The following is a 72,089-nucleotide window of genomic DNA, read 5'->3' as shown; positions in this document are numbered from 1 at the left end:
ATCTTTGAGATCCCCAAAATTCAATTAAGCCAAAAGTCCTTTCTTATGCTGTCCTAGACAGTCAGGGATCTAAATAACTGGATTATTACCTTTCTTTTTGATTAATAGGTGGGCATAAATAAAGACTTTTTCTTCTGGGTTTTTCAGTCAGTTCAGCTCAGTTCAGCTAGGCTTCCCTGTCCATCACTAACTCCCAGACTTTACTCAAATTCATGTCCATTGAGTCAGTGATGTGATCCAACCGTCTCATCCTCTGTTGTCCCCTTCTTCTCCCACCTTCAATCTTTCCCAGCATCAGGGTCTTTTCCAATGAATCAGCTCTTTGCATCAGGTGGCCAAAGTATTGAAGTTTTAGCTTCAGCATCAGTCCTTCCAAAGAATATTCAGGATTGATTTCCTTTAGGATGGACTGGTTGGATCACCCCTGTCTAAGGGACTGAAGCGTCTTTTCCAACACAACAGTTCAAAAACATCAATTCTTCCTCACTCAGCTTTCTTTATAGTCCAACTCTCACATCCATACATGAATACTGGAAAAACCATAGCTTTTGCTAGACAGACGTTTGTTAGCAGAGTAATGTCTCTGCTTTTTAATAAGTTATCTAGGTTGGTCATAGCTTTTCTTCCAAGGAGTAACCGTCTTTTAATTTCATGGCTGCAGTCACCATCTGCAGTGATTTTGGAGCCCCCCAAAATAAAATCTATCACTGTTTCCATTGTTTCTCCATTTATTTGCCATGAAGTGATGGGAACGGATGCCATGATCTTCATTTTCTGAATGTTGAGTTTTAAGCCAAATTTTTCACTCTCCTCTTTGACTTTCATCAAGAGGCTCTTTGGTTCTTCTTCGCTTTCTGCCATAAGGGTGGTATCATCTGCATATCTGAGGTTATTGATATTTTTGATGGCAATCTTGATTCCAGCTTGTGTTGTGCTTCATCCCCAGAATTTCTCATGATGTACTCTAGATATAAGTTAAATAAGCAGGATGATGATATACAACCTTGAGATATTCCTTTTCCTATTTGGAACCAGTCTGTTGTTCCATGTCCAGTTCTAACTGTTGCTTCCTGACCTAAATATGGGTTTCTCAGGAGGCAGGTGAGATGGTCTGATATCCCATCTCTTTCAGAATTCTCCACAGTTTGTTGTGATCCACACAGTCAAAGGCTTTGACATAGTCAGTAAAGCTATACAGTAGGTTCTCACCAATTATCTATTTTATACATGGTAGTGTATATACATGAATCCCAATCTCCCAACTCATTCCACCCCTTTTTTCCCTTATGTTTGTTCTCTGTGTCTGTGTCTCTACTTCTGCCTTGCAAACAGATTCATCTGTACCATTTTTTTAGGTTCCGTATGTGTTAAACAAAATGAGAAGATAGATTCAATTTTTTAAAAGACATAAACACTGAGCAATTAATTTAATTGAATGCCAATTAAAGTATGGGTAAAGGGTGAGCATGAATGAAGGCACAATGAATTTTTCACCCAAATACTGAATCAAATGTTTAACCACTCCAAAGGAATGTTGTTACTATGACTTTGATGTAAACCCACGAACTTGAGGGTCAAAACAACTCCTCCTGGCATTTAATCACATAAGAAGGGGGAGTGTGACATGCAATGTGAGGGTAAGGCCTGGGGACACAGTGTCTAAGTTTGACCTCTGACTTCTCCACTAGTTCGCTGGGTTATCTCGGATAATTTAATCCCTCTCTCTGCTCCTCAGTTTACTCATCTGTACAATGAGGATAATGTCAGTTCCTTAGGAAGTTGTTAGAGAAGGTTAATACTTATCAAGCACCTGAGAACAATGCCTAGTTCTATAGTCATAATGGAGATCTGGGTTCGAGCCCCGGGTTGGGAAGATTCCCTGGAGAAGGAAATGGCAATCCACTCCAGTACTATTGCCTGGAGAATCCCATGGATAGAGGAGCCTGGTAGGCTACAGTGTATGGGGTCGCAAAAGTCGGACACGACTGAACGACTTCAGTTCAGTTCAGTTTGTCTTTTCTCTCAGGTTGTACATATTGGCTAGTCCCAACAAAATTGAAACTCTCATGGACACAATCGGGGAAGGAAAGAACAGGATGAATGGAGTAAGTAACATCAACATGTACACACTACCGTGAGTAATAGACAGCTGGTCAGAAGTTGCTATATAACACAGGGAACCCAGCCTGGTGCACTGTGATGACCTAGTGAGATGGGGGGATGGGGATGGGGAAGAGGGAGGCTCAAGAGAGAGCTGGTATATGTGCAGTTATGGCTGATTTGCATTGTGTATGGCAGAAATCAATACAACATTGTAAAGCAATTTCTCCCCAATTAAAAGCAAATTTTAAAAAAGTAAAAACTCTTCTTTGTATAATACAAAGACATTTCAAAAAGTTTGTACAACCTCAGCATAATAAAAACTCCCTGAATTGCATAAATACAATGGTGCATATGTCAATAGAATTTATACTTGTGGACATAATAAGAACACGTGTCCATACTCAGTTACTTCAATTGTATCCGTCTCTTTGTGACCCCATGGACTGTAGCCCCCAGGCTCCTCTGTCCATAGGATTCTCCAGGCAAGAATACTGGAGTGGATTACCATGCCCTCCTCCAGGGATCTTCCGACCCAGGGGTCAAACCTGCGTCTCTTGCTTCCTCTACAATTGCAGACAGATCCTTTAGTACTGAGCCACCAGGGAAGCCCAATAAGAGCACAGTGGTAAAAATAATTTCTAAATAATAACCGATTACACGAATAGATATTTTATTACTCACCTTTCTCTGAGTTAATTTTCTAGGGAATCTCACCTCCAACACATACACACACAAACATTCATAGCATCTTTGAGCCCACCTAGGTAAAGGAAGCTCCAGCACTCTAGCCTGGAGAGTCCCATGGACGGAGGGGCCTGGGGGGCTGGAGTCCATGGGGTCGCACAGAGTCGGACATGACTTAAGCGACTTAGCAGCAGCAGAAGCAGCAGCAGGTAAAGGAAGGAAGGATACTTTAGGTTATAACTGGTTTGGTTCTAATATTCAGTTCAGTTCATTTCAGTCGCTCAGTCGTATCCAACTCTTTGCGACCCCATGAATTGCAGCACGCCAGGCCTCCCTGCCCATCACCAACTCCTAGAGTTCACTCAAACTCATGTCCATCGAGTCGATGATGCCATCCAGCCATCTCATCCTCTGTTTTCCCCTTCTCATCCTGCCCTCAGTCCCTCCCAGCATCAGAGTCTTTTCCAATGAGTCAATTCTTCACATGAGGTGGCCAAAGTACTGGAGTTTCAGCTTTAGCATCATTCCTTCCAAAGAACACCCAGGACTGATCTCCTTTAGAATAAACTGGTTAGATCTCCTTGCAGTCCATGGGACTCTCAAGAGTCTTCTCCAACACCACAGTTCAAAAGCATCAATTTTTCGGCACTCAGCTTTCTTCACAGTACAACTCATACATCCATACATGACTACTGGAAAAACTATAGCCTTGACTAGATGGACCTTTGTTGGTAAAGTAATGTCTCTGCTTTTCAATATGCTATCTAGGTTGGTCATAACTTTTCTTCCAAGGAGTAAGCGTCTTTTAATTTCATGGCTGCGATCACCATCTGCAGTGATTTTGGAGCACAAAAAAATAAAGTCTGACACTGTTTCCACTGTTTCCCCATCTATTTGCCATGAAGTGATGGGACCAGATGCCATGATCTTCGTTTTCTGAATGTGGAGCTTTAAGCCAACTTATTCACTCTCCTTTTTCACTTTCATCAACAGGCTTTTTAGTTCCTCTTCATTTTCTGCCATCATGATTCTATTCATTATTTAATACCTTTGATCTGAATATAGTATGTACATGAGCTGCTGGTGGTGGTTTAGTCACTAAGTCATGTTCGACTCCTGCTACCCCATGAACCATAGCCCACCAGGCTCCTCTGTCCATGGGATTCTCCAGGCAAGAATACTGGAGTGGGCTGTCATTTCCTTCTCCAATACATGAGCTACTACATTACAAATTTAAGTCCATAAGATCATAGTTCCATTAAAAAAATAATAAATTGGCATTTGAAACCTATAGAAGCTGTATCAGTTCAGTTCAGTTCAGTTATTCAGTCGTGTCCAACTCTGTGACCCCATGAATTGCAGCACGCCAGGCCTCTCTGTCCATCACCAACTCCCGGAGTTCACTCAGACTCACGTCCATCAAGTCGTTGATGCCATCCAGCTATCTCATCCTCTGCCATCCCCTTCTCCTCCTGCCCCCAATCCCTCCCAGCATCAGAGTCTTTTCCAATGAGTCAACTCTAGAAGCTATATACTGAAATCCACTTTACCTAGATAAAGATGTGACCTGACTGCTAAATTTCTTTGGTTTATTTCAATTACTCTGTCATGTCCATTGTTTACTATTCTAACTTCTATTGGGGAGGACAAGCAACAGTAAATAACTAGACCTAAAACATTTCTATTTTTTCCCCAACAGACTTGATATTCTGCCTTCCTTTCCTTAGGCAAGTAGTTTTTATTTTAGAAAACTAAAACTAATACACTAACTTTGAAGACCGTTCTTCTAAACCCCAAATGTCTTAGTCCCAGAAAAGGTAGTATTAAACAACAACGTTTGCTTTCCTGGTAAAATTATTTGAAAAATAAGTTTCTACTTACTAAGGAAAAATAATGGAGATCTGTCAAAAGTCATTGAACAAACAGTCCAGAAAATATCTTTCCCTCAGAAATTTCCCCCATTTAAATAGAAATTTAACCATAAAATTATTCACAACTCTTGGAAAATATAGCCCTTAAGTATTCTTTAAAGGAGAAATGAGAATACTGCTGTGCTGATGTAACTAAGGCTATATATAGCAATACTGAAGATGTGTTCAGTCAGTAAGATACAGAAGTAGAAACAGTTTCCAGAAAACTCAGAATGGAAGTTTACAGTTTACAAAAGGGATAAATTAGGATTACTAGGATTATTTTTCCTTTTTTCAAATGGTTTTTCACTTTGAAAGTAAATTTCCAGAGTTCTTTTTTATTAAATAATAACTGTTTGGTGTGTGGGAGTGTTTTTAGGTCATTTGATTTCCAGACAGAAAAACCTCAAAGCTAATTGTCAGAAATCATTGACAAATAATACAACTAAAGCATCTCTGAAATTTTCATATAAGTCAAATAAAAAAATATGATTCCGTTCAGAAAAAAATCAATTAACAGACATATTTTGTAGAATGCAGCTATTACTTAGAGCAACGATGTGTATAGACAAATTCTTTCCTACTCTAGTTAGTTCATAAATTTGAACCATATTCTGGAAAAATCTAGCAACACATTTTTTTTTTCAATAGTGTCCAGCAGCGCCTTAATTTTTAAGTAATGCGTGAATAAAACGTGCAAACATATAAACAATCTAAGTACTAATGATAGAAACTGGTATTTCTCCCTAACAGTGCAAATCTTTTTACCAAATTTCTTTCTAAACCTTAACAAAATACCATCTCAGTCCTCACGAGCATATGCTGTACCAAAAAACCAGATGCTTTGATGCTAAGAATATATTTAGAAACTGAGAAATTTCTGAATTTAAAGGATGATACAGTAGAACATATCAGTCACCAAATGACTTGTTTCTTGTCAAGGGAAGGGAGCAAAAAGGAAAATAAAGCATTTTTGTTAGGATATATAATCTCATCTTTTTCTATGTGGTGAATTAAAAAAAAAAAAAAATAGAACAGTAAGAACTCAGTCACCAACGGCCTTTGAACTCTTCATCAGGAGGAAAAGACAAAAGGTATGATAAAGAGAAAGTTCCAATTATCTAAGTCTCATACCTAGGTTCTTAATATTATAACAGAAAATACCAGAGGAAAGAGTTCAGAATATAAGAGCTAGGGGGTTGCAAATCTTTGATTACAAACGAGAGATTTATTTTTCATTTTCTTAGACTTTCAAATATTCATTTTGTGCAGTTGGTCATTTGCACCCCTAAATTGGGGGGAAGGAATGGTTTCTTATAATTCTCAAGTAATTGTTGCAGTCCCTATAATCCTATAAAATGTGAGAATTTCCATCTCAGTTCTTTTGAAGATTCGTTAAAACAGTCTTCCTTTTATCCCTCACTTCCATGCTTAAAGGGGAGGCGTCTTTCCCCTATAATGAGTTTTCTTGCATCCTGATCCTCCCTATGGCTGCTGTCTTTCCTCGCCTTTGAATGGTGTGTGATTTATCTGGGGATGAGAAGTCGGTGTGTGGGGCGGGCGGTAGTCAGGGCGGGGTGGGGGGGAATAGTTTTTGTTAAAGGCGGTTTTCTCCCCGGTGCTCGACTGCCCTCTAGTGGCTCAGAACCAAATATTTGGAGGCTTCCACCATCTGGAACCAAAAAAGGCACCATTTTAGGAATATTAGTGCTCAGTTATCACCGCAATTTTGTCTCACCCAGGGAAGACATAATCTCTGTATTTAGCCAGATTTTCTATGCTTTCTGCCTGAAACATTTAAAAGTACTTGGATTCTTTTACGACACGAGTGATTCTTGACTACTTTCCATTTCTCTTCCTTTTTTCTTCCCTCCCCCCACCCTCTTTCTGTCCCTTTCTTCTTTCCTTCAACAGATGATTTAGTGAAGGGATTTGTGTATTGTGGATAGTTAAAATCCATAATGAGTTGCAAAACTTCCTGGAGTCATTTCAAAATCTCCCCCACAAACAATTTCAACTGGTGTATTGATCCTAACCATTAGTGTTGACTTAAAAAAAAAAAAAAAAAAAAGGACAATGTGAGAATTCCAAGTTAAATTTTATTGGGGACAAAATGAGAACTGCAGCCTGGGAGACAGCATCTCAGACAGCTCTGAGAAACTGCTCCAAAGAGGCAGAGTGTAAAGATAGTGTATATGTGATCTTGGCAAAGGGGGCATTCATGCAATCAAGCACATATTTTTCTGGAAGCTTCTGCTAGTTACCAGGAACAGTTGTCACCATGAAGGATTTTACTGCTTTTCTAGATATGAGGAGATACAAGAATTGAGCTCATAAAATTGGCTTCAGAAAATATCTAACTATCCAAAGATCTATCCTGACAATTTTTACCCTACCGGGAACAAAAAGTACTTCATTTCTGCTCTCCATCCTGAACTCCTTTCAGGAGGTATTGAGAGTCAGCAGCTGCAGTAGCACATGGTTTAATCCTTGTAAAGGCAGATGCATGCATGCTTGCTAAGTTGCTTCAGACGTGTCCAACTCTGTGCACCCCTGTGGACTGTAGCCCTCCAGGCTTCTCTGACCATGGGGTTCTCCAGCAAGAATACTGGAGTAGGTAACCATTTCCTTCCCTAGGGGATCTTCACAACCCAGGGATCAAATCCACGTCTCATACAACTCTTATATTGACAGGTGAGTTCCTTACCGCTAGCACTATCTGGGAAGCCTGTAGAGGTAGATGGCAAGTGCCAATTTGTAGTTGACTCTATTTCTGCTTTATTGACTATGCCAAAGCCTTTGACTGTGTGGATTACAACAAACTGTGGAAAATTCTGAAAGAGTTGGGAATACCAGACCACCTGACCTGACTCTTGAGAAACCTGTATGCAGGTCAGGAAGCAACAGTTAGAACTAGGCATGGAACAACAGAAATATAGGTTGGTCATAACTTAAGTTGGTTCCAAATAGGAAAAGGAGTACGTTAAGTCTGTATATTGTCACCCTGCTTATTTAACTTCTATGCAGAGTACATCATGAGAAATGCTGGGCTGGAAGAAACACAAGCTGGAATCAAGATTGCAGGGATAAATATCAATCACCTCAGATATGCAGATGACACCATCCGTATGGAAGAAAGTGAAGAAGAACTAAAGAGCCTCTTGATGAAAGTTGAAAGAGGAAGGTGAAAAAGTTGGCTTAAAGCTCAACATTCAGAAAACTAAGATCATGGCATCCAGTCCCATCACTTCATGGCAAATAGACGGGGAAACAGTGGGAACAGTGGCTGACTTTATTTGGCGGGGGGGAGCTCCAAAATCACTGCAGATGGTGATGGCAGCCATGAAATCAAAAGATGTTTACTCCTTGGAAGAAAAGTTATGACCAACCTAGACAGCATATTAAAAAGCAGGGACATTACTTTGTCAACAAAGGTCTGTCTAGTCAAGGCTATAGTTTTCCAGTAGTCATGTATGGATGTGAGAGTTGGACTATAAAGAAAGCTGAGCACCGAAGAATTGATGCTTTTGAACTGTGGTGTTGGAGAAGACTCTTGAGAGTCCCTTGGACTGCAAGGAGATCCAACCAGTCCATCCTAAAGGAAATCAGTCCTGAGTGTTCTTTAGAAGGACTGATGCTGAAGCTGAAACTCCAATACTTTGGCTACCTGGTGTGAAAAGCTGACTTATTTGAAAAGACCCTGATGCTGGGAAAGATTGAGGGCAAGAGAAGAAGGGGATGACAGAAGATGAGATGGTTGGATGGCATCACCGATTCAGTGGACATGGGTTTGGGTAGACTTAGGGAGTTGGTGATGGACAGGGAGGCCTGGCGTGCTGGCGGTTCATGGGGTCACAAAGAGTCAGACACGACTGAGGGACTGAACTGAACTGAACTGAACTTAGATTGGATGAAGTCCTAGGATTCAGATTCCCTGAGAAGATTTTAAAGACCATGAACTAATCCTCTATAAGAAATTCATTTGTATATGCTGGTTATTTCCAAAGAGGTCATTGGAGGACCAAAGGGCAAGAACACAGCCAGTTCAAGCCTTTTCTATGTATGAAGAAATACTAGAAATTGTTAATCTTGTGTAGGATGCAATGGTATCTTGTATATGATACAATCCTTGCGGTAGGATTCCCTTTTGTTCTAAAAGCAAATTGGTTTCTGCAACAAGCTTTATGTTCACCTAGGTAGCAACTGGCAAATTTTACTACACACGCACCCTAAGAGCAAACATAGTGGTTTCCTTTCCCCTTCTCCCTCGGGCACTATTAACAAGCAGCAAAAAACACTAAAGACAAAGGGAAAAGCAGGTGAGCAAGGTGTCATTCACCATGGCCACTGAATTCAATTTTTATTATTTTATAGTGAAATGTTCTATATTTCAAATGTTCAAACATTCTCCGTGGCAAGGATAAAGGACTCTAGAATTAACATATTCATAATCTGTAAACTAAAACTTTAGCCTATTATAAGCATTATAAACTTTCATCTGTATAGATAAGCAATGTAGATTTCTGTCTTCACACCCTTCTTGGTGGCAGCCATGTTTGAAAAGATGAGAGCAAGCAGGGGCTAGAGCTGGTCGAACTTCGTAGGTTGTCCACATCTCAGACTTGGCACTTCTAGGAAAGCAGAGCTTTTCTCATTAGAACCATGTTATCTGCTCCTAAAAACTGAATGCTCCCAGGAGATAAAAGTTTAGAGCAACACTATAAAAATAGGATCAAATATTCTGCCTCTTAGAGATGCCTGCGTGTTGGGACACCCCCTGAGCATCACAGCCATCATTCACTGAAGGACGAAGCCATGCTTATGTAAACTCTGAGATGTTCACAAGCATACCCTTCTTTGGAAACCAGAAATCCGGGATGATGGGCAGGATCCCATGTGGGTCCACTGCAGGGTGGCCTGTGTGAACTTAACCCCTAACATCTGATGCTCTGGGCTGTCTGGCCTTCAAGAGTGATGCGCTGGCATCTTCTGTTAGAGCCCAGCCTTTTGTTTCTGGTTTATAAAGTCTAGTATGTCCCTGCCTGCTCATTTCCACTTGGGCTCTGCCTTTTCTCACTGACTCAACACTCCTTAGCCTCACTCTGTTAACGGGAAACTTCTGGAATCCCTGAGCTCTTCAAGTCAGTCATGAAATGCCAGGAATGGGTCCTCCGGTTCATCTAAGTAGGTCACTAAATCAAATAGCGTTCCTTCTCTTTAAAGAATATAAAGCATAATTGCTTTTAACTACAGAGGAAATCAATCCCCATTTAGCATGCCCTGCATTCTGCCTTGCAAGATTTTTGTTAACATATATGTGCAGCTGTGACGTTTGCTATTATAAACAGATTTAATAGAAAAGAAAAGATGAAAATGCGAACCAGAAGTCTGAAAGCTATAAGTCTTATGATCCAAATCCGCTTTGCTTTGGGGAACAATTAATCAGTTAGAATGTAAGGGTCTTTGACTATGAGTTCAGAGCTGCATGGAACTACATTAACCCTTCATTAAATTCCAGTTATCAATATTTGTGTAAGTAGAAAAAACAGGAAATGATGTTCTAACCAAATCAAACCTAACCAGGCTTGATACCTTCAGGTGGACAAATATGAACTATGACAACCACAAAGCTGAAGGAAATGAAATCGAGTTAGCAGCGGAGAAAGCCCTTCATAAATCCAGTAAATTAATTAATGGGAAGAATGGTGAGTGAGCCAAGATTGAGTCTGTGTCAGAACTGATGTTTTTAACCACAAGAGACATAAATTTTTCTGAGATGTTTCTCAAACTTTTCATCTGAACTGATGTCAGTTTCTCATTAAGACAAATTGTCCTTACACTAATTATACTCTTACCCCTAGAAAGGAATTTTTAAGACACATTGTCTCCAGGATTGAAAAGATCAAAACTTAGAGACTAAATGAAAGCAATAACTTACCTATCTAACCTATAAATGAGAGCTTGTTTTACATAATTATAGTAAAGAAACAATGCATCCATATGCAAGCAGCTATCTAATAAAACTTCTATTAAAATCTACATATTCACTTTGCACAAATGCTTTATACAGTTAGCTTTCAAACTGAAAAGTAACAATGCAGATAACGTGGAACAACCAAGTCAAGCAATGACTATTTCTAAACACCTTAGTCTTTCTTGCCTTGGTTTCAGAGCTGAGGCAGTCATCCTGCAGCTCTGATGGAAAGGACCAGAAACACTGGCCCCTTGCCCTCTGAGCCCTGCAGCAGACTTGGGCACTTAAAATCTCTAGGATTCTTATTATTGGGGGGAAAAGTTAAAGTGATTTCCATTTAATTTGTTCTGAGGACACTTCTTACTGACTTACAACCGAGCCATCCTTTATTCATGAAATTTATTTTTATTGAAGTGCAGTTGATTTACAACATTCTGTAGTTTCCATGGACAGCACGGTGATTCAAGTTATATATATGTGCATATTCCTTTTCATAGTCTTTTTCATTATGGTTTGTCATGGGATATTGAATATGGTTCTCTGTGATATACAGTAGGATCTTGTTGTTTATCTATTGTTCTATATATTGTAGTTTTCATCTGCTAATCCCAAATTCCTAGTCCATCCTCCCCACTCCCCCTCCCCTTTGTCTGTTCTCTATGTCTGTGAGTCTGTTTTTTAAATAACATTCAGCTTCAGGGTGGGCTTCCCTGGTGGCTCAGATGGTAAAGAATCTGTCTGCAATGCAGGAGACCTGGGTTCAATCCCTGGATATGGAAGATCCACTGGAGAAGGGAATGACAACCCCCTCCAGTATTCTTGCCTGGAGGATCCCATGGACAGAGGAGCCTGGCAGGCTAAAGAGTCAGACATGACTGAGTGACTAACACTTTGACTTATTTTCAGCTTCAGGGCAATTTGAAAGTTGAAAGTAAAAGTTGTGTCTGAGTCTTTGCGACCCCATTCCATGGAATTCTCCAGGCCAGAATACTGGAGTGGGTAGCTTTTCCCTTCTCCAGGGGATCTTCCTAACCCAGGGATTGAACCCAGGTCTCCCACACTGTGGGCAGATTCTTTACCAGCTGAGCCACAAGGGAAGCCATCAGGGTAGTACAAGGTAAAATGGAATTCCCATGCAGCAGAGATAAGAGTGAGAACTGGAAATTCAGGTATTGACTATAATCAGAAGCCCAATGGGGGCAATAGTTGGATCCCAGAGAATTCCGTGGGCGGAGGCTTTGGGTTGACAGCTTCGCATCCTCCACAGGGACTGGAGAAAACAGGGCTGAAGAAGAAAAAGCTAGGCACTTAAAGAAAATACAAAAGTAACTCATTATCAGATCTGAACCAAAGGTCAGGTTTCCTTCAGGAAAAAGACTGCCTCATGTGCTTGGCCACAGAAGCTCCTCAAAGCCTTCCAGAACCAGAGGATGAGAAGTAAACCATGGGAGCTAGGAATTCTGGGTCATTTTATGAACTTTGGAAGTAATCAGTAATAGGAAGCATGAGCCCTACTCATTAGAGGTGCAAACGAGTAGTATCGGTGGTGTTGGTGGTAACTTGGTTAAGATTGCGTGGTAGTTGTGTCAGTGATCAACTCTCCATTTTGTCTGTTAGATGAGTCATGATAGTGAATTTTGTTGTTTGTATGGTGTGTGGGGCGGTGGGAGACTTGAGCTGCTGTGTGACTCTGTCATACACACTTCCTACAGTGGTGCTTTCCTGTAGCTTGCTTTCCACCCTGCCTTCCACACTCAACTTCAGTGCTTTCCATCTGTAGACAGACCTGGGCCTGCTTAGGCTCCAAGTGCTCTAATGCAGCCCAGGGCCTCCCAGGTGACTCAGCGGTAAAGAATCCACCAGCCAATCCGAGAGCCACAGGAGACACTGGTTCGATTCCTGGGTCGGGAAGATCCCCTGCAGGAGGAAATGGCAATCCACTTCAGCATTCTTGCCTGGGAAATCCCAGGGACAGAGGAGCCTGGTGGGCCACAGTCCATGGGTCTCAAAGAGTCAGACACAACTGAGAAATTGAGCACGCATGCACAGAATATGATGGGAAATATGATCAGTGGAGAATGGCTCTGGCCAGTCTCCCGAGGGCACTCTTGCTTTTCCACATGGGATTCCCATTGCTCATCTCAAGTCTTTAGGGAAGAAGCCACTACTCTTGGGTCTCCTGCAGCTTGACATTGGGTCTCCTGCAACTTGACATTGGGTCTCCTGCAACTTGACAGACAGCAAAGCTCTAGAGACAACAGGCGTGTTTTCTCCAGAGGGATGAAAATGGAAGTTGCAGTGCCAAGTCTATGAAGCAGTGTACCTTTTTTTGCCTACCTGGCAGAAAATGAAACAAACAAGACGGGTAGCAGCACGTGCAATGGCAACATGCGGTGGTCAGTGTAGGGGGCCATAGTGCATCAAAACCATCCCCAAGAAAAAGAAATACAAAAAGGCAGATTGTCTGAGGAGGACTTACAAATATCTGAGAAAAGAAAAGAAGTGAAAGGCAAAGTAGAAAAGGAAAGATACAGCCATCTGAATGCAGAGTTCCAAAGAAGAGCAAGGAGAGATAAGAAAGCCTTCCTCAGTGATCGATGCAAAGAAATGGAGGGAAAAAGTGGAATGGGAAAGATGAGAGATCTCTTCAAGACAATTAGAGATACCAAGGGAACATTTCATACAAAGATAGGCATAAAGGACAAGAATGGTATGGACCTAACAGAAGCAGAAACTATTAAAAGAAGTCAAGAATACACAGAAGAAATATACAAAAGAGATCTTAATGACCCAGATAACCACTCTGGTATGATCACAGACATTCTGGAGTCTGAAGTCAAGTGGGCCTTAGGAAGCATCACTAAGAACAAAGTTAGTAGAGGTGATTAAATTTCCAGCTGAGTTATTTCAAAAACTGAAAGGTGATGCTGTGAAAGTGCTGCACTCAATGAGCCAACATATTCGGAAAGCTCGGCAGTGGCCACAGGACTGGAAAAGGTCAATTTTCATTCCAATCCCAAAGAAAGGCAATGCCAAAGAATGTTCAAACTATGGCACAATTGCATTCATTTCACATTCTAGTAAAGTAATGCTCAAAATTCTCCAAGCTAGGCTTCAACAGTATCTGAACCATGTGAACTTCCAGATGTTCAAGCTGGATTTAGAAAAAGCGGAAGAACTAGAGATCAAATTGCCAACATCTGGTGAACCATCAAAAAAGCTAGAGAATCCCAGATAAACATATATTCATTGACTATGCTAAAGCTTTTGACTGTGTGGATCACAACAAACTATGGAAAATTCTGAAAGAGATGGGAAAACCAGACCACCTTACCTCCCTCCTGAAAAATCTTTACGCAGGTCAAGAAGCAACAGTTAGAACTGGACAATGAACAACAGGTGGTTTCAAACCGGGAAAGGAGTACCTTAAGGCTGTATATTGTCACTCTGCTTTTTTAACTTATATGCAGAGTACATCATATGAAATGTCAGGCTGGATGAAGCACAAACTGGAATTAAGATAGCCGGGAGAAACATCAATAACCTCAGATATGCAGATGACACTACCCTTATGGCAGAAAACGAAGAGGAACTAAAGAGCCTGTTGATGAAGATGAAAGAGGAGAGTTTAAAAAAAAAAAAAAACTGGCTTAAAACTCAACATTCAAAAAACTAAGATCATGGCATCTGGTCCCATTACCTCATGGCAAATAGGGAAACAGTGGAAACAGTGACAGACTGTTTTCTTGTGCAGGTGATGACTGAAGCCATGAAATTAAAAGACACTTGCTCCTTGGAAGAAAAGCTATGACCAGCCTAAACAGAGGACGAGATGGTTGGCTGGCATCATCGACTCGATGAACGTGAATTTGAGCAAGCTCCAGAAGATGGTGAAGGACAGAGAAGCCTGGCGTGCTGCAGTCCATGGGGTCCCAAAGAGCTGGACACAGCTGAACAATGAACAACAAATAGTGCATCATGAGGGGTCACAGCTATAGCCCCTAAACCACATCTGAGGAGGGCTCAGCATTGATTCACAGGGAAGGAACATCTCAGCTGAGAGAGGACATATGCATGGGAATTAGTGATATAAAAAGTATTGGGGGACGGTGAGTCAGGTGGACAAATCTGCTCATGCAAGAACTCCTGGGTCAGAGACAGGACAGAGTATTTTGGGAACTTAAAGATGCAGGATACAGGGGCAACCCAGCTTCCCTCATTTATAGGAACTATATTTTAGGTGTAAAGGAAAAGTGGAAAAGTGAATAAATATTCTCATGTCACAGGACCAGGTCTCATGAAAATAATATATAAGATGGTTTAGAGGGAAGTGTTGCTGGGAATGGAATATATTAAAACAAGAAAGATTTCTTGGCAGTTTAGCTGCATAGTTTCTGCATTTCTGCTCTGGGTACTAGTAGCACAAGGATGACAAAGACAGACAAGGATGCCACCTCCCTGGAACTGGCTTTCTCTCAACGAGCAGCCAAAAATAAACACAGTATGAAAAAAGAAAAAAAAGTCACAAAAGAACCATCCACAAAGGATATCAGGGCTGTACCAGAGATTTAAAGTGGATGATGTGCCAATGAATAGTCCCTTGAAACTCAGTGTAAGTGAAGGAATCTCCTTTTAATCTTAAATTAAAAATTAAAGGTGTAAAATGAGCAGGAAGAATCATCCATATAAAAGGACAAGGCATGTAAAGACCCGGGGGTAGAAATATTCTTGGCAAGTCAGAGAGACTAGGAAGAGGTCACAGAGTGAGCTGGCGGGACTCTGCTGTGACAGCAAGGAGTCAGGGTTTTACTCTATGTGATTAAAAAAGCTTGAGAGAGCTCTTTTTAATGAGCAAAAAAATGAAATTTACTTTCTCATGAAGATCACATGGCTGCCAAAGGGAGAATGAATCAGAATGGTGTGGGGTAACAGTAGTAGCAGAGACCCCATTGTTGGGTCTGGTGGGGAATTCATGTGGCTTAAAGGACCACATGAATAGTGTCAGACTTTATATTTTTGGACTCCAAAATCACTGCAGATGGTGATTGCAGTCATGAAATTAAAAGACACTTACTCCTTGGAAGGAAAGTTATGACCAACCTAGATAGCATATTCAAAAGCAGAGACATTACTTTGCCAACAAAGGTCCGTCTACAAGGCTATGGTTTTTCCAGTAGTCATGTATGGATGTGAGAGTTAGACTGTGAAGAAATATGAGCGTTGAAGAATTGATGCTTTTGAACTGTGGTGTTGGAGAAGACTCTTGAGAGTCCCTTGGACTGCAAGGAGATCCAATCAGTCCATTTTGAAGGAGATCAGCCCTGGGATTTCTTTGGAGGGAATGATGCTGAAGCTGAAACTCCAGTACTTTGGCCACCTCATGCGAAGAGTTGGCTCACTGGAAAAGACTCTGATGCTGGGAGGGATTGGGGGCAGGAGGAGAAGGGGACAACAGAGGATGAGATGGCTGGATGGCATCACTGACTCGATGGACATGAGTTTGGGTGAACTCCGGGAGTTGGTGATGGACAGGGAGGCCTGGTGTGCTGCGATTCATGGGGTCGCAAAGAGTCGGACCCGACTGAGTGACTGAACTGAACTGACCTGAAGTGAACTGAACTGAAAGGACCATCAGCGGAGAAGAAGAGAGCGGGTCTGTATCACCCTTCTGTCCAGTGAGCACTGGTGGGTGGATGGGATGGAGAAAGAGGAAGGAGGAACAGTCCATGGGTTTAGATGCAGGAAGCTGGTGGTTGGTGGCACCTGCACCTGGGAGACAGAGTGAGGCAGACGCCCAGTGTCAGGTGGGGAGTGAGACCCTCCTCAGTGTCTATGAAATTATCCTGAGCTGCTGGGTGTCCACCTTGAGCTGCTTGGAGCCACCAGTGAGGTGTCTGTGCAGCTTTGAACCCACAGTCGTGTTGCAGATATGGCTGGAGAATCTAGTGTTTCACCATTTTGATGACTCAGCAGCTCCGAATCCACTGCTCTTACATTTCTTTCAACAAGCTACTGCCAACACCTCTGCTCTCCTTCTGTTTTAGGACACCTGGCTGTCTATGCTTTATTTTGTCCTGTGGCTTCTGCTCCATGCTTTTCTGTCCCGTTTCCTCTCACCACATGGTCTATTGACTCATTTGAAAAATCTGCTTGTTTCAGTTCTCTGAATGTGAGTTTGATGGATGATAGTCAGAGTCCCATACAAAAAAACCTGTATTGGATAGAGAACTCGTGCAAGACAACTTCATTGGTAGAGACCTAATCTCCTGTGCAATCACATGTACTGAAGGGCGTGGATTAGGTGCCACAGTACATGGTCACCTGTGGGAAACCAGCAGCTGCTTCCTTACCTGGAGATGTAAGACCTGTGAGTGCAGATCACTAAAATCATCAGTACATTTACATCGTATCACCCAGCTCAAGGACTCTTTATTTTTTGCCCTCATATTCCTCAGTAAAAGTCACTTTCTGCTTTCCCTTTCCCTTCCTTTCTTCTCTTCATACCAATAACATTTGATTTCCCACTCATGCCCTAAAATACTTTAATGGAACTAATTTAGTCTCCACCTCAGCTGAAGCCACAAGGCAATTGATTTCCACTTTTCAAATGAGATGCCAATCGTAGGTCAACAGAAAGCATCACACACCAGAGAACTACAGATTCCCGGAGAGAAGGCAGGTGAGTTTTAAACGCCTCATGGGCTGCCACTGTGTATGCTGGCTCCTGACAGTGTTAACCAAGTAGGAATGGCCTGCTCTTTCCTCTGGCTCCCGCAGGATCAGAGTCTAACACAGGAGGGTTTAGAAGGGGCACCGTGTGTGTGTGTATGTATGTGTGTGTGTTTAGGCAGGTGTTGGAAAAGCTAAGAGATTGAAAATAGAAAATCTGAGAAATTCATGTGATGTCTTTCTCACTGAAGGAAGCCAAACTGTAGTAAAGTGGAGCTAGTAAAGTGGAATCATTTTAACTTTTATTAAAGTTCAACATTTTGATTATTATTCTGGACATATTCATGATTTATTGAGGAATTTTTAGTCATGCGAACAATGAGATAATGTGATGACTTGCTCTAATTTCCATTCTGTAGAAGGTAACTTGGGCTCCATAGAATAAATTTAAGGGAAGACAACAAGAAAGTTGTCTTATGATAACAACTCATGAGTCCTATTTGTTCAATACAACAAATGTATCCGTTTTAGCGCTGATCACTCTCAACTTTGATTTAGTACTTTCCTCTATGACCTTTGCCCTACAGAAAGTCCCCTATATACAAATGAATTCAATTCCAAGAATGTGTTTGTGGGTAAGTCAAATTTGCTTTTAAGTCTGACAAAATTAGCCTAGGTACAAAACTAACACAATTGCCTATATAGTACTATACTATAATAGGTTTATAACAGTTTTCACACAGATAGTACATTAAAATAGACACAAAAAATACAATATTTTTAATCTCACATTACAGTATGATGTAGCTCTGTATAGCCAAGGCTATCATCTTCCCATCATAGTGGTCACATATCGTTGTGAGAGCTGGACTGTAAAGAAGGCAGAATGCCAAAGAATTGATGCCTTCAAACTGTGGTGCTGGAGAAGACTCCTGAAAGTCCCTTGGACAGCAAGGAGATCTAACCACTCAATCTTAAGGGAGATCAACCCTGAATATTCACTGGAAGGACTCATGCTGAAGCTGAAGCTCCAGTATTTTGGTCATTTGATGCAAACAGATGTCTCATGATTCTGGGAAAGATCGAGGGCAAAAGCAGAGGGCCTCAGAGGATGAGATGGCTGAATGGCATCACGATGGAATGAACATGAACTTGGACAAACTGCAGAAGATGATGAGAGATGAGGAATGCTGCAGTCCATGGGGTCGCAAAGAATTGGACACAAATGGTTGACTGAACAACAACACAGTACAACAGGGGCTTCCCAGGTGGTGCAAGAGGTAAAGAACCTGCCTGCCAACGCAGGAGATGTAAGAGATGCAGGTTCGATCCCTGAGTCTGGAAGATCCCTTGGAGGAGGTCATGGCAACCCACTCCAGTATTCTTGTCTGGAGAATCCCCCCGAACAGAGGAACCTGGTGAGCTGCAAAGAGTCAGACACAGCTGAAGCAACTTAGCATGCACGCACGCACAGTACAAGAGCTAGCATATGGGGCTGGTACTGAGTGAACAGATAAAGAAGAGTTACCGACTGGAGGAGGGAGAGGAGGTAGGAGATGCTGGAACTGAAGCATCTTCAGCGATAAGAGATAGAGGACAAGCCGCAGTTTCACTTATGCCTGACTTTGACGGAATGCACATTCACATCTTTGAAAGTTTGCAGCTTGAAGGTTCACATATAGGGGACTTACTGTGATTTAAAATTCCATGACCCTAAGAAAACAGAAGCAAACAGAAGACAATTCCCATAAGCTCTCACCTCCAAATTTTCCCAACTAATTTTACCTGGATGTGTCCAACCCTCCATCTCCTTACCCGATTTTGACAGCTGAGATTTACACACTCCTTGTGAATGTTAAATCCTACTTAGCATGAGATCCTGGATCCCAAACTAACTCAAGGATGTGGCTCCCACCTTTCTCCTCTCCTTGCTTCATGATGTTTCCCTTCTTCTGGATTATTTTCATCACCATAAAAACATGCTTTTACTTCTACCTTCTTAATTCATCTCTTGTTCTCTGTTGAACTCGTGACAATAAGACTTTTATCCTATCCATCAATATTACTCTTGAAAATGCCACCAAGTGCTCCTCATCACTAAACCCAGGCTCGAGACTCAGTCTGCATCTTCCCTGATGGCCCCACCTCTCTCCCTGGACACCACAGGCCTCTTCCTCCCCCACACTGATTTCTCCATCACAGTCTCTCCTACTTTCTCTACTTTCCCAAACTCTTGATGTTGGAAAGCCTTAAATCAAAGAAATAGAGAAAAGTATGCCCCTTCCTTTGGTGATATCATCCACTCTCAAATATCACATAAATATACAATCCCCAAACACTATATTTCTAATAGAATTCTAGCTCAGACCTCTCTCCTCGACCCCCATCTTCACTCCTTCAACATCCTACCCTACAGGCCACTGGGAAGTCCAATCACCATTCCATCACCCTCAAACCATTCCCTGGATCTTCCTCCCAAAGCTTGAGACACCCATTTCTTCTTCCTTGCTGTTAATGGAAACACCTCTCTTAGAGTTGCTCAGAACCCAAAGCCTGGAGTTACTCTTAATTTCCCTTTTTCACACTCTATATCTATTTCCTTTGGAAATCCAGTAAAATGTGTCTTTACCTATTACAAAATTTAACCAGGCCTCACCACCTTCACCTTGACTGAGAGCCAAATCAACCCTTGACTGAATTTTTTTAAAGCTGCTTAAGTAATCCTATCCTCCTGTACTTTTTTCTTCTTGAGCCTTGAAAAAAAAATCAGTGAATCAATGGGAAAAAAGTTTTCACAAGTTCTCACTTTATTTTTCTTATGAAAAATTAATCATATTATGTGACTCTTCTGCTTAAAACTTCCAATGAATTTCCTTATCAGATGAATGAAAGTTATAGTTGTCATCTAAGGCAGGGGTCCTCAACCCCCAGGCTGCGGCCTAGTACTCGTCTGCTGCCTGTTGAGCACTGGACCCCACAGCAGGAGGTAAGCAGAGACTGAGGGAGCACAGCTTCATCTACCACTCTCCATCACTCTCATCACTGCCTGAACCATCACCCCACTGACCCTGTCCTTGGAAAATTAGCCTTCCAAGAAACCCATCACTGGTGCCCAAAATGTTGGGGGCTGCTGGTCTAAAGGATGTACAGCATGTGTTCTCTTCTTTTCTTTTTGAGGTCGTTTCTGTTGTTCTTTTTCTCTCCAGCTCTCCTTCAGCTGCATTGGCCATTTTGCTAAACTATGAATGGAGGACAGGCTCTGACCTCAGGGCCTTTGCCCTGTTGTCCACTCTGCCTGAAATGGTCTTCCTTCACATGTTCTCATGTTCCCTCACCTCTTAGGATCTTAATCCTGTGTCACCTTCTCAGAGCAGCATTCCTTGTCCACTGTATTAGGGGTTGCAAGCCTCTCTCTGAGCTCTCCTTGCCTGCTTTCTTTATACTGATAGCATTCACACCACCCATCATGCTGTACTTACTTTTCTTGATTATTGTCTCTCTCTCCACTATAATGTGAGCTGCATGAGAGAAGAGATTTTTTTTTTTTCACTTTATAGCCTAGGTACCCAGTAAAATGTCAAGCACATGGTATGCACTCAAAAAGTTTTTGAAAAAGAATTCTACACATTCTCCTACCCATACCCACTTCCCATACATATCCACACATTTGTCCAAACAGATTGCTCCAAGCAGAGTGTTTTGCATTTAACCAATGTTTAATAAATGAGAATTGACTTGTGTATTAAAGTTAATTACATACTAAAGAGGATATACTACATGATTCCTTCAGGGAGTGCTTTTTAACAGTGTGAGCAAGGGAGCAGGTCAGAACCTAAGAATGACTATGATATTTTTCCCTGTACCTCTCTGAAAGTATTGAAAACTGGGGACTTTGCCATATCTTTCAAAAGTAATAAATTACACATCATGAATAGTGAAGTAAATAGAAGCATGAAATTCATTCATGTTTATTTCTACTTGGTCAGTTTTGGCAAGCTTTTCTTTGTTTAATTCTTTAAGAAATGGTTTAACCATTACTGCACATTATTAAAGGGCAAAACTAGGAAAAGATCTTCTGTTAATACAAATAGTCCTTCTGAGGCTTGCCAAGGATTCAAAGTCAGTGTGTAACTATTCTTCCCACATTTTTCAAAGGGACTTTAACATGTATAAATCTAGGGCAATCAATGCAATAAAAATATCAAGAGAGGGAGAATGCCTAGTTACCCATTAAATTGAAGTTGGGAAGGAAGCTAAGCAAAGCAGTGAGTAAAAGCAACGGATGTGTTTAAAATACCACTTTTTCTTTATTGCCAGAGTCACAATGCATTTTTACTCTGGAGATGCAAAGATCTTTTTATTCTCCTATCTTTCTTAGGACTTTTTTCCTTAAGTGATACTCTCTGCTGCTGTATTATTCTATACAAGTATATAAGTGGCTGTTCATGCATTATTAATTCACCTCCTTCATGCTGCTCTTTTATGGTAACAGGTACCAATTGAAGACTCAAAACTTAGCAGGCAAAATTGAAAACAACAGCATTTAGGCATATTGTCAGGGAGATAATAGGAAATTTTGTGGAAAGGATAATCTTTAAACCTTATTAATCATTGTCTCATATGACATCATCATTAATAAAGCAGGAAAATGTCTTCTGTACAGTTAGAGAAGGAAAACAGCTTGCAGGAGTCAGCCAGAGGGCCTTCTTACATTTGTTCATTTTCATTAATACCTAAGATCTCTGTATTTAAAGTGCTTTAGTGATCACAAAGTATTTTCATATACTTCGAATTTAATTCTCACAACCATCTATTTGCAAGAAAAACTATCTTGCATTAACAAAGGAGAAAACTGAGACCATAAGAATTTAGGGAGTTGGCCAAAGTCATAAAATTAGTTGATAGAATTGTTGATACACAAGCCTATATATTTAGATGCTAAAAGTACTGTTTCCCCACTATTCTTCAACTTAGCATTTTCAATATACTAATTGCAATATCAAGTATGATTAAACACGGTCCCTACATTCCAAAAATTTCTAGATGGGTAGAGTTTTTCATAAAAGGCTACAACCTTACAAAATCATAGACAACATGAGGTCAAATAAGAAAAATCTAAAGCTCTTCATAATTAAAATAAATAAAGCAAGACTATTATGATTAGGAATAAGGAACAAAAGCTGTACAATTTATATTTAATTGCAAAGATATAACAAGAAGAAAAATAACTTTCTGAGTCATGTGAAATTTTCCCTTGAAAATCATTAGGGGAAGAATATAGAAAGCACTCTTCCTTGGAATGACAGTGATATTCACATCCTCGAGTCAAAAATTTCCAATGAAATTTAGAGAAATCTAGTCTTTCACAGCTCCAAGTGTTCCATTAATTCACAGCAGCTCCATCCTGCAAATGCCAGAGCACATGGGGACCCACCCCATCTGAGACAAAGAATATAAAATTCCCTTCAGAAACTCAATTCTACATCAAGTCATTCTTTTTGTATTGAAGTATGATTGATTTACAATGCTGTTTTTTCCAGGTGAACAGCAAAGGGATTTAGATATATTACATCTATTCTTTTTCAGATTATTTTCCCTTATAGTTTGCAAAATACTGATTATAGTTCCTATGCGCTACAGTAGGATTTTGTAGCTTATCTGTTTTATATATAACAGTGTATATATGTTAATCTAAACTCCTAATTTATCCCTCTTCTCCTTTTCCCTTTGGTAACCATAAATTTGTTTTCTATGCCTGTGAGTCTGTTTCTGTTTGTGAATAAGTTCTTTTGTATCATTTTAAAAAGATTCCATGTATCAATGATATCATGTGATATCTGTCCTTCTCTGTCTGATTTACTTCACTTCATATGAAATTCTCATATTCTCATATTCGTATGATATGCCAGGTCCACCCATGTTGCTGCAAGTGTCAATATGTCATTCTTTCGCATAGCTAATGAATAATATTTCATTCTATATGTGTATGACATCTTCTTTATTCCTCTGTCCATGGACACTTAGGTTGCTTCCATGCCCTGGCTATTTTAAGTAGTGCTTCTATGAACATTAGGATGCATATCCATGCGTGCTTAGTCGCTCAGTCATGCCTGACTCTTTGAGACCTATGGACTGAGCCTGTTAGTCTCCTCCATCCATGGGATTTTCCAACCAAGAATACTGGAGTGGGTAGCCATTCCATTATCCAGGGGAACTTCCTGACCCAGGAACGGAATCTGGGTCTCTTGCACTGCAAGTTGATTCTTTACTGTCTGAGCCAGCAGGGAGGCCCTATGAACATTAGGATTAGTGCATCTTTACAGATTTATGATTTTCTTCAGATATATGCCCAGGAATGTGATTGCAAGATTGTATGGTAGCTCTATTTTTAGTTTTTTAAGGACTCTCCATACTGTTCTCCATAGTGATTGCAGCAATTTACATTCCCACCAATAGCGCAGGAGGGTTCCCTTTGCTCCACATTCTCTCTAGCATTTATTATTTGTAGACTTTTAGATGATGGTTATTCTGAACAGTTTCTGAAGTGATATGTCATTTAAATTAGAACATTATCTAATATCATACACAAAAATAAGCTCAAAATGGATTAAAGACCCAAAAGTAAGACCAGACACTATAAAACTCCTAAAAGGAAGACATGAACAGAACACTCTTTGATGTAAATCACAGCAAAATATTTTTGATCCATCTCATAAGGAAAGTAAAAATAAACAAATGGGACCTAATTAAAATTAAAATATTTTGCAAAGCAAATGAAACCATGAACAAAACAAAAATGCATTTTTCAGAATAGGAGAAAATATTTGCAAATAATGCAACCAAAGTCTACAAAGGGCTCATACAGCTCAGTATTAAAATTAAAAAAAAAAAAAAACAATAAAAATGGCTAGGTCTAAATAGACCATTCTCCAAATAGATGACAAATAGGCACATGAAAAGATATTCAACATCACTAACTCTCTCAAGTCATTCTGGCTGTGGTGCAGCTCTGACCTCTCATTCCTTGACTAACAAGGAGAACATGTCCTTATTCATAACCTTCTTGTGGATACCACTTATAGAATTGGATCTTTATCTTATTTTCCCTTTCTGTTAAGACTTCAAATGAGATATCTTCATTCACCCTCTAGAAACCAAGTCTAATTTCTGAAATCCAGCTGGCCATGGGGATCCTATTCTCAGCTCCCCCTCTTTCTGAAACTACTGCCTACATACCTTTGTCTGTCTTTGCTAAAAGAAAGACTGAAGGACATTCTGTATAGGGTTGTGTGTGTCACACAGCAGGTGCCCAATATTTACTTAAAGAGATATACATAATAAATATGTTTTGATCTTTGTTGCTGATGCAATTTAGAGTCTAACAGAGAAAGATAAAATTATGGAAACCATTAACATACGCTGTACTGAATGGAATAGAGCATAAAACTGGCAGAAAGATTTTTTTCTGCTGGTAGAATCAGAGAAGATTTATTGGAGGAGATGAGAAGCATAAGTGACATTAAAGGAAGAGGAAGGATATGTTTTTCTTAAAACAGTGGGGCAAGAGATGTACATTTTTCAAACACAAAAAGTAAGGTTATTTACATGTGGAAAGTGTATATACAGACGCATGGTAGAAGATAAGCCTCCCTGGTGACTCAGATGGTAAAGAATCTGCCTGCAATGTAAGAGACTTGGGTTCAATCCCTGGGTTGGGAAGATCCCCTGGAGAAGGAAATGGCAATCCACTCTGGTAGTCTTACCTGGGAAATCCCATGGACAGAGGAACCTGGCAGGATGCAGTCTATGGGACTGCAAAGAGTTGGACACCACTGAGCCTTTAACATTTTCACCTTCATGGGTGTGCTGTGAGAGAGTCAGATCCTAGGCAGGTAGATAAGAAGTCTGAGGTCCCCGAAGAGGAGAGAGGGGTCTGGGCTTCTTGAGGAGGAGATAGGGGTCTGGAATTCTCAAGGAAGAGGAAAGGACAATTGTCTCTCTCTTTTTTTTTCTACATTCCTTAGTCTTAGCCACATGAAACGTTTTTTTCTTTAAGCCGGGAACTGATGATCACACAACAAGCAGCTCAGTTTAAACCCTGTACTAAGGATTATATAGAAAGAAAAGCTGAGCGCCGAAGGATTGATACTTTTGAACTGTGGTGTTGGAGAAGACTCTTGAGAGTCCCTTGGACTGCAACGAGATCCAACCAGTCAATCCTAAAGGAAATCAGTCCTGAATATTCATTGGAAGGACTGATGCTAAAGCTGAAACTCCAATACTTTGACCACCTGATGCAAAGAACTGACTCATTGGAAAACACCGTGATGCTGGGGAAGATTGAAGGCAGGAGGAGAAGGGGACAACAGAGGATGAGATGGTTGAATGGCATCACCAACTCAATGGACATGAGTTTGAGTAAACTCTGGGAGTTGGTGATGGACAGGGAGGCCTGGCGTGCTGCAGACCATGGGGTCCCAAAGAGTCGGACATGACTGAGTGACTGAACTGAACTGGACTGAAGGACTGATTGTATAACAATAATGCATCCTGCTTAAGTACAGTTTCTCCTTCCTGAAAACCTTCTGGCTAATCCTGTTATCTTAAAATGTAAATTGTGGGAGTGGGTCTAGTAAAATCTTTTCAAACTTGAGACATTCTTTTGATTTATTGTAATGACCAATTAAAAAAGTATATAACTCCTTTGCTTGGACTAGTGAGGGGGCCACTCTCTGTCCCCCTTCTGATGTCTATGTCAGAAGCATTCTCTGTCTCTTTTTATACCTTTAATAAAACTCTGCTACACAAAAGCTCTTGAGTGATCAAGACTGGTCCCTGGTCCTGAAGCTAAAACTTCTTCAGAGGTCACTGTAAGCTATCAGTTGGGAAATTACTCTTTTGGACATTTGAAAAATCTACAGTTTTCTGAGCAGGCAAGTGATACAATCAGAGTGCTATCTCAGAACTGTCTTTGGTTACAGTTATCCAGACATACTAGTTGAAAAAAAGAACTTTAAGGAAGAAAACCAGTTAGTCAGGACTCAATTTTACTATTCCAGCAAGAAGTGATTACTGTGTGATCTAAGGCTATGGCAATGGGATCAAAAGAGAGGAACTGCATTTGGGTGAATCATATAGAATTAACTCTCATTTCTTCACACCATTCCACAAAAATTCAGTGTAGGAATTTTTAAGTATATAACTTTACAAAAGAAAAATAAAACATGGAGACAACAAAACTGAGATGCAAAGAAAAAAATGAAAGATATGAAGCAGAAAATGAAGACTAGAAGAGGAAAAGAGATAGTGTCTGCAAGACACAAGGGTGTGGAGTCAAGATGCTCATGAATTCACACTCTGCAGTCCAGGGAGAACCTGTGAGGTAGAGGCACCATGCCCCTCTGCGGGCTGAGGTGGAGAACAGACAGATGGTACCAAGTTGAGTTGAAAATTTTCATAAGATCCATTTAAACCTTTACATTCCCTCTAAAATTAAATGAGAAAAGCTGGGTCCTAACATTGTCCTGACCCAACAGAAAACTGAAGTTTATTCTCTGGAGAGACTTGGAGTCAGAGACACCAGATACAGTCAAGGGTGGGAGACCATGCAGAAATCAGGAATTCCTGGAAAGCCTACAGAGTAAGCAGTGAGACCCCATAAAATACTTTTCCACAACTTTAGCCAATGGCCCTCCCTCACTAGCGGGTTCATCTGTTTGGAACTCATGGTTCAAGAAGAAAAAAAAAACAGTTGGAAAGAGGTAGTGACAATAAAAACAACAAGATTCCTGATGATATTACAGGAAATTCCACCAGTCAGTAAGACATGAAATTGCATACAAAGCTTCTAATCTATTTCTAGGACTATAATCACAAGGATCAGGAAATCTGTGCCACTAACCAGAAATTCCTAGGACAAAGAAAAAAGCAGTACAGAAGAACCAGAGCAGTGCAAGGGATGAGAGACACCCTATAAGAAATAGCCTTAGAGTGATAAAAGTATGCAAGGTATCCATAAAATTTTGAGAACACTGAAATACCATAGTATTTTGAGAATACTGAAAATATTATGTTAAAAAGGGAATTGCTGTTGTTCAGTCCCTCAGTCGTGTCCAACTCTTTGCAGAGCAAAGAAACCAACTTTGTGGAGTGCAGCACACCAGGCTTCCCTCTCTCTCACCAACTCTCAGAAATCACCCAAAGTTCATGTCCATTGAATCAGTGATGCCATCCAACAATCTTATCCTCTCCCAAGGCATTCAAATAATAAAACTTTTAGAAATTAAAAATACAGTAGCAGAAACAAACAAACAAAAAAAGATAGAAATATAAAGACAAGGGAATCTTCCAAAAGGTATAACCCAAAAGCAAAATGGAAGAAAGATAAGAATAAGTAGAACTTTGGAGGTTTAACCCTAAAGTTCAGACAGGCAAATAATAGAGTCCCAGTAAAGCACAAAGAAGTTGAAATAAAGAAAATGACACAAAAAGAATTAAGAAAGCACCCAGGGCTTAAGTGTCTGGATTGATAGATTAAAAGGAGGAATCAGAATCTACCAAAATGGAAGAAAGTTTTCATGGCAAAGCACAACACAGTAAGACTTCGGGAAAGTGAGATTCAGAGGAAACAGGCAATCATGATGGCATCAGACGTCCGGACAGCAACTTTGAAGCTGAAAGAAAAAGGGCTCATGCCTCTTATACTCTGTAAAAAATGACTTTCTGTCTAGATTTTGAACCTGCACAAACTTTCAGCCAGAGAAGAAAGGCAGGACAAAAGCTGTTTTATATCGACAAGTTCTTTAAAAAATCATCTGCCATACAATTTTCAAGAAACTACAGAAAGATGAACTTCATTGAAATGAAAGAGTAATCAAGAAGCAGAAAACTTGGAATTCTGAGGGAAAGTCTAATAAAGGATAGAAATATACAAAACTCCCGCAATGACAGCAGTTCTAGAGAATCTAGATCAGGGTTATACAAAAGAGGTCCAGGGACGAAGCCCCGCAGAATGAAGCAAAATTGACAGATTATCTTTTTAATCAGTTGAAAGAGGAGTTAACCTTCTCTCCAAGTGTCTGTAGATGAAACATGGCAATAGGTGTAAAGAAAACTTAAGCCAAAATAAAACCAGTACTAATTCCCAAGAAAACCAAAAGTTGCACAAGAAAGAAGTAAACACAGTGCCTTATGTGACTCAGGTGTGAATAACATTTATATAAATGCAATAATGAAAATACTGAATGTTTATTTTACCAAAATGTTCTTTAATTACATTGACATGATCAGAAAGAGATGAAAAGTAAGAAAGTTAACATTTTAAAGAAATAAAGTCTTATCTTTCAAAGGAACATATAAAAAGTTGTTAACTTTAAAAGATGGGAAATCATAAATAACAGTATTAACATACACCTTTATAGAGACTTGGAGGTAAATCTCAGAAGCAACCAATAAAATATTCAAAACTACTTCTTGGGACAGAATTCAAGTGTGAGAAAGAAATGTAGATATGATCCATTATTTTCTATTATAAACTTTGCAGAACTCCTTGATATGGATTCATAAGAGGGGGTGAATTTTAATAACCAGATTTATCCTCACAGTACTGGAGATTGGAAGTCCAAGGTCATGGTGTTGGCAGATTCTATAAGCCACTGAGTCTATGATGTCTTTACTGTTTTGTCGCTATTGTTGTGGAAGACCAAACAAAGACAGCGATAGTAAGGAGTATTCATTAAATTTAGATCTTTAAAAGACATAATATTCTTGTGAACAACTAAACAAGAAGTTATGGAATGTGCTTTTTTAAAATAGTGACTTTTCTTTTTCATAACTTCTTCCTCTTTATCATAACTAAAAATTATGTTGGCACCAATAAAATTTGCTAAGCAGATAAGCATCATAATAATAAAATAAAGGGGCAGATACAGATGCTATTGCAAAGAAGAATCAATAGATCAATGGAATAGAACAAAATGACTTGACTTTGGAGCAAAGAAGGAGAAAGTTTAAATGACCCTATGATTCCATGCCTTTGTGATGGAAGATAATTTTAGATAAAATTATATGAGAGGAGTGAAATGTTTGGTGTGATAGCAAATATACTGGACTGGTTGGTAGTCAAACAATATGATTTCTAATCTACATTCCATTCCCAATTACTTTGTGAGCTTGGTCAAGAAAATTTACTTCTAAAACTCACTTTCTCTAGGTTTATCCATGTCGCTGCAAATGGTGTTATTTCATTCTTTTATATGGCTGCACAGTATTCTATTGTGTGTGTGTGTGTGTGTGTGTGTATACACACACACCACATTTTCTTTATCATATTAAGAGTTGTTGACAGTGAAAGGACCAAGTGCTCATGTACTATGACTGCCTAATGGGAATTAAGAAAGCTGTCAGGACAGGGGAGGCTTAATATAGAGGTGTGTTCATGGAGATCATTGAGGTTTGTACCAGGGTAGATATGGAAAAGGGCTTCCCAGGTGGTGCTAGTGGTAAAAAGCTCACTTGCCAATGCAGGAGACATAAGACATGCAAGTTCCATCCCTGGGTTGGGAAGATCCCCTGGAGGAGGGCATGGCTAACCCACTCCAGGGTTCTTGCCTGGAGAATCCCATGGACAGAGGAGCCAGCCAGCTACAGTTCATAGGGTCACACAGAGTCAGACATGACTGAAGCAACACAGCAAGCACACACGCAAAGATGGAAATAGAAAGGTAGGGACAAGACTAGAGAAAATACCCACCCCAGGAGGAAAGAGAAAGAGGCAGTGAATGAGTGGTATATAGACAAGCATTTCCAGTCGGAAAACTAAAACAGTGAACGTGTGAGGGTCAAAAATAAAACAGGGTGGTTCTATTCACACTTGACATTACTTTGCAAACAAAGCTCCATCCCGTCAAGGCTATGGTTTTTCCAGTAGTCATGTATAGATGTGAGAGTTGGACTGTAAAGAAAGCTGAGCGCCTAAGAACTGATGCTTTTGAACTGTGGAGTTGGAGAAGACTCTTGAGAGTCCCTTGGACTGCAAGGAGAGGCCAAACAGTCCATCCTATAGGAGATCCGTCCAGAGTGTTCATTGAAAGGACTGATGTTAAAGCTGAAACTCTAATACTTTGGCCACCTGGTGTGAAGAGCTGGCTCATTTGAAAAGATCCTGATACTGGGAAAGATGGAAGGCAGGAGAAGGGGATGACAGAGGATGAGAAGTTGAATGGCATCACCGACTCAATGGAGATGAGTTTGAGTAAACTCCGTGAGTTGGTGATGGACAGGGAGGCCTGACATGTTGCAGTCCATGGGGTCACGAAGAGTCGGACACAACTGAGCAACTGAACTGAACTGATTCATCCCTGCGGCTTTAGAATTTCATGAAGAGTTAGTAGGAGTTATAAACCCAATAATGACTTCTGAATTTAAGTAGAAAAATATTTGCTAAGCTGCTAAGTCACTTCAGTCGTGTCCGACTCTGTGCAACCCCCTAGATGGCAGCCCACCAGGCTCCCCCATCCCTGAGATTCTCCAGGCAAGAACACTAGAGTGGGTTGCCATTTCCTTCTCCAATAGAAAATGTTTAGAGTGGAGCAAATTAAAGGTTTTAGAAATCACCAACAATGAACTCCCCCCCTATCGCGCTTTTTCATTTCATTGTAGGCATCGTGTTATAGATGTTACCAACTGGAAGTATTCCTGTGGATGAAGGTGGGCTCTTGATTTTTCACCTTTAAAAATGTAGTAATGATTGAAATCTTGCCTAATGCCATGAATTTTTCATACTAGCCAGGGAGCTATTCAGCCCAGCAGTCTAAATCTGTACACCTCAGCTGTGGTCCAAGCAGAATGAAATGGAAATACGTGACAGTATTTCACTAAACCCTATCATGCATGGACATGCCACTTCCTTTACTTTTCATGCATATTATTCATTCATGCAGTAAAGCAAATCAGTTTACACACAGACATAAATTTGCTTTTCATTTATAAGCGGTAAAATCCTTTCTTAATTTATTGTTCTGCATTTTTATATACTAACTACTGTATTTTATACTTTGAATTCCTCATTCAATATGGTTGAGAGTATCATGCAATTATACAATCTGTATTCTTTCAATTTTAAAAGGCAACACGATGACCCAACTTTATTACATGTATCTGTATATTTTTATGGGCTTGTCTGATAGCTCAGTTGGTAAAGAATACATATACATATGCATATATATATACATATATATATATATACACATATGCTAAGTCGCTTCAGTCATGTCCTACTCTTTGAAACCCCATGGACTATAGCCCACAAGGCTTCTCTGTCCATGGGATTCTCCAGGCAAGAGTACTGGAGTGGGCTGTATATATGCCCTTCTCCATATATATATACACACATACATATATATGTATACACACACACTTCTATAAGAATTTCTCAATTTTGGCCATATGATATACTCTTAAGTTCTAATGTTGTGTTGTAATTATATTAGTTGCTAGTATCTTTGTAAAAATGCTTACATTTATTTTAGTTTATATTTTTCCATTACTTTCTTAGATACTAATGGGATGTGATATGGCATTACTCGTCATAAGATGTGAAAATTTTGTATGATTCCATTAAGAACTTTTAGAGTGCCCCTATATCCAAAATAGCATGCCAAATTACACTTTCACTGCTACCATTTTAATAACTTGGAACATAACTTCTCTTTTGAAATATCTTGTCAGTTATAGTGAGTCGACTTACACATGGAGAACACTGAGTTAACCTTAAGATAAGGTTGATGTTTGACCTAAACACTGGAAAACTTTGTCTTTCGTAAATGTTTAGTTCAGCACAATAATTAGAATATTAATTAGGTATAGATTAACTAAATTTAAGCAGGAAAAGAAGTGTAATATGAATCACTAGAGGGCAGCAAAGATCAGAAAAAAGATACAAATTAAAATGCTGATTCTTAATGGAGTGAGGGGAGTGTAAAAAACTGAAAGTTCCAAAAAATCCAAGGACAAGTTCTTTCTACAAATGTTTCTGAGACTCCTACAGTCTTGACCCTTATATCGTCTTGGAATAGAAAGCTGTGCCATCCTGTCATCTTTTAAAGGGTTGACTGCCACTTTAATTTGGTCATCAGTGAACAATAAATGTTCTCAGGCATTCTCAAGAAATGGAAAGCTACCCTTTTACTGGACTATTTCCCAAGGATTATGGTAGTTTCAAATTTTTTTAAAGAAATAGTTATGAAATAGGTCAACTGAGATTTTCTGTGGGATTTCTGCTTCTTCAGAGACCAGATGTTTCCTAATGACTTCTGTTTCCCCATCTAGAGCAGTAAAAATATTCCATTTTAGTTTATTATCAGATATTGAATAAGTTTCCCTGTTCTATACAGTAAATCCCTTTTGTTTATTTTGTATACAGTAGTGTGCCTCTGTTAACTCCCTAGTCTCAATTTAACCCCCGCTTCCTCCTTGGTAACCTTAAGTTTGCTTCTTGCGTCTATGAGTCTGTTTTTATTTTGTAAATAAGTTCACTTGTACTATTTTTTTAGATTCCACATATGAGTGATATCATATAATATTTGTAAAAACAAAAATATTACATAACGTGATTTCAGAGTCTATTACTACTAATAGAAAATATTTAAGTGTTATCACATTTTAAGATCCCAGAAAATATAAAATTTTATAAAGGTTTCCTTGGGTATAAAATACACAAAGTAAGAAAATGCTAGAGTTGTCAATTAACAAAATAAAACCATGTTTGTTTTATAATGTTACCCTTCTAACGTTGGCCTTGAGTGTTTATGTTGACTTTGCTTAATGCCTTTTGAAATCTTGGCACTGTTGCAGTTTATTTCCTTGAAACAGAAATTAAAGGAGTAACAAAAGATATTTATCAAATAAATAAATGCATTTGGTACTTGTCCATTTGGAAATGGAGGAAGGCATAAAATTGAAAAACAAAGATCTCTGGATATCATTACAGACTTCGTATTTATCTACATGAGGGGGAAATAACACTGATTTCAAGTCTTCTTAAGTAAGTAAAATAGAACACAGAGAAAAAGTGGACAAGATGCATGAGAACACATTTTCATTATGACTCTAAAACTTTACATTTCACCTAAGTGCTCATGACCCCCAGATCGATTTTCTAACCCATATTTCCCCCTGTAACCACACGACTGCTGCACATTTCGACCAGGATTTAAGTACTGGGAGCACCTCAAAGTCACTGGGCTCAAAGTTGAACTACCTTATCTCCTCAAAACCTGCTCCTCCTCTTCCTCTCTCTACATCCTGTCTTGCTGCAATGCCCACCCCCTCATCCAAGACATGCAAACAAAGGTTTCCTCCCTCGTGGCCCCAAACAACCAACCACTGAACCCTGCAACTTTTGTATTATAAATGTTTTCTGACTCTTTCCTTTTAAAAGACCTGGTGATGTCACTTACAGTCACTTCCTAACAGTCCTCTCAAAAAACATTATCTACACTGTTATCAGAATGCTTGGAGATTCATTATTTTACTCCACTGCTTAACTACCTACAAAAGTCTCCATTAATCTACAGAATACAGTCCAAATGCCTTAACGTGGCATGCAAGAGTACCATCACTTTTGCATTTAAAGTTTATCCTTGATAAATATTTGTTGAACCAAAAAGAACTCAATGCCCAGTGTTCCTATGATGAGACAGAATATTGATTTTTTTTTTTAAAAAAAAGGCAGAATTGCAGCTGGGGGTTGTATCAAGGATTGAAAGTGAAGAAATTAAAATATTATATAATGTCAGTTTAATATATTTCTTAGCATTGGAGGAAAATCTAGTGAAAACCAAACAGAGCAGGAAGTAATGATGGCAAAAATTGATGAGGTCAATATTGCCCAAATTTGTGCCAAGGAAGAATAGAATGATATTGGATATTTATACATTTAAATCCAACAATATATTCCAAACACAGTGTTTCTGCCTCTTGGCTACATTCCTTTTTTTTTTTTTTTCTTTCCTCACATTTCCCTTTCAAAAAGCCATCATCAGCTCTGAAAACGACTAACTCCTTGAGACTTTTATAAACAATGAGCAGTCACGGCTGGGCATTTCCTGTGAAGAAAAGGTGGAAATCAAAACAAAGACGCTTTCATCTTCTGTTTGCTCTTGGTAAACTAGCAGTGTTAAGAAAGATCTTTCATTCGTACATTCATCTCCTCATGTGTCCAAGGACTCACAGAAAGTGTTTACAGAGCAAAACAGCTCATTTCTTTACCGAGAAAATCAATATTTTGCAACTGGTCAAGATTAACTAAAATAGCATGGTTGGAGAAGAGGAAATAGTTTGTTAGACAGGACAGAGACAAGGTCAAAGAATCAGTCCTTCACTAAATCTTAAAGTGATAAAGATACTTGTCTCTTGGTGGACCCTAGATTTTGAAGACGTTTTCTTCTGCCTTGCTAGAATTTTTATTTCTATGAAAGCATATTTTTAATGATAGAATAGTTATTAGTTGGTACATCTGTAAAGAATATTTTCTTTCTGTTATTTATACATTTAAGATATTTAACTACATAAGTCTACTTCTCTATTTCTGTTTGATCATTTGGTATTATATATATCTATTAGATCCACAATGCATCCAAAAATTACTGATTTAACATAATTTTAGCATAGCTCTAAAAGATACTATTATGAATCAGTAAATAATATTTTAAAAATGATCAGTGTGAGGGACAACAAAGCAGAAAGAAGCCCCTGGTAAGTGAGGTTCAGAACCATCTAGAGAGAAAATTTGATGTCACCATTTCACAATATATATAAATACCAAACCATTTATACAAAGAAAAGGAAAATCATGCCAACAGCTTATTTTCTTAAAAGATGTACTGCCCACACAAATCAATGGGAAGGTTATCAACAACCGAATAAAAAGTCTGTGTAAAGACATGAATTTAGAGGTTAAAAAAATGCAAAAACTTTACAGTTTTGATGATCAACCTCAATCATAACAAAATGAATGTAAATTAGAATTTACATTTTAACTGCATCACTGAAACTTTTTGCACATTGGACAACTACATCTGCTGTACAATATGGGACCTGTAGTTATCAACATAGATTTGCGTACTTCAAAACTCATTAAGTGACTAGATATGATGTCCAATGTTATTAGCATACACACACACACATACACAAAGGGATACAAGGAGGCTTTTGGAGGAGTTGGACATGTTTATTACCTTGATTATGGTGATGGTATCGTGGCTGTTTGCATATGTCCAAACAGATGGAAATATACACCTTAAATATGTAAATTTCTTTATGTATTAATTATACCACAATAAAGTTAGTTTTTGCAAACCAAGTGGAGACACAGATGTAGAGAATAGATGTATGGACGCCAAGGGGGAAAAGAGGGAGAAGGATGAATTGGGAGATTGGGATTGACATATACAGCATGTATGTGTGTGTTCAGTCGCTTCAGTCATGTCCAACTCTTTGCAATCCTATGGACTATAGCCCACCAGGCTCCCCTGTCCATGGAATACTCTAGGCAAGAATACTGGAGTGGATTGCTCTGCCCTCCTCCAATACAGCATATATACTATATATAAAATAAATAGCTAATGAGAACCTACTGTATAGAACACAGAACTCTGTTCAGTGGTCTGTGGTGGTCTAAATGGGAAGAAAATCCAAAAAAAAAAAAAAAAAGAGGGGATATATGTATGCATGTGGCTGAATTACTTTGATATACAGCAGAAACTGACACAAGACTATAAAGCAACTATACTCCAGTTTGGATATCTAATTTTCAATTAATACTTTCAGTGAAAAGGAAAAGCCCTCTAAACCATTGGATTAGCAAGGGCTTGGGAAACATCACCCTCTGTTGGTGTGGACACTAGCTGGTACAATCCTCTGGAAGGCAATTTCAAAGCATCTATCAAAACTGTAAATAAACACACCCTTAAATTTGACAATCCCACTTTTAAAAGTTTATTCTATAAACACAAACCATAGAAATATAATTGTGAAGGCTTTCAGAGCAACATTTGTGTGACAGCAAGCTGCATAGTTATTCAAAGGAAGGAGGCATGAGACACTTCAGTGATCAATTATTAAGTGAAAAGGTACAGGGTGCTACAATCTGTGCAAAAATCAAGCAGAAAAATCACTTCAAGAAAGAGAAACCTATACATTGGAGATCACTTTGAACTGTTCGATGTTTGACACTGCTTGAATTTTTTACCTTGTCATGCATTGCCTTCTCAAAAAATATTATATTGAAAAATCTTTTTCAGGAAGACAAAAAAATAAAGAGGAAGTAGTAACATGATGACAGTGAGTGAGGATAATGATTTATAGAGTTGGTAAGAAGGGCACAGGAAATTCAATTAACATGGAGTCAAAGTTTTATTGTTTTTGTTGAGATTGTGTTTGCACTTTGAACCCAGATGGTTAGGAAACACTTACTTTGAGAATCTGACTATACCAGTCAGCATAAAGCAAGTGTAGAGGACCTTGATGCATGGTGGGGACTAATGGATTAGTCCTTGAGAAGAACCAAGGGATAAAATTCAGGTGAACAGAAGGGTTTGTCTGTGATTAGCCCAGAGGCGCCTTAACAAATAGAATGAAGAAAAGGGTTAGACTGTGTGTTAAAGTGACAAAGTAAAGGTGGAGGGGTTGACCTCACTGAAGAGGAATCTATCTCCCATTTTATTTATTTTTTTCCATCTCCCAGTTTAATGAGCAGGATGCAGCATTGTAAGCACAAGCATGGCAACGTTTTTAAATTTTTAGATGAGTCAAGAAGAGATTCTGCTATCCTGCATCTAATTAATACGTGAATTATAAAGCTAAACCATCTTTTGAGAGTGAAGCTTGCCAGAGGAGGTGTGTTAACTTTGAGGAAAGAAGATCCAGGCCAGCAAACTCATCCCAGTTGAGTTTGGAAAGTTGAGTTGTGGCATCAGGCAGAGTCGAATGTGTTTGAGGGCTCATGGTTAACTTAGCGTGAAATTAGTTACCCTTTTTCTACAATCAGCTATTGGGTTGTAAGTACGGTGTAGGTAGGTAGTTGGATTAATTGAGGTTAGGGTAGGAATTATTACAAGAGAGTAGGGAGAAATAAAACAGATGAATCTGTTTACAAGGGAGTAAGTGTGATAAGTCACCTGCAAACTAAACTCAGACCACAAGGTAAGTGATGGGAGGGAAGGTGGAAAATAATATAGTAGTAGGAGAAATGGATTGAAGACCTGTATTAATCAAACAATGGTCATCCTGGGGTTTAATAGAGAAACTGAACCAGAAAAATAAAATACAAGGGCACTGTGGGATGTCTGCAGTACAGACGAGTGACAACAGCGTACAGGGCAGAACCACAAAAGTATGTTTTATGTGGACCAAAGAAAGAGACTGGAATAAGAGGCTTTTTCTAGTTCTAATTTTCCAAGAGCTTTGACAGTAGGAGGCACTGAATATGATCAAACATATATTTTAACCTCTTCTGAAATGGGTGTCTTTTTTTCTTACTGGGCATACAAATGTATCACAGTGCATGTTTCTAACATTTATTTCTCTCATGGAATAAAATGACTTGAAAAGTGCCATATTCTTAATAGTCTGTTTCATGCAATCTGCTAGAGTTTTATTTTGAATTTTCACTTTTTACAATCATAGAATGATTGCCCTCTGCTTTCAGAACACTAGTACCTTCAAAGGCTGAATTGGATAGCTTTCCATCTTTTTTTATACTCCTAGCTACAAGATTTGGCATGAAAATGTTGAATTTGTTCCTTGTAAATTTGTAATGTCATCTGCTTCTATTTAGAGTTTTATGTGGAAATAATTTTTAATATGTATTTTTTCATTTCTTATTTCATGCTATACTTTTAGATGTTTATTATTTTCCACAAAATCATTTATTTCATAGAAAATTTCAAATGCATTAGCATTGAACAATACACAGTAATGTCTTATAATTTTATTCTCTTATGCTGTTGTATTATTCCTTTCTCTTGAAAAATTAGTTTCTCGATTACTGTTGGCAGAAATTTAACTTTCCAACTTTTTCCCAAAGCCCCAACTGTTATATTTCCTTTGCAGTTCTGCTATATTTTCCTGTTTCCTTTAATTTACATATAATAGATCCTCCCTTCTTACTCAGTTCCCTTTTTTTCCTTTCTTCAATTTTGGAGAAAGAGGCCAAAAGGATGTGGCTTTATGAGTTTTTTCTGTAATATTCTATGCTTAGTTTATTTTAGTGTTGCTGCTTAATCATAGAATCCCATCTGAGTTTGGCTTTGAGTCATTTATATCACTTATGTTAATGTAGGGTTCCCATTTGTATTATTTTTCCAAAGATTTATAAAAGTTTTTAAATGTTAATGACTCTTTTAATCTCAACAGTCAAGTTGATGAGAGTTCAAATTTTGTTGATTTCTTTTGCTTTACAAACTGTTTGCTTTTTGAATTTTGTCCTTGTTGCATTGGAGTTTTAGTTTTATGTGTGTGTTAAAAGAATGACTTCGAAATCTTATATGAAGAAAAACCTGAGGATCATCATAGTTATTCTGATGTGTTGGCACTGAAATGTCTTGCTAACATTATCCCAGCTCATGGATCGTCTCTAGTAGTTTTCCTTTTCTTTGAATTGTGCTTTTATCATGGTATACTTTTTTAATATGCTGTTGGCTTTTTTTTAAATTTACTCAAAAATAAAAATTCTGTGAGATGATGACTTATAATACTTTGGCAAAAAGAACAAAGGGTAGAAAAAATATTATCACCCAGGCAGACATTATCTTAGTAACAAGATTTAAAATATAGTAGTAATTGTTATGTATATGTGCTGATGCTCTGAGAAGAATACTGCTAATATCTGTATAATGCTTTGAATTTTATAATTGATACTTAACAAGTGCCAATTTTATGGCTGAAATTCATGAACCAACAATGACATGATTTGCTCTTGCATGTCTGTAATTACAGTCAAACCATGAGAACGTAGCTCACTATATGCCTAAGAATTAGGCCATAAAACATATGACATGACTTCATACCATCTTCCTGACAAGCTGCAGGACAGACCACAAAACTTGAATTTCACTGAGGTTCTCTGTTTAGGTGGTGGCCCTGGTTACAGCAATATGCAGGATCTAATTCAAAGAGATGAATTCTAAAATCAGAAATAACAGAAGAATAGCAAATTTCTTCACGATACATGTGTCTCTTGTTAGGAAACAAAAGTAAATGATAACATCAGAGTGTTCCCAAATGTTACTCGTAATGTTAAATGTTCATGTTACAGTATGTTCTGAACATAAGACTCATATGAGCATCCTGTGATGACAAATTGTTTAATCTTCATAGAACTTTCCCCCTACTAAGAACAGATTGCTTTTACTCAGTTCCTGTCTTTAAAGCTGTTTTTATTTTCAAATGAAATATTGTGGTCTTGTGTTTTATTGTTAATCCAAAACTATTTCCTTCCTATAAAAAATTCCATCTCTCATTTATTTGTTCAGAGTCATGCACAACCATGAATGCATTTAAAAATTACTTCATCATATAAGCATTCAATTTTCCTGAGAGTACCAGTCCATGTCCTGGTCTAATGAAGTCACAAGACAAACATTTACTCCAGTCTCCTTATCCACTTTTACTGCTGTTTGTCAGTCTCCTTTATCAAAACTTCTTCCTTTGCCCTTAAACATTCTGTCCTCTTTCCATCACTATTTTCTGTCCAAACAAGTCCATCATTCTGGCTCAGTTACCCGCCGCCCCTCCCCACTTCTCTATACCTACACAAAATCTGACTGAGGTAGGAGACAGTGGGCCTCTGGGCTGGACATTTGTCAAGTTGAGTAAAATTCAAACTTTGTTTTCGCCCAGACTCCAAGGGCAAAGCTAGTGATAAGAGCTGAGTTCTGCTGAAACAAAGAGATAAAGTGCCTACTACTGAGATCGAGGAAGACTTCCCTGTCTGCACTTGCTCAGGAAGGTTTCTTGGGGGTTGAAAAGTGAGGGGACCCCACCCCATAATAAGTGTGAGCATGCACCCATAAGGCCTCTGCAGAGGGATCCATCTTAGAAAAAATCTGCATGTGCATCTTGGGGAGGATTCATGGACAAGTCAGGAGTGAAGAAAGTAATAAAATAATTAGCCAAAAGTAAACAAAGACCTGGAAGGACTGTTCAATACAAGTGATTTACATCGCCCCTTTACTGCACTCCTCCTCACTCAGGACACCCGCATTTCTCTGTGTGTGTTATCTCTACCCTGCTTCTGAGTTGCATAACCAGTTTTACTATGTGCTCTCCCATACACTGTGCTATGTCTCTAATAATAAGCTTTGTGCCTGTTTTTACAGTTTTTGACTCCTTGAAACATTCTTGCTTCCAAATAGGGGCAAGAGACAGGGCCATTTTGCTTCTAGCCTCTAGGCCCAGGTGGTCTGGGGGCTAAGACTCTTGGTTTTCATCCAGGTTCAGTTCAGTTCAGTCGCTCAGTCATGTCTGACTCTTTGCGACCCCATTAATTGCAGCATGCCAGGCCTCCCTGTCCATCACCAACTCCCAGAGTTCACTCAAACTCACATCCATCAAGTCAGTGATGCCATCCAGCCATCTCATCCTCTGTCGTCTCCTTCTCCTCCTGCCTCCAATCCCTCCCAGCATCAGAGTCTTTTCCAATGAGTCAACTCTTCGCATGAGGTGGCCAAAGTACTGGAGTTTCAGCTTCAGCATCATTCCTTCCAAAGAACACCAAGGGCTGATCTCCTTTAGAATGGACTGGTTGGATCTCCTTGTGGTCCAAGGGACTCTCAAGAGTCTTCTCCAACACCACAGTTCAAAAGCATCATTTCTTCAGCACTCAGCTTTCTTCACAGTCTAACTCTCACATCCATACATGACTACTGGAAAAACCATAGCCTTGACTAGACAGGCCTTTGTTGGCAAAGTGATGTCTCTGCTTTTGAATATGCTATCTAGGTTGGTCATAACTTTCCTTCCAAGGAGTAAGCATCTTTTAATTTCATGGCTGCAATCACCATCTGCAGTGATTCTGGAGCCCAAAAAAGTAAAGTCTGACACTGTTTCCACTGATTCCCCATCTATTTCCCATGGAGTGATGGGACCAGATGCCATGATCTTCGTTTTCTGAATGTTGAGCTTTAAGCCAACTTTTTCACTCTCCTCTTTCACTTTCATCAAGAGGCTCTTTAGTTCCTCTTCACTTTCTGCCATAAGGGTGGTGTCATCTGCATATCTGAGGTGATTGATATTTCTCCCAGCAATCTTGATTCCAGCTTGTGCTTCTTCCAGCCCAGTGTTTCTCATGATGTACTCTGGATATAAGCTAAATAAGCAGGGTGACAATATACAGCCTTGACGTATTCCTTTTCATCCAGGCTACCCAGGCTTAATTCCTGAGCAGGAAACTAAGATCTCTCTCTAGAACCACTCACTGCTCTCCCTCTGAGATCAGGACTATCTTTTAAAAACGTATTCAACAACCTGATGATTTTTTTTAACAACTACTACGTTGCAGGCACAATGCTAGAATGAAGAAAATAAAATCACAAAATAATTGCCTTTGGAACGGAAGAGTTAGACATCCACTGGTTCGTAGCAGTTGCCTCCTTCTAGAAATCTAGTAACACTCCATTCCTGTAAAATACATCCAGATTTTCAAGGCCTCCATAGATTATAGCCCACTCTGCAATAAAAACTCTGTGTCCTATGTCTCTGGTAGCAATACTTTGGACTCTTTAGGAAATCAACCCGTTCTCGCTCAGTGCAGCCACTTTTTAATAGGAGCATGTGACTCAGAATCAGCCAATCAACTGCACATGCCCCCCTACATTCAACACCACCAAGAGTGAGTAAACCACTAAGCCACCCCTCCAGACTGACCCCTGGACCCACGCCTACCATCACCCCATGTAAGGAACCAGCCCATCCCTCCTTGGGGAGTGAGCAAGGGCATCCATTTCTTGTTCTCACTACTCCCTACTGCATCACAGGACCCAATAGAGCCTTGCCTGAATTTCTTGTCTGGCCTCTGATCAATTTCTATTGATTGGGGAAGGCCAAGAACACTGGCCAATAACCACAACAGTGTGGTCACTCACCTAGAGTCAGACACCCTGAAGTATGAAGTCAAGTGGGCCTAAGAAGCATTACTACAAATAAAGCTAGTGGAGGTGAAGGAATTCTAGTTGAGCTATTTCAAATCCTAAAAGATGATATTGTTAAAGTGCTGCATTAATATACTGGCAAATTTGGAAAACTCAGCAGTGGCCACAGGACTGGAGAAGGTCAGTTTTCTTTCCAATCCCAAAGAAAGGCAATGACTAAAAATGTTCAAATTAACCTACAATTGCACTCATTTCACATGCCAGCAAGATTATGCTCAAAATCATTCAAGCTAGGATTCAGCAGTATGTGAACTAACAAATTCCAGATGTACAAGGTAGATTTAGAAAAGGCAGAGGAAGCAGAGATCAAATTGCCAACATACTCTGGGTCATAGAAAAATCAAGGTAATTCCAAAAAAACATTTACTTCTGTATTATTGACTACTCTAAAGCCTTTGACTGTGTGGATCATAACAAATTGTGGAATATTCTCAATGAGATGGGAATATGAGATCACATTACCTGCCTCCTGAGAAACCTGTATGCAGGACAATAGGCAACAGGAATAACTGAAAAAGTAACAATGAACTGGTTCCAAATTGGAAAAGGAGTACATCAAACCTGTATATTGTCACCTGCTTATTTAACTTCTACTCAGAGTATATCATGTGAAATGCCAGGCTGCCTGAAGCACAAGCTGGAATCAAGACTGCTGGGAGAAATATCAACAACCTCAGATATGCAGATGATACCACTTTAACGGCAGGAAGTGAAGAGTATCTAAAGAGCCCTTTGAAGGTAAAAGAGGAGAGTGAAAAATCTCGCTAAAAACTCAACATTCAAATAACTAAGATCATGGCATCCTCTCCTATTACTTTACGGCAAATAGCTGGGGGGAAATGTGGAAACAGTGTCATTTCATTTTCTTGGGCTCCAAAATCACTGTAGACGGTGGCTGCAGCCATGAAATTAGAAGACTCTTGCTTCTCGGAATAAAAGTTATGAACAACCTAGACAATGTATTAAAAGGCAGAGACATCACTTTGCTGACAAAGGCCTGTCTAGTCACAGCTATGGTTTTTCCAGTAGTCATGTATGGATGTGAGAGTTGGACTATAAAGAAAGCTGAGTGCTGAATAATTGATGCTTTTGAACTGTGGTGTTGGAGAAGACTCTTGAGAGTCCCTTGGACTGCAGGGAGATCAAACCACTCAATCTTAAAGGAAATAAACCCTGAATACTCGTTGTAAGGACTGGTGCTAAAGCTGAAACTCCAATACTTTGGCCACCTGATGCGAAGAGCTGACTCACTGGAAAAGACCCTGGTGCTGGGAAAGATTGAGGGCAAAAGGAGAAGGGAACAACAGAGGATGAGATGGTTGGATGTCTTCATGCACTCAATGGACATGAGTTTGAGTAAACTCTGGGAAATAGGGAAGAACAGGGAAGCCAGGTGTGCTGCAGTCCATGGGGTTGCAAAGAGTTGGACATGACTAGGTGACTGAAAAACAACAACCTATCACTTTGTGTCTCACTGAATTCTTTCTGAGCTGAGACATCAGGACCTGAGTTTCATTCAATATTGAGATCAGGTAAGTGATCTCAGTTGAAGGACCATATATTCAAAGTCCCAGTCTAGGTTACATAATTTCACAGGCTTGTATATTGTAACTGTGCTTATTTAACTTATATGCAGAGTACATCATGAGAAACACTGGACTGGAAGAAGCACAAGCTGGAGTCAAGATTGCCAGGAGAAATATCAATCACCTCAGATATGCAGATGACACCACCCTTATGGCAGAAAGTGAAGAGGAACTAAAGAGCCTCTTGATGAAAGTGAAAGAGGAGAGTGAAAAATTTGGCTTAAAGCTCAGCATTCAGAAAACGAAGATCATGGCAACTGGTCCCATCACTTCATGGGAAAAGATAAGGAAACAGTGGAAACAGTGTCAGACTTTATTCTGGGGGGCTCCAGAATCACTGCAGATGGTGACTGCAGCCATGAAATTAAAAGATGTTTACTCCTTGGAAGGAAAGTTATGACCAACCTAGATAGCATATTCAAAAGCAGAGACATTACTTTGCTGACAAAGGCCTGTCTAGTCAAGGCTATGGTTTTTCCAGTAGTCATGTATGGGTGTGAGAGTTGGACTGTGAAGAAGGCTGAGTGCTGAAGAATTGATGCTTTTGAACTGTGGTGTTGGAGAAGACCCTTGAGAGTCCCTTGGACTGCAAGAAGATTCAACCAGTCCATTTTGAAGATCAGTCCTGGGTGTTCTTTGGAAGGACTGACATTGAAGCTGAAACTCCAGTACTTTGACCACCTCATGGGAAGAGTTGACTCATTGGAAAAGACTCCGATGGTGGGAGGGATTGGGGGCAGGAGGAGAAGGGGACAACAGAGGATGAGATGGCTGGATGGCATCACCGACTTGATGGACGTGAGTTTGAGTGAACTCCGGGAGTTGGTGATGGACAGGGAGGCCTAGCGTGTTGCGATTCATGGGGTTACAAAGAGTCAGACATGACTGAGTGACTGAACTAACTAACTAACAAACTAACTAACTTGCTTTTTCAGCTGCAGGTCAATGCTCTCCTTTTGTTATTAAATACTTTGGATTGTGTTTTCTTTCACTTGCCAATGGGAGATTAAAAAACTGGCCCTAAGAAAGAAACATTATAAATGACAGACACCAAGTTCATACTTAAGGAGAGAGGAAGGCTCTCACATCTCTGTGTTGGGGGCACAGTAATATTTGTAATTTGGTTACAAAGGTTAGAAATAGATAAATCTGCATCTGTTTTAGCTTGGTTTTCAGAACTTATACTTAATAATACAACAGCATTCCTTGTCTTGATATGAAAAATGTAGGATTTTGGAGCATGATCTTTGTTCTTATGGTTCTCTGTAATCTTTATAATAAAAAAGACTGGCTTATGTTGGAATTGGTTCATCTGAGTGCAGTCAGGAAAAAGACTGTGGCTTAGCTAAGAAATGCCTTTCTTGCCTGAAGCCCATTCAAGGTCACTGAGAAATCTGAAAGATTAGAAAACTAAATTCTCTCCTGAAAACTAAACTATTGCCAAGAAAAGCAGTGATGTGAGAAAAATAGCAGGAAATAATATTAAAACCTGTGGGAAGCCGTTTTCATCAGGCTCTTCCAAAGAAGCTCTTATTTTAAACTACTTAGAAAAGAATGGATAATGCCTAACAGATAAGGCATTGGCCTCCTAAGCTAGGGGTTGTGGGTTCATGTCCCATCTGGGGTGGCTAGATTTTAGGAGGATCCCTGGTGGCTCAGACAGTAATCTACCTGCAGTATGGGAGACCTGGGTTCAATCCCTGGATTGGGAAGATCCCCTAGAGGAATGCATGGCAACCCACTCCAGTATTCTTGCCTGGAGAATCCCCATGGACAGAGGAGCCTGGCAGGCTACAGTCCATGGGTCACAAAGAGTTGGACACTACTGAACAACTAACACTTTCACTTTTAGAAAAGAAGGATAACTTGACCTCAAAGATGCCACACATGTGTACCTGGGAACAAGAGTCAAAGTTGTCTAACTTCCCCTGTCAATGTGTTAAATTGCCCCAAGCAGAAGCAAAGTTTAGAAAATAAAACAGCAGAACCTTGTAGGGCTCCTGGACACAAAAGCCTTTCTGTGTCCCCCATTTCTTGATTACAGGAAATAGACTTCACTTTCCTGGAGAGATTCACATAGTTGCAATCAGGGAAGGGAGAGGATGCAGAGTAAAAGGAGAAGCAGTCAAGAGAAACAGTAGTGAAGCCTTGAGGCAGGGTCCCGGTTCCCCCTCAAGAAATATACACAACAATATCTTTGAGCTGTTTTGCAGATACTGAAATCTTCACCAGGTGAGACAAGTTAACTATATGCTACCCACAAGAACATATACCTGATAGGGGTCAGATGCAAAAGGTTGATGATGCTAAATCCCAGTTGCTTCACCACCAACCAGTTAGAAGAATGTTCATGAGCTGATTGCTCCCTCTTTGACCCATTACTATATAACTCCTCACTACCCCCGCTAGGTTGGGACACACAGTTTTGAAGGCATTAGCCCACTGTGGCCCCTTTTGCCCTGCAAAGCAACAAAGCTATCCTTTTCTATTTCACCCCAAACTCTGAGATTTAATTCTGTGTCAGGATACAGAGGCTGGATTCAATTTCAATAGCTTGGATAAAGGGGATAGACAGAGTAAAGTGGTCAGAGGGCAATAGCAGAAAAATATGGGGTCTCGTTCTAATACAAATGTTGGCTTGAGGAGACATCTGGTTTTTAGATGTAGCCCACAGAACTGTCTGGAACACACAGATTGCAAACCCAGTTGAATTTTAAGAAAGTTTTCCCATCAACATTGGAGCACAATTGGTTACAACTACAATCACTAAAACATATCCCAAATTCCTAATCCGATCACAACAGGAAGGGATGGGACACATCCCACATGTCTGTCTCCCATATGACCACTTAGGACAAAAAAATAAGAGAAACCGTCCAGAGGAACAAAACCAGGACAATGAATTCAGATCTGCTGACAGAAGAACTCTTTCTAGCACCAGAAAAAACACTGCAAAAAAAAAACGCTGCTGTTTTTTAAGCCAACTATTATATGTGGTGTGGACTCTTGGCCACTGTATTTTATTTCCCATGTGTCCCATCCAATAGAAATTTTATTGCAAATATTTTTATTCTCTATAATTGTGTCTTGCACATGATGAGTTATTGAAAGAAGTTAAACACTTTCTTTCGGCTTGCTGGACTGCAAGGAACTGCATGTAGACCTGATGGATGAATCGATGTTAACCAGAGGTAGAGATTTAGAGCAGATGTGTAACAGGGAAGAACAAATCTGACTCCATATGTGTTTCTTTTGCTTTAACCTTTGTGTTCTATTATTTTTGCTATAAGTTAATCACTAAATTGATGTTGCCAGTTGCTGAAAGTGTGCACAATGATCTGTCTTCATCTCTCGGACCTGGCCTCCCATGCCTGAGCGTTAAACTAAAATACCTTGAAGTTCACAGGAAAAAGAAGAAATTAACATGTTCCCTCCTAGAGTCTGGCCAGAACCAGGAAATATTTGCATCTGCCTGTAATGCAGGCGATCCAGGCTCTATCCTTGAGTCAGAATGATCCCCCTGAGAAGGGAATGGCAACCCACTCCAGTATTCTTGCCTGGAGAATTCCATGGACAGAGAAGCCTGGTGGGCTACAGTCCATGGGGGTCGCAAAGAGTGGGACACACTGAACGACTAACACACACACACTATCACCTTGATGACCTTACCTCTTCACCTCTGCCACTTTGTTTTACAAAAGAAATTAGCGCCCAAACCCGGTGAAGATGTTTCTTTGGGGCTCCAATTCACCATCTTCTCCATCAGGTGGCTTTCCAAACAAAATCACTATCCCTTGTCCGCACACACTGTCAATTGCTTGTCCTGTTGGGAGGTGAGCAGTATGAGCTTGGGCTTGGTGACTGGTATAATCACTGGGAATAAGGAATTTAAGGACGACTGGTTCATACATTAGGTGGCCAAAGGGACAGACTAGAGAGGATCTTTTTTGTTTCTTAACTGCTGTGACCCACACTCACTGCATTCTCCCAGTGGAGCACCCCCCACCGCTCGCCCCCAAGCTGTAGGAGTGCGGGAGAACCAAACTCTTGTACACGGTACTACTGAGCACTGTGGGGTCAGGCAGGAGGGACTGGCCAAACCAAAAACCTAGCCAGAAGAACTTTAAAGTCAAGCACAGATGTGGCCAGAGGGAGCTTGGCCCTCCTTTTTTCCCAGACTTGAAACAGGAAGGACATGGAGTAGAAAACCCACTCAGGATAAGAAGAGCATATAGTGAAGCATGGGCCCAGTAGAGAAGAAGCAGAGCTGAGCAAAGCAGGTGAGAGACAGCTCTGGCTGATGAAGAAAGACTGGGAATTGAGGAGAAACAAGAAGCACCTATTATCTAACCCTAGATTTTCAATCACATAAGCCAGTGTTTATCTACCCTAGACTTTCATATCTTTCAGTTAAAGGTTCTTGAGATCGAATTTGCTTTCACTTTTAACAGGGAAAGAAATCTCAACTAATCTTTTCAACATACTTCTTCATCCCTAATCCACAACTTTCTACCACAGTCACACAAAGCATGACCCGGATCTCATATTCTGAAGACTCTACTCTTGGAGTGATTTGGACTAAAGTGTCCATCTCCCTTTTCTCTCTGGAAAATTTCCATTTATCTACCAAGGTTCATCTACTTGTTCTCACCTTTGTAAAATCCTCCTCCGCATCCCCAAAGGACTAATGTGTTCCCCAAACCATTACTATTTCTAGGAGGCCCACTCAAACAACTGGTCTGTTGTGTGTATCTCTTACATATAATAAAAAGTGTTTGTTAATTAGTTGGTAAGTTTCTGATTTTCACACCCTATTTGTTGTTTTTACTTCCTATAGAAAATTACTAGATAGGGTTTAAATGATTTGTAACAAAATTCTGGTAGTTACAGTTCCCTTGTCATTTCCAAAATGTGTATTCCTTGTGTAAAATCCCTTTTGAAAACTGCCACTTCTTTTTTACCCCCTAAGGTATAAATAATTGTGTCTTTAAATATCTTGTTTTAAGTTTTTATTTTATTCTGGAACATAGTTGATTAACAATGCCACTTCTTTTCTAAGTAGGAAAGTGATCATTCTTGACTAACATTGTGCTTACTTGCAATATTTCTGTACAGAGCAGAAATGAGAGTTGGCACCTAATTATGTCCAAATTTTGCACACTTTTCTTTGTCAGATGCCTCCAGAATGTTTTCTTTTTATTTACTCTCATTTCAACAAGTACTTGAGTTGGCTGGAAATAATATCTTTCCAAAGGCCCATAAGCAAGAGTATTTCAAGGCTGGCAACACTCTTTTGAGGGCTTATGTTTTAAATGCTCTATTTTATGTGATGCAGTTCTATCTGATGCCCCAGAGGAAAAGTAACACAATCAGAAACCACCATCATCAAGACTATTTTTAGATGTTATCCTATTGCCCAAAACAGAAACATTTATTTTTAAGTTGGAATGTAACCAAACAATATCACATCCTCTGTTTATTTATTGCAAGAAGTTCCAGATTGGTGTCTTATAAGCTATTTTTCATATGTTGTGGCACAATGCTAAGTGCTTTTATTCAGAAGTGGCCTGCTGGCTGAGTGCCCATCCATTGTATGACAAGATTTTCCCTCAGCTGTGTCAGAACAACAAACCAAGAAGTTCACACTTCCTCATTACTTCTGGAAAACCCATACCTTGGGTAGCACAGCATGAACCTTTTTATGTCTTGACAATTGCTGGAAGTGTTTTATTTTATAACAGAACTCAAGACTATCCAAATTAAATAGCCAACATTGGTTATACTAGAAACTGCATCCAGGAGTATCACAAGTGTCTAAAAGAATAATCATTGTCCTGCAAAACCATATGAGTCTGGTACTTAGAACTCATAAGCCTGTTGTTTACTTTGTCAATGATTTCTCATTTTTTGAATATATTCTCTAATTAGGGACTGTGAAAGATAATACAGAGGGTCAATTTTAGAGTCCTGATATTTGCCTACAATTAATGGGAAGAATTCCAATCCCTCAAGTCTTAAGGGTAAAACTTTAAGCAAGTGAATCTCAGCATCCACCTGAGATAGTCACGTTGAAGACAAAAATAGCACCAAGAGAAGGGAAAGTGTGGATTAACAGAAAACAGAGTTTTAGCTTATTCATATTTCAGTTCTCATCCACTTTGTCTTCCATGTCCTTGCCTATTGTTGGTAAACTTATTTTTTTACATTAAATTTTAGAGTACAATGTAAAAGAATAATCTTGATCCTTGGACACAAAATAATCTGTGTTTGATTTCTGACCTCCTGTTTATATCTTATTTCAATTAAGTTAATTTTTCTAAACCTCAATCCCATTGACTATAAGATGAGAAACTGGCATTGCTTACATTTTATAAATTCAGTATTATCTAATTATAACATAAATGTATAGAGAGCACATTAATTTTGTTTTAAAATCATGGTTCAGTTCAGTTCAGTTGCTCAGTCGTGTCCGACTCTTTGCGACCCCATGAATCGCAGCACACCAGGCCTCCCTGTCCATCACCAACCCCCAGAGTTCACTCAGACTCACGTCCATTGAGTCAGTGATGCCATCGAGCCATCTCATCCTCTGTCGTCCCCTTCTCCTCCTGCCCCCAATCCCTCCCACCATCGGAGTCTTTTCCAATGACTCAACTCTTCGCATGAGGTGGCCAAAGTACTGGAGTTTCAGCTTTAGCATCATTCCTTCCAAAGAAATCCCAGGCCTGATCTCCTTCAGGATGGACTGATTGGATCTCCTTGTAGTCCAAGGGACTCTCAAGTTCTCCAATACCACAGTTCAAAAGCATCAATTCTTTGACGCTCAGCCTTCTTCACAGTCCAACTCTCACATCCATACATGACCACTGGAAAAACCATAGCCTTGATGAGACAGACCTTAGTCAGCAAAGTAATGTCTCTGCTTTTCAATATGCTATCTAGGTTGGTCATAACTTTTCTTCCAAGGAGTAAGCGTCTTTTAATTTCATGGCTGCAATCACCATCTGCAGTGATTTTGGAGCCCACCAAAATAAAGTCTGACACTGTTTCCACTGTTTCCCCATCTATTTCCCATCAAGTGATGAGACCAGATACCATTATCTTCGTTTTCTGAATGTTGAGCTTTAAGCCAACTTTTTCACTCTCCTCTTTCACTTTCATCAAGAGGCTTTTTAGTTCCTCTTCACTTTCTGCCAGAAGGGTGGTGTCATCTGCATATCCGAGGTGATTGATATTTCTCCCAGCAATCTTGATTCCAGCTTGTATTTCTTCCAGTCCAGCGTTTCTCATGATGTACTCTGTATATAAGTTAAATAAGCAGGGTGACAATATACAGCCTTGATGTACTCCTTTTCCTATTTGGAACCAGTCTGTTGTTTCATGTCCAGTTCTAACTGTTGCTTCCTGACCTGCATACAGATTTTTCAAGAGGCAGGTCAGGTGGTCTCGTATTCCCATCTCTTTCAGAATTTTCCACAGTTTATTGTGATCCACACAGTCAAAGGCTTTGGCATAGTCAAATAAAGCAGAAATAGATGTTTTTCTGGAACTTTCTTGCTTTTTCTATGATCTAGCGGACTTTAGCAATTTGTTCTCTGGTTCCTCTGCCTTTTCTAAAACCAGCTTGAACATCAGGGAGTTCATGGTTCACGTATTGCTGAAACCTGGCTTGGAGAATTTTGAGCTTTACTTTACTAGCATGTGAGATGAGGGCAATTGTGTGGTAGATTGAGCATTCTTTGACATTGCCTTTCTTTGGGATTGGAATGAAAACTGACCTTTTCCAGTCCTGTGGCCACTGCTGAGTTTTCAAAATTTGCTGGCATATTGAATGCAGCACTTTCACAGCATCATTTTTCAGGATTTGAAATAGCTCTACTGGAATTCCATCACCTCTACTAGCTTTGTTCGTAGTGATGCTTTCCAAGGCCCACTTGACTTCACATTCCAGGATGTCTGGCTCTAGATGAGTGATCACACCATCATGATTATCTGGGTCATGAAGATCTTTCCTGAAGTTCTTATTACCAAATTCAGACTTAAACTGAAGAAAGTAGGGAAAACCACTAGACCATTTAGGTATGACCTAAATCAAATCCCTTATGATTATACAGTGGAAGTGAGAAATAGATTTAAGGGCCTAGATATGATAGATAGAGTGCCTGATGAACTATGGAATGAGGTTCTTGACATTGTACAGGAGACAGGGATCAAGACCATCCCCATGGAAAAGAAATGCAAAAAAGCAAAATGGTTGTCTGGGGAAGCCTTACAAATAGCTGTGAAAAGAAGAGAGATGAAAAGCCAAGGAGAAAAGGAAAGATATAAGCATCTGAATGCAGAGTTCCAAAGACTAGCAAGAAGAGATAAGAAAGCCTTCTTCAGTGATCAATGCAAATAAATAGAGGAAAAGAACAGAATGGGGAGACTAGAGATCTCTTCAAGAAAATTAGAGATACCAAGGGAACATTTCATGCAAAGATGGGCTCGATAAAGGACAGAAATGGTCTGGACCTAACAGAAGCAGAAGATATTAAGAAGAGATGGCAATACAAGGAAAAACTGTACACACACACACACACAAAAATCCTGGTTAAGACACAACAAAGAGTAGGCATTCATTATAGACTCTCAACTAAGAACATCCACAATGGCTGTGTTTGTCAACTGTGGGTGCTTCCTTTGGGCCAACATCCTTACAGATGCTAACTATCAGATAAGAACTAGGAATCAATATCGCCCTATTGTTGTTACTATTTTATTTTGTCATTACTGCCCCAAGTTTGCAAACATAATATACTCTACTAAGTTAAATTCTTAGGTTGGGATTGGGAGAAAATGTCATTTATATTCTGGAAAGAAAAAAGTGACAACAGAACTTAAGAGGAGCACATACAACCTCTCCCTGCCACTCAGATCCGGACTTTCCAGCTCATACACAGCTGCATTACCATATGTAAAATAGGTGACCAGGGCAAATTTGATGCATGAAGCAGGGCACCCAAAATGAGTGCTCTGGGACAGCCCAGAGAGTTAGGGTGGGAGGTGCTGGGAGCCAGCGTGAGGAACTCCGCCCATGGCAAAGGTCATGAGGAAGGGGGCTTGGCATACACAATGGCGTGATCAAGCCTCAGGAAACCCCCTGTTCCTGAGCATCTACCCCCAAAACCAGAGTCTGTTTTATGCTCTCACCTACCCCTCTGACTTTAAGAGGGGCTCTCCCCCATAACCATTTCTCTCGGAGAAGGAGTTAACTTGCAGCTCCAGTTAATAAAAATTCCTGGACGTGACAAGAGTGTTTCAACTTACAAACTCCTCTGAAGTTTCTCTAGCCTGCCTGAGCGGATTCGTCCGGCCACATGTGATTGTTTACAGCCTCCCAACCGTGAGAGGCATGAGATGCTTTAAAACTTTCTAAATACAGACTCTTTTGGAAGTTAGAAAATTATTAGTATAGTATAGTGGGTTGACTAGGAATTATATTGGTGAAGGGTTTTTCATTTATTGTGCCAATAATTACTGCTAATTCCCTGCCCTGGGTGTGACAAGGATGTCTCAGGTCAAACCTCTCTGCTGACAGACTAGCTTGTGTGACAACCTCTCAACCATGAACAGCACAGAGAGTTTGGAGTATTTTGAAAGTCTTAATTAGCATATGGCTTTTCTCATTGTTGAGTCAATGATTGCCACCAGGCCTCCATATCCTTAGGCACCTGGGAATATATTAACCAATGTATTTGGAATATAGAAAAGGAAATATAGTAGTTTTTGATATTAGCAATACTAGACTTTTTGAGTTAATGAATTTTCTCTTTTGTTATAGATTGCTGTACTTTGTTATAAATCACTGTGTCCTTGCTATGCAAAAATGTAACTTTATCACTATTTTAAGACTAAATAGATCTTAAGGGGAATATTGGTAAAGGATTTTCATTTGTTGGGCTGATGTTTGCTGCTAAATCTCCATATTCCTTGCCTTTATAATGAATATAACTAGCATACAGGAGAAATAAGTATTAACCTTTAAGATTAATCATGTTAACCTTAGGTTAAGCAAATTCCTTTCTTGATTGTAATCCACTACACCCTCACCCTATAGGAATGCAACCTTATTTGGAGGGTGGCGCCTGGTTTAAGAAAAAATCACCCCTGGGAAAAATAAGTTTTCTGGTTAACTGACCATTATCAGAAAGGGCCATAAAATGTCAGCAGGCCTCATAGCGAGAAGATGATGTAAAACCCATAAGACCTTTGTATAATTTTATATGAAGCACCTGATTGTGACAAGAGTCAGGTCTGCTGACCCCCGAGTGACTCTGTATTCATCCTTATGTATAACAAAAGGTATATAAACAAACCTAAAAAATAAAGAAATCGGATCAGTTTCTGGAAAGACTGATTCCCCCGTGTCGTTTCTTTCTTGCTCCCCATTTTTCCGGCTGAATTCCCATCTGGTACGTGGGTACTCACCAAGCCTACTAATTCTGCCTGGGCTTCTAAGATCAGACCAGGGAGGCCTCAGTGCCTCCTCTCCTTTGGGAGAATGGAAAGACGCCTGTGGCCTATGCAGGTGGTGATTGGTATTCCACGTAAACCAAGTTATTCAGCCTCCTTTTCTCCACTAATTTTCCTACTACACTATTCCTTTCTAATCTCTCTTTATACTTCTAATTAAATAAGTTCTTTCCTAGGACGCCGATTCCGTCCCCACCTTCGAATTACCCTGGATCCACCGGGGCTGGACCCCAGCAGGAAGGGAATTGGGAGGGGGATTTGAGATGGGGAAATAGCCGTATACTCATGGCTGATTAATGTTGATGTATGGCAAAAACCATCACAATATTGCAAAGTAATTATCTTCCAATTAAAATAAAGTAAAAAAATAAAATTAAAAAAAAAATAACCCAGTGTCTCTTTCTCTTCACTAATCCTCTTCCTTGTCCCTTTCAAATCTAATGAAGCCATCCCTGCCTGATATGTCCCCCACATGAGAATCAGCATTAGTTGTTCCAGACATGTTTATTAGTTTGGGTGGAGAAAACTTCAAATTGACCGTTAACCAAAGATGAAGGAGAGATCCATGCACCCTGTCAGGGCAAGCAGCTGTGGGCTTTGGGTGAGGTCTGTCCAGTTGGTTTGCTATTTTCATCTATCACTCCCATCTATTTACTGCTGACCTACACAGGCACATAGCCATGTCAGAAGTGCCAAGAGAGATATTTATCTTCTAAGACCAACAAAAGAAATCAGAGAACCCTTTTCTTTTGAAATTGATGAGACCCATTGTGGATTCATCAGTTTTAGGCTTGACACAGCAGAGAAACAGAACAGTGAGTGATCCCATTTGTCAGCTGGAGCCCTGCCCCTTCACAATCAGAGGGCAAATCCATCTGCCTCCAGACAAGGCTTGAGCTCAGATCCCGCCAACCATGCAGAAAGTTCTGAAGGTTCTCAGGGAATCTTTGGGACCCCAAGCAATAATCCTCACATGTTTTTACAGCATGATCCTAAATGCATGTCAGTGACCATGTCTGTAGGAAAATTACAAAACAGTGAATCTGTGAATGTAAGTACATGCTTGCATGCTAAATCGCTTCAGTCATGTCTGACTCTTTGCAACCCTTTGGACAGTAGCTCGCCAGACTCCTGTGTCCACGGGATTCTCCAGGCAAGAATACTGGAGTTGGTTGCCATGCCCTCCTCCAGGGTATCTTCCTGACCCAGGGATCAAACCTAGGTCTTTTATGTCTCCTGCATTGGCAGGAGGGTTCTTTACTACTAATGACATCAGGGAATCCCTGATTGTAAGTACACAGAAAGCCAAATTAAATAAGTAACTATTCAAATGTATAAAGACTAAAGAATAAGTTTGTCTAAATTTGAAAAAGGGACAAGTTTATACTGTTGCTAAGACAAGTTAGTAACGTCACGCAGTCCTCACTCTGAGAATTTGGGCAAGTTATTTCACTTTTTTGTGTCTCATTATCCATCTTGTAGGGAGAGTTATACTAAGAAGTTTGTTTTGAGAATTCACTTCACTGATACGAGCTTAGGACATTTTTTTGGAAAGCATTCAATAAGTGGTAGCCAATTTTACCTTTAAAATATCCAGCAAATAATGATGATTCTATACCAATTTATATTGTCCAGATTCAGAAATCAAAAAGAAAATCATTTATAAATTTTAATACTGCACAGCATTTGATTATAGAAAATACAAACCAAATGTTTGGATAAATACAGGAATCTCTTTGAGATTTGCATGTGAATATGTTAAAATAGGACAATGTATTCAGCCTTCCAATGATTCATTCAAATAGACACTTTTTAATATGCTCACAAGCTGAATTTCTTTCTGTTTTTCATCTCTACAAAGCTTGTTCCCAATTCAGAATTTCAGTAGCTGGCTTTTTCCATAATTCAGTTATCAACTCAGATTTTACCTCCTCAGAATGGCCTTGATTACGCTATTTTAGGCCCTTGCTCCCAAGAAATTCTCTATAACAGTGCTCTGTCTTTGTAACCTTAATTACAATCAGAATACACCTGGATTATCTGCTACTTGCTTCAAACCGTCTCCCTTGATGTGTTTGTTTACCACTTATCACCAGTGCCCAGAATAGTGCCAAGCTAGTAATAGTAATAATAATATCTTCCATTTATGCATTTTGTGCATAGCTTACTTTGTGCAAATTACATGTATTGACAACTTAATCCTCACAACAATCTTGCCAGGTAGCTGCTACATTATATTCATTTTACAGATAAGACAACAGGAGGTGAAGCCTGGGAAAGTAAGTACCCATAATTACACACCTGAGGTGCTGCAGTCCATGGGGTCACAAAGAGTCGGACATGACTGAACAACTGAACTGAATGAACTGAAAGGAGTCCTTAAAACAAACTCAAGTTTACCCCGAGGAGGCACTTAACACAGAGTGGTTAAATAAATGACTAGATGTGCTAGGTTTGGGGCAAGGAGCTGAATATACAAATGTAAATAAGACCTAAAGTCTCAATGCATAGGCCACATGAGTCTATGTGAAGCAAACAATATATTAAGTGAATGCGTGTCAATTACATCTCAATAAAACTGGGAAAAAATAAGCAAGAGGCATAAATTCCATAAATCACTAGAGATGCTCTGATAGATGCTTTCACAGGACACGCTGAGAGTATGAATGAGAACCTAGCATTTCCTTTGGTGCTGAGGTCCAGTTTTCTTAGACGATGATGGCTCATGTCTGGAGGGGAAAGAGCAAACATGGAGGATTTAAATGGTGCAAACTTGAGAAGCTCTAAGTGAAACATTATATAACACATTAGAAAATGCCTGAAAGATAATAAACTAGCTTGACAACCCCAAAACACGTTGCGAGGTATGTTTATATCACGGCATTTCAATGGATATAGCTTAACATGGTTCCCATGCAAGCCAAGCTGTTACCATGGATACATGAACAAATGATCCAAGGAAGGCAGAGTTTGTAACCATAGCTAAACTCCTACAATCAGTGCTAACCAGCATTCCTTCACTGTAAGTAATTCTACATTTACAAAAATTCAGCATAGGAAATGGCATTATTTATTTTAAGAAAAGTAGTAAATATAAACATCACAACTGTTGGTCATTGCTGTTAATGGATAAAAGAATTTAAAATGTTCATTCACTGATATTAAAGCCTGAATAGTAACTATAAGCTATAGCTTAAATGTTCTCATTTTAAAAATGGGGGACTTGGTTTTGATCACCTCAAATGGCATTAATAAATTATCAAATTTTACAGGGTACTTCATCATAGAAAAATGCATCTATTCAGTTTGAGAACACTGAGATATTAACATATACCAATCATTTAAGGAAAAACTAAGAAGAAATATCAGCTTGATATTTGTTAAATTTGTATCCCCTATAAGCACAGACTTTTAGTGAAGGGAGGGAATATGCAGGCTTTGCTCCGCTCATATAATGCATTTCTGTATATCAGATAATTGTGTAAGCAATTTAAATTTTATTTTAAAATTTTATTTTCACCTATTTCTTTAAATTAAGTCTTAAGCTCAATTTGGATCAAATTATTTAAGAATATTAAATAATTACTCTTAATTACTCAAGAAAATTTTGGTTATTTAGATAGGACTCTGCTCACAGATTTATGGTCCTTCTCAATTTCTTTAAGAGACTGAAAGCCTAGACAGCTTTCATGTATCCTAGGAGCTTCATACTTGAAGCCACAGAGAGCATGTGTTTTAAGTAGATTATGTTTTGGCAGGTATAAAGGTGGTGTTTAAACTGCCCAACCATATATGTGCAATGCTACACTTGGTTGCTTGGTTGTGTCCTACTCTGTGTGACTCCATGGACTCTAACCCAGGAGGCTCCTCTGTCCACAGGGATTCTCCAGGCCAGAATACTGGAGTGGATTACCATGTCATTCTTCAGGGGGTCTTCCCAACCCAGGGATTGAACCCAGGTCTCCTGCATTGCAGGAGGATTCTTTACCACCTGAGCCAACAGTGAAGCCCAAGAATACTGGAATGGGTAGCCTATCCCTTCTCCAGGGAATCTACCTCATCCAGGAATCGAACCAGAGTCTCCTGCATTGCAGGTGGATTCTTTACCAGCTGAGCGACCAGGGAAGCCCCTACATATACATAGATGCAAATATGAATTTAACATGATTGGCTTGTGGAACTCTTGAGGAACACTGAAGTAATCTTTAATAGATGATCCATAACATGGTTTGTGGGGAGAGACTTTTTTTCCCCCATGGCTATCATTGCCTTCCTGTCATTAGTAATTAGTGCAATAGCTCCATAATGTTTTCATCTAATACGTTCCTGGAAATTTTTCATTCCCTAACCAATCAAACAAAAGAAATTCTTCAGCGTGGAAGGATGGGTTCTTTCTTTTTTGACATATATGGCTCAGAGGGTAAAGAATCTGCCTAAAATGCAGGAGATGCAAGAGACATGGGTTTGATCGTTAGGTGGCAAGAGCCCCTGGAGTTATGGGCTTCCCTTGTGATTTAGCTGGTAAAGAATCCATCTGCAAAGCAGGATACCTGGGTTCGATCCCTGGGTTGGGAAGATCCCCTGGAGAAGGGAAAGGCTACACACTCCAGTATTCTGGCCTGGAGAATTCCACGGACTCTATAGTCCATAGGGCCACAAAGAGTCAGACATGACTGAGCAGCTTTCACTTTCACTTTCAAAGTGACACAGAGGTTAGACTCTCATGCTATGCTTGGCAAGTTTGAGGAAAGATTTCTTGAAATATATTTTTTCTGCTGGAAATTCTCCAGGTTAACATTAGGATAAAGGAGTAAATGGTCTTTCAATGAGTTCTAAGGTTTATATTATATGAATAAAAAATTCTTCAGAAAAAATCAAATGTTAAGAACATACATCATACCCTGAAAATATGCTGAAAAATCCTCATTTTAATTTCCTTGAATAACTAATTATCTCCCTTGTCATGGTATTTGGAGGGGCAGAATAAGAACATATGAAATATAAACAGAGGAAATTAAAAGACCTGTCATATCACTTTTGAAAAAGTGGATACCAAATTCTAAGGATATTTGATATTCAAATTAAAAAGAGATAGGAAAGGATCAGAAAGGAAGAGGAGGGCACAGTAACTGACCCAACTCCAGTATTCTCTCCTGGAGAATCCCATGGACAGATGAACCTGGCGGGCTACTTACTGTTCATAGTGTCACAAACAGTAGGACATGACTGAAGCAATCTAGCATTCATGCACATGCGGGAAAGGAAACAATGTTCTCAATAACTAGGGATCAAAAAGAAAAATGACTTGATTTGTATTTTGTAAAAAAGTGAATTAAATTTTTGTTCATCTTCCTCATTCAAATTTGCTTAATGGGCTTGATCTAGCCTTTAGAATGAGACAATTTCATTCACTCTAGAAAAAAAATTTTCTTTCTTCTTATTCTTTAATTGAAATATATTTTAATATTTTAATCAATGCTATAATTTTCCTGTCAAATACATTTTATTTATCTCCCCTTTTCACACACACAAAATTCTTTAACTTTTTGTTATGTTTTTTTTCTTTTATAAATTGGACTAATTTCTTTTGTACTGTAACACATGCAGAAGGCTTGAAAATGCCATATACAATCAGTGCCTGCTTGACTCACTGATAACATTTTTCAGAGATAGTTAGTTGAAGCTCTTTTTATTTTTCTTTACCTGCACTGGTGGTTCGGGCTTCTCCAGTGGCTCAGCAATAAAGAATCCACCTGCAATGCAGGAGATATGAGTTTGATACCTGAGCAGGAAGATCCCCTGGAGAAGGAGATGACAACCCATTTCAGTATTCTTGCCTAGGAAATCCCATAGACAGAGAAAACTGGCAGACAATAGTCCATAGGGTCACAAAAGAGTCGGACATGACTGAGCTACTAAACAACACCACTGGTGGTTACACAGATGACCTTTCTGATAGGGGTGTAAGTCAAGAAAAATTGTTACAACACTCCAGGGAATTGTTAGGGCAATGATGTTTGAGTCATATCTAAACTACCACCCTTAACGTTTTGAAATTTCTGTTCCATTCATTTAACAAATACATAATCTCAGGCACTTTGCTTCCAGAATGTTGAGTAGTAAAACATTATTGTTTCCTTTGTGCCTGGAACAACTGCCTATTATTCCTATTTATTGCCATGCCCTCAGTAATGAGGAAAAACTTAAAACATAATTAATAAATCATTTATCATCTATCTCACAGTAAAACCACTAGGAAGAGTTCTAAATTGTGAATTATTTATTTTGATAGGTAAAAAATTTATTTTAAGTTGAAACACACAACATTTATGAAAAGAGAAAAATTATTAATTTTGAATTGCTTTCAGTATTTATGTATCTAATTCCTCTGTCTTTGACTAATTGTTTTAATTCCTGATAACTAGCTTTGAAAAGCATAAAATAAACAATGCAATACATATTAATTTGATTATAGAATTTCATATAATCAGAAAACATTAGCATTAAAAAATGTTAAACTGTCATCTCACAGTAAACTCAATAATCAAACCTTTATTTTCATTTGAATTTCTTTTTTAAAAGTTACAGCTTTTCATATGTCACTCTGTCAACAATTGACAAAATAAAATTCAGATCTCCTACTTTCAGAATAATCTTATTCATTGAAACTTTTTTCCTTATATCAAGGCTTTTGGTTGAAAATTGTTCCACAGTGCCCCCATATGTAATATAATTGTCACTATATTTTAGATCTAAAGTAATAGGAATAAACAAAATGAGGTTGACTGCTGGGCAAACAGTATTGCTGGTATCATCTTAAACTATCTACTCATAATACAACTTTTCTTCTAAAAGATTAGTGTTAGCAAGAGATGGCTATTTCTTTGCCAAAGATTCTGAGCATATTTGAGTATGGCTGTGTCCAGAAGAGCAGGATTGTTCCAAGTATGGGCTGCCCTCATCAGCTTGCATCCAGGTGGGATCACATGACTAAGTCTGGCCAAGAGAGTGTGAGCAGAAATCTTATAAACTAGAACTCCTCAAACTTGAGCTTGCGTTAAAATCACCTGAAAAGTTGATTGGAATATGTATCCCTGAGCTCTACCTAAATTCAATGGGTCTATAACAAGTCCTGGGAATGTGCGTTTTTAGCCAGTTACTAAGTGATGCTGATGCTGCCCATGTCTTGAAAAAAACAAAAGATGGTCTTTTGATTAAAATAATTTTTCTGTCATAAACAAATAAAATGATAATTTCTATCTATTTAGAGACACATTCTTTACTACCATCAAGTTTGGTTGTAGAAATTTTTACTACTACTGCAAATTTAGCTTTTAATGTGACTATTTGAGAGGAGAAAAATCCTATTCAACCAGTGGATGGACATACATGCAAAAAGATGTAGGAGGCAGAGGAAGAGGAAGATCTCTGAATTTAAGGCATTATTTGTCATTTCCAAGTTATTCCTTAGAAAGCACAGCCAGAAGGAAAAAAAAGACACAAATAAAGTGAAAAAAATACAAGCACAGATTTTATGGACCCAAGAAGACCTGTCCTGACTACCACAATGATGCAAACTACTTTCTAACGTAAATTAGGACAGTGAGGGCATTGCCAGGACACTTATCATGAGTTTCAGAAAATCACACACATGTGAAACACAGCTAAACATCTTGAATGCAGACTCCCATTTTCAGACTCCCTAAAAACAACAAGATAGTCTTCCAGAGTGTTGGGGAAAACTCTTTGGCTCAGGGAAGTCTCCTTCTGGAGGCATAGCTACTCCTTTCCCTTTCAGCCCACTTCTTAGTGTCTTCAAAATTTCATCTTTTCATCTCTGGCACCACGTGAAAATAGCTTCTCCAATGCATCATTGTTTCCAGGGTTTCACCCCATTATTTCAACATCCTTAGGAAAACAAGAACACCAACAGCAAAAGTTTATTTTACAATATGCCTGCTGCTCCGGATCCTCTATATCTGCTTCAACCTGTAACCTTTCAAATCAGGCTGTTTTGAGGTCGTCCTCCCTTATTAACTTGAGATCACGGATTAGTCTCTCCAGTGTAATAATTATTCAGTGTGGACAAAAGGGGGTTATGTTTGTCTTCTTTGCCCTACCGCAGAGCTGAGAGCTGTACCAAAACTCGTCATCATTTTCTCCCACAACTGTGGTAGGCATTACCATCATTTCGTAATAGAGGACATACTTGATATAAAAAGTAGATGAAACTTGCTGAATAGCATAGTCAACATTTTTAGTGAAGGTTAGAATAAGTGTCTCCCAAAGCCAATGGATGCATATTTGAAGGTACTGAACCTGATAGTTAACAGTTATGATATAAAAATTAAAATAGACCCAGAGCCCCCATATTTGTGGTTGCCATGGATGGAAAATGGATCAAAGACTTGTATTTAATAATCTTTCTAGATTCTACCTCCCATGTGGCAGACACTTGTGTGATCCTTCATCATGATGATATCAGGATCTGATGCTACCTTGAAATGAGAAGGCAATTGATAAATATTAGTTGAATCAATTTTGGAAATATCCAATAAAATATGCTTTAAAAATCTCATTTATTCCTGGCTTTTTGTTTTTGTTTCTTTAGTTAATGTGGATATTAAGAAGATGAAAGGCTAGCTTCTGGAATAAGCCTATGTATCCATGCCAATTAAGTTACCGCTCTGTGGCTCAGTTTCTCTACCTGGAAGATGTTAGAACACCACCACCTAACTTGTGAATATCCTACATCCGTGTTGAACACATTGTAATCACTTAGTAACTGCACAGTTTTATGGGACTTTCCATTTGATACTGATAAATAGCTGTTTTTTAGATCACTGACTCAGTGGACATAAATTTAAGCAAACTCCGGGAGATAGCGTAGGACAGAGGAGTCAGGCCTGCTGTAGTCGATGGGGTCACAGAGTCAGACACAACTTAGCGACTGAACAACTGTAATAATCATAAAGAGATATCTATAACATTGTCCAACACACTTGTCATTCTGTTAAGGGCATTAATAGGTACACAGATTTTCTTATTTTGTTCTTTTGCTTTAAGAAAGAAAAAAATATATATACCATTTCCAGATTGCATGATCCCCAAGGAAACTACCAGAATTCAGCCTCAGTCCTCTGAACAACACAGTAGGCTAGGTGAGATCATTTATTCAGTTGCTGCCACTGAGTGTAAGTTCCACGTACTGCTCAACATGTGACTTTCTTTCTACATTGTACCTCCCTTTTCCCTCTTTTACTTTCTGCTTCAACTTTATCAGCTCTTTGATTGTAATTCCTTTTGTGCAGTTTATTTTTGTTGTTGTTGGTTGTGGGTGTTTGAAGAAATTGAATTTTCTTCTCTTACTATTTTTTTTTTTTTTACTTCTCTCTCTCTCTCCTTAACTTGAAAAATAGAAGTACTCAGTAATACACAAGAGCATTGCTTTGCTAGCAGAATTTGGGATTTAAATGATATGACCTTTGTAATTAGTTGATCTACAGAAGACTTCTTTAAAGACCCACTTAGGTCCAAGCCAATGCTTTCAGACATTCTCTGTTGACTGGGAGCATTTGCCACCCACCTTTAAATGGGTAGTTGCCCTGTCAAAGGTATAGTCTCCCAGATAATTATATACAATGAAACATTATTTATTTTTTCCAACAATACATTGGAATCATACTAGACAAATCATACACTTGGGGTATGAAATGCTGGTGAGATAAATGAACATGAGGATTTAGGGTGGCATGCCCTGGGAAGCAGAAGTATTTGTGATTTAACACACTGATCCCACTCGTTCAGGAGCCGACTCTGGGTTCTATCACTAGGAAGTAGCATCATAATAATACAAAGGATAAATATGCACCCACTCCCATTGAGGTTTCCTCTTTAAGAGTGTGGTCACTTATTTGGAGAGCTTTGGATCACTCTCTGGATACAGATAGTTTAAACAATGGCTAACAATGTTAAGTTTTCCCAGATCATTCTTCCAGATATGTTAAAGATAAAAAAGACATATAAGCCTTCCAGCCACCAGGTTAGCTCAGGTAAATATCATGTTCCAGATAATAAATACCATGTTCCAGATAACACTGGTGTCAAAGAATAGTATGGAGAAGGCTCTTCTCAAAAGATGGGATGGGGAGCTTTTGAAGAAAAGGCTTAGGAATAACTTTTTATGCCAGGAGATATGTTCACATTATAGCAACAGATGCAATAAGTAGGATACAAATTTGATTCATAATCACTATTACATAATCATAATTATGTATATAAATCATACACACAGGAAAGGAATACGAATAAGTCAAGCATTCTGTTTGGATAGTGAGATCAATTATTGATGACTTTTTTCTTGTTATTTTTTATACTTACAAATGTTCTACAATGACTATTAATTTTTTATTTGAAAATATAAAAATAATGCTTCACCTCATGATGAAAGAGAACTGCCAGTCCTATTACTACCAGGTCTTAGTTCCTATCATGATGCTTAACACCTGGTAGGGATTCTATCCATATTTGTTGGGTAAATAAAAATAATAAGAATATTATAGTCATAAGTCTGTGTCTAAAAATAAAGTCTCATATTTGAATATGGCATAGTCAACTATCTGCAAATTTCAAAGATACCCTCTTTTTACTCATAACAGCTAGAAAATATTTCAGTTGAATGGTTTTTGTGGGGTCGTACACTCTTGTTTGTATATTTTAAATGAGATTCTGTTGTTCTTTAGTGACCTTCATTCTTTCTTGATACAAAGCTTATGTTGACCCTATGGAAAGAGTTGTGTTTTCTGAATGGGATCAACATGTGTTTCCCATCTGGCTTTTCTTGGTGTTGCTCTCCACCTCCATTTACTTAGGGACAATAGAAGCCTCTCTGTGCCACGGGAAACACGTCACACTGAGAAGCTCCTCTGGCCTGTCCCCTGACTGAGTACCAGTAAGACCATTGCTTGAGAATAACTTTACAAAGCATCAAAGCACAAAAGATACTAATGGCTGGCCCCAAATGGTCTGGCATTGCAAATGGTTCCAAGAATCCAAGGATATGTTTTTTCATTCCATGCACTTGATGTTGAGGGGCATGTGTGAAGTATATGCTATCTTTTTTTCTTAAGGAGATAATTTATAACTGAGTATGACAGTAGGTTTGAAGCGCAAATGTGCCTGTTAAGCATACTTAATACTTCTTCATAAACTTTATTTTTATAGCATTAAGTGTGTGTTGAAAAAGAAAATAAAGAGTATGCTATCTTAACCCTTGGATCAAGTTCAGACTGTTGAGATCTTTACAGTTCTGATTTAGTACAATCACAGGATGTGGGAGAGCTTTTCAAAATATTGAAGTAGGTCTACAAGCCTGAGACTGGAAATGAATCACAGGACCATTTTTCATCTTGTCAGTTGCCGACATCATGCTTAAGGAATTCTTACAGCAAAACATATGTCTGTTCAAAGTATTAACCCTTGTTTCCTGACACCCAATCAAAGCAGTAGTCCCTACAAAGGAAGTTTGAAAAGACACAATTGTCACTTCTAGGGAATATACATGAGTAAAATTCATCATTAATCAGGGTGTTCATATCTCACAAAGATGGTCCTACAATGACAAATTTAATAACCCACACATCCTGGGCCAAAGAGACATTAACCCAAGCTTTAACAACATTAAGATTATAAAGATATTATCTATCTGGATTTCATACAGCATAAAAGGAACTGTAAACATAAACAGAGTGATTTTGATATATTATTGCTGATTTCCAGATATACTGAGGAAAAGCCATAAGATTTCATGGTAGACAAGACTTTATTTACTGCATCGAGTCTGGTATTTCTTCAGCTGGGGCTGCACTTCAGGGTTTGCTGAGGAACATTTATAAATCGCTATACCTGTGTCAAACCCTAAACCGATTAAGAACACTCAGTGTGGGAACCCAGGAGTCCATATTTTTAATAATGTTACAAGTTTCCCTACCCAAAACCAAGGTAAGAAGCACTGCTCTGTTATATTCTGAGGAAGTGACCAAGAGGGTAGTAGCTATATCTGGGCAGCTAAGTGACTAAGACAGTGTTCCCTATTAATACGCTGACACTTTTTAAATAGCTTTGCCTGTAGTAACACTCAGTCCAACTTCATGGGAAATTATTATTATCACCTCCATTTTACAGATGAGCACACTAGGAGGTGTCACACATCTAGGAATGATGGAATGGGGTTATAGATTCAGGTATTTGATGACATAGTTGTATTTATTTAACAAATACTTACAAGCTTGTATAATATACCAAGCACAGTGGCAAATGACTTCAAATATAATGCAATAAATAGGAGATGTCATCTACCAATAAACATCTAGTGATCAGCAACTGTCTTACCACACGGTCTTGAATTAAACATGTAAATGTAATAATGTGGCTCTCAATAGTATCCTGGAAAAGTTGTTGATATTAACTGAAGTAATAGATAAAACTAACGAAAAAGGATCAAAATTCTGTATCCATTGACATATATCTGGCTTTCAGTAGACATACTTTGCTAGCTGGTCAGCAAAGTAGCATCACAGCCACTGTGTTTCCAGCCTCATTGAGTCAGACATTCTTTTAGCAAGGGTATCCCAAAGGACAGGGTGGATACAGTTAAAATGACCAAATTTGTGTGCATTAAAAGAAATGCATTTCTCCTTATCCTACATACTATGCTGACTTCTTGTTTGCACAAAAAAGGAGCCACAACAATTTATTGAGGACTTAAAATACATTTTACACCATTGTTTACATGAAGAATATTTCCTGTTTCAAAAAATCCCATAGGTTGAAAAGTAATAATCTGAAGCTATCAATCCATTCTCTCTTTTATCTGGAAATGAATAAGCCAATTTAGACCCAAATCTGGATACAAGTCATCTTCTGTAAGTAAATATCAGTAAATGTGAGTTTGAAGCAAACAAATTAATGTACCAGAAATCATGTGCAAGTGTTATTTCAGGGCCACTAAAAAGAACCAATACCAGGGGGCAGTCCTAAGATGGCAGAGGAATAGGATGGAGAGACGACTTTCTCCTCCCACAAATTCATTAAAAGATCATTTAAAGGCTGAGCAAATTCCACAAAACAACTTTTGAATGCTGGCAGAAGACACCAGGCACCCAGAAAGGCAGCCCATTCTCTTCAAAAGGAGTGCTGTATGGACAGAGAAGTCTTGAGGCTACTGTGAGAATAAGACTGCAAGCCAGAGGCAGGAGGCTTAAATCTAAAACTTTACAACACCAGAGAACTCCTGACTCAAGGGAACATTAATCAAAAATAGCTCATCCAAAAGCCTCCATACCTATACTGAAACCAAACTCCATCCAAGAACCAATAAGTTCCAGACCATGACATACCACACTAATTCTCCAGCAAAACAGGAACATAGCCCTGAGCATTAAGATACAGTCTGCCCAAAGTCACACCAAACCCATAGATACCTCAAAACTCACTACTGGACACTTTATTGCACACCAGAGAGAAGAGATCCAGCTCCACCCACCAGAACACCGATGTAAGCTTCCCTAATCAGGAAACCTTGTCAAGCCACTAGTCCAACCCCACCCACAGGGAGCAACCTCCACAATAAAGAGGAACCACAAACTTCCAGCATACAGAAAGGCCACCTCAAACACAGCAATCTAAACAAAATGAAAAGGCAGAGAAATACTCAGTAGGTAAAGGAACGTGATAAATGCCCATCAAATGAAACAAAAGAGGAGGAGATAGGGAGTCTACCCGAGAAAGAATTCAGAATAAGGATAGTAAAGATGATACAAAACCTTGAAAACAAAATGGAGTTACAGATAAATAGACTAGAGACAAGAATTGAGAAGATGCAAGAAATGTTTAACAAGGACCTAGAAGAAATAAAAAAGAGTCAATCAATAATGAATAATGCAATAACTGAGATCAAAAGCACTCTGGAGGGAACAACAGTAGAATAACTAAGGCAGAAGATAGGATAAGTGAGGTGGAAGACAGAATGGCAGAAACAAATGAAGCAGAGAGGAAAAAAGAAAAAAGAATAAAAAGAAATGAGGACAACCTCAGAGACCTCTTAGACAATGTTAAACGTCCCAACATTTGAATCATAGAAGTCCCAGAAGAAGAAGATGAAAAGAAAGGCCATGAGAAAATACTTGAGGAGATAATAGTTGAAAACTTCCATAAAATGGGGAAGAAATAGCCACCAAAGTCCAAGAAATCCAGAGGATCCCAAACAAGATAAACTCAAGGCAAAACATCCCAAGACACATATTAATCAAATTAACGAAAATCAAACACAAAGAGCAAATATTAAAAGCAAGGGAAAAGCAACAAATAACACACAAGGGGATTCCCATAAGGATAACAGCTGATCTTTCAATAGAAACTCTTCAGGCCAGAAGGGAATAGCTGGAAGATTATTGTACCCAGCAAGGATCTCATTCAAATAGGTGGGAGAAATCAAAAGTGTTACAGACAAACAAAAGTTGAAAGAATTCAGCATCACCAAACCAGCTCTCCAACAAATGCTAAAGGATCTTCCCTAAACAGGAAACAGAAAAGGTTTATAAACTCAACCCAAAACAACAAAGTCAATGGCAACAGGATCATATTTATCAATAATTACCCTAAATGTAAATGGTTTGAATACCCCAACCAAAAGACAAAGACTGGCTGAATGGATATAAAAACAAGACTCTTATATACGCTGTCTACAAGAGATCTACCTCAAAAAAAGGGACACATATAGACTGAAAGTGAAGGGCTGGAAAAAGTTATTTCACGCAGATGGAGACAAATGGAAAGCAGGAGAAGCAACACTCAAGTCAGATAAAATAAACTTTGAAATAAAGGCTGTGAAAAGAGACAAAGAAGGACACCACATAATGATCACAGGATCAATCCAAGAAGAAGATAGAACAATTATAGACATATGCATCCAACATAGGAGCACCACAATATGTAAGGCAAATGCTAAGAAGTATGAAAGGGAAACTTAACAATAACACAATAATAGTGGGAGACTTTAATACCCCACTCACACCTATGGATAGATCAACTAAACAGAAAATTACCAAGGAGATACAAACTTTAAAGGATAATGGACCAGTTAGGCTTAATTGATATCTATAGGACATTTCACCCCAAAATAATGAATTTCACCTTTTTCTCAAGTGCACTTGGAACATTCTCCAGGATAGATCACATCCTGGGCCATAAATCTAGCCTTGGTAAAGTAAAAAGAATTGAAATCATTTCAAGCATTTTTTCTGATCACAATGTGGTATGATTAGATGTCAACTACTGGAAAAAAAAACTATTAAAAATACAAACATATGGAGGCTAAACAACTCACTTCTGAATAACCAACAAATCACAGAAGAAATAAAAAATAAATCAAAATATGCATAGAAATGAATGAAAATGAAAACATGTCAACCCCAAACCTATGGGATTCGGTAAAAGCTGTGCTAAGGGTAAGGTTCATAGCAATACAAGCTTACTTCAAGAAACAAGAGAAAAATTAAATAAATAACCTAACTTTACACCTAAAGCAACCAGAAAAAGAAGAAATGAAGAACCCGAGGGCTAGTAGAAGGAAATAAATTATAAAAATTAGGGCAGAAACAAATGAAAAAGAAACAAAGGAGATTATAGCAAAAACCAACAAAACTAAAAGCTGGTTCTTTGAGAAGATAAATAAAATAGACAAACCATTAGCCAGACTCATCAAGGAAAAAAGGGAGAAGAATCAAATCAATAAAATTAGAAATAAAAATGGAGAAGTTACAACAGACAACACAGAAATACAAAGGATCATAAGACACCACTATTAGCAACTATATGCCAACAAAATGGACAACTTGGAAGAAATGGACAGATTCTTAGAAAAGTATAACCTTCCAAAATTGAACTAGGAAGAAATAGAAAATCTTAACAGACCCATCACAAGCACAGAAATTGAAACTATAATCAAAAATCTTCCAACAAACAAAAGCCCAGGTCCAGATGGCTTCACAGCTGAATTCTACCAAAAATTTAGAGAAGAGCTAATACCTGTCCTACTCAAAGTCTTCCAGAAAATTGCAGAGGAAGGCAAACTGCCAAACTAATTCTATGAGGCCACCATCACGCTAATACCAAAACCTGACAAAGATGCCACACAAAAAAACAAAACTACAGGCCAATATCACTGACAAACGTACATGCAAAATTCCTTAATAAAATTCTAGCAAACAGCATCTAACAACACATTAAAAAGATCATATATCATTACCAATTGGGCTTTATCCCAGGGATGCAAGGATTCCTCAACATTTGCAAATCAATCAATGTGATACACCACATTAACAAATTGAAAGATAAATCACAGCAAGATCCTCTATGATCCACCTCCCAGAATTCTGGAAATAAAAGCAAAAATAAACAAATGGGATCTAACTAAAATTAAAAGCTTCTGCACAACAAAGGAAAATATAAGCAAGGTGAAAAGACAGCCTTCTGAATGGGAGAAAATAATAGCAAATGAAGCAACTGACAAACAACTAATCTCAAAAATATACAAGCAACTTATGCAACTCAATTCCAGAAAAATAAACCACCCAATCAAAAAATGGGCCAAAGAACTAAATAGACATTTCTCCAAAGAAGACATACGGATGGCTAACAAACACATGAAAAGATGCTCAACATCACTCATTATTAGAGAAATGCAAATCAAAACCACAATGAGGTACCACTTCACACCAGTCAGAATGGCTGCGATCCAAAAATCTGCAAGCAATAAATGCTGGAGAGGGTGTGGAGAAAAGGGAACCCTCCTACACTGTTGGTGGGAATGCAAACTAGTACAGCCACTATGGAGAACAGTGTGGAGATTCCTTAAAAAATTGCAAATAGAACTACCGTATGACCCAGCAATCCCATTGCTGGGCATACACACCAAGGAAACCAGAATTGAAAGAGACACATGTACCCCAATGTTCATCGCAGCACTGTTTATAATAGCCAGGACATGGAAACAACCTAGATGTCCATCAGCAGATGAATGGATAAGAAAGCTGTGGTACGTATACACAATGGAGTATTACTCAGCCGTTAAAAAGAATTCATTTGAATCAGTTCTGATGAGATGGATGAAACTGGAGCCGATTATACAGAGTGAAGTAAGCCAGAAAGAAAAACACCAATACACTATACTAACACATATATATGGAATTTAGAAAGATGGCAATGATGACCCTGTATGCAAGACAGGAAAAAAGACACAGCTGTGTATAACGGACTTTTGGACTCAGAGGGAGAGGGAGAGGGTGGGATGATTTGGGAGAATGGCATTCTAACATGTATACTATCATGTAAGAATTGAATCGCCAGTCTATGTCTGATGCAGGATACAGCATGCTTGGGG

Source organism: Ovis aries, chromosome 17 (genome assembly GCF_016772045.2).
Source record: "Ovis aries strain OAR_USU_Benz2616 breed Rambouillet chromosome 17, ARS-UI_Ramb_v3.0, whole genome shotgun sequence".
NCBI lineage: Eukaryota > Metazoa > Chordata > Mammalia > Artiodactyla > Bovidae > Ovis > Ovis aries.
This window is presented reverse-complemented; position numbering follows the sequence as displayed.